Here is a 72,089-nt window from a genome sequence, read left to right as displayed (position 1 = left end):
CAAAAAAACACAAAACTATTTCAGAATTTGAACATAACTAAACAGTCTTTATTCTGAACAATTCCAATAATGAAAACAGTGAACCAAAACAGATTTGATCATTTTTGAACTAGTGAAAACACAAAACATGCAAAATACATTGTTTTTACAACATTTGTATTTTTTATTTATTTTATATGGTGAATATTATGAATATTACTATTTTACTAATATAGTAATAGATTACTATTACTAATATTACTAAATAATAATAAAAAAAACTATTTACAGTATTTACAGTGGAGGAAGACGCTCTAGCAGCCACTAAAATGGTTTTTTTCTGACCATCTGGATTCACCAGACCTCTGAAAAGACAGGAAAGAGTGAGAGAAAAAGAGTGAGAAAGTGTGTAAGCAAAACAAATCAAACTTGCAACACTGTTTACATTTTGTACACACACACACACGCGCGCACACACACACAATACTCGGGACATACCCACAAACAAACACACCCACACGAACAAAACTCATGTAATCCCCTCATATTATCCCTCTCCGTTGTCATTTTTAGAATCTAAAACAGCTAACATGAAACAAAAGCTGCAAATAACTACATGATAAACACACAAACATTCAAGAGGAGGGTGGAGACACTTACGTGCTAATGCTATCCACGCTTCCCAGCGATCTCCGTGCGTTTTCGGTTACTAAATTAGCCATTTTGTCTCCCCACGTCCTCCAAAACACCACCAAACGCCACAGAAACTCTTCTCAAGTCGAAGATCCATGATGGAGAGATTCAGATGTGAGCTTTGGACAACATCTGTTCGCTGATAGCCAGTCTGTGTAGCGCTGCGACGCCATTATGTGTACGCTTCATGCGTAACCCGAGAGCGCACGAAAACACACGGACAATACGCCGAGCTATTCTCTAAACAATCTTACGTAAACTATTCAAACTGTCAATCACTGTAAACGTCCTTGTGGTTGGCTAACACTTCCATCCATCAAAACTGTGCTGGCGAGGCATTGGCTGGCTTCAAACACCCCTATTGTGATGTGTCCGGATTGACACCTCGCTGACCCATTCACGGACGCGCTTACTGTCCCGGGTTATAACAGCTCCTGCGATTGAAGGAGAGAGACGAGGGAGGGCTATTCTTACTCGGAAGAGACGATTCTGCTGGAAATAGATGGCGTTTCAAAGCTGGAATCCGAATTATAATCGATATTTATTGGAAAATGGACGCTATCGATAACTATAACTCGAATCGCTTATGTAAACAAAGGAGGATCTATCGTGTTTTCCCCTATTTTTTCGTTGTTTTGGATTAAAAAGTGGATGCATTTTGAAGAGTGGACCCTTCTCTTGAAATGTATGCTGGTGTGTCTTGGAATAGTCTGAGCTGACCAGCGCTATTGGCGATCAAACGTGAGTACTGCGGTTCGCTTTGTTCATTTTAAATGGCCGGTCTTTCAGCATTTCTGTTAACCCTTTCCTCTCTGGTGTATTGATTTCAAAAACAAGCTCAGATCGTTAATCTTGAGTGTTTTAGCTTTCAAATGATATATAGTTAATGATAATTGATTGAATATTGTTCTAAAACAAAGGTAATAAAAAGCCCGACCACGCCCGACCACGCCCTTCCGGCCCGCCCACGGGCCGATGCGGGTTAACAGGTTAATAAAAAATTAAAATATATATATATTTTTAATTTAATTAAAAACAGTAATACTTAACTGTTAACTGTACTTAATTGGTCCAGTCTTTGAGACGACCACACTCGGTGAACTTGATGATACCCAGTTGGTTCATGTATCTTATTAATTCATGCATTTTTCTTGTGCGTTTTAGACCTTGCTGATTTATTCATGACTGACTGTGTCTCCCGCTTTGTGTTCTTCAGACTGTGCGCACCATCCGCCGGCGCCGCTGTTACCCGCCGACCTGGAAGCGCTGGGTCTTTTTCCTGTTCCCTGGCACCACCATTGCCACATCAGCGGTGGCCTTATACGCCTTTGTGGAGACGGAGGAGAACTACTTCTACATCCACAGCATCTGGCATATGCTCATCGCCGGGAGCGTCGGCTTCCTTCTGCCGCCACGTGCCAAACCTGACGTGAAAGTCACTCCCCTGAAGCGGCGGCGAGGCTGTGGCTACCAGCTCTGTGTGAACGAGCACGAGGAGATGGGACTGGTGGACCCAGCGATCATTACCATCAACAGCATATGCACCAGCTGATGATGCTTAGCAACATGGACTTTTATTTGCCTTTTTTCTCCTTCCTTTGGATTATAAAAACACGGAAAACAAAGCCAGAGAATTTACTGATGCACTGTAAATAACTTTTGACCGAAACACACACACACAGACATACACACGCACTTGTATATACTGTACGTACAAGTTTTTGTCATCGTTATTTGGATTACTATTATTGTTAATAATATCGATTGCATTGTTAGTATCTGGGAATGGTTTGTGTCAGTACAGCGATGCACTGTTATTAGTGCATTATTTAAACCGTCTGAGCTGATTTTTCTGCTGCTATTGACAGTGACTGTAAAATTGAAAAATGTGTCATGTAATTTATTCATTGTTTTCTGGCACTCAGATGACCAAATGTTTTATTGTGTTTAGAGGATGCAAATGAAGAACATTACGTGGATGTATCAAGGGCACTGCTTTTTTAGTTTTCTTTCTAAACATCTTTTGCACTGAGACACAACAAATGTGATACTGTACATTTTTTAAATATAAGTATAGTTATGATCCAGTCACAATGTGTACATGTATAGTATAGTTGTTTTCAGTGGAATGTCTGATTGTACTTTGGATTGCATTGTATTGCCTTTGCAGCATAATCGATTGTCGATTTATAGAAGGTTTAGGAAAGTGTCCATTGCCAAGACCAGGTTTTAATACGAAACCTCAGATAAATAACCTCATATTTCCTGTTGTATTTACTTAGTGAGGATCAGAGGGAGACATTTTAAAGCAAAAGCAAATGATTAAGCAAATAAATGTTTTATTTTTTCGGTATCAAATCAGATTCTTTATTTGGCTAGGTGTAAAAAAAGTCATGTGTTACGACTTGAAATTGACACATCAGACTGCTGTCATACTCTGATATATTGAAGAGATGAGAAACCGCAAGCAGGGGCCTCTGAGATTCAAAACCCATTTTTAAATAATTTCCTCCTAATTTCATATCATGACATCATCCTCTGTATGTCATTTGTTATGAGGATGTGTGTCTTAATGTTCCTGCCATATGTGCTCTCATATCACACATCGGTCTTAAACAACATGGAGCTTAAGGACTGTTTTATGTCATGACACCAGACAGTGGCACAATATATTCTTCTGTCATATCTGCCTTTGACTGGGGATGAATCATGTGTCATGCTACTTGTTAATGAATAATTATCATCGTTCTCCAAACTGAACATTTGTTCAGTAACTCCCTTTTAATTGAAATGACATCCAGTGATTCTAACGGAAATTAAATCATTGCTATCATTGTCCTAATACGGGCAAAGTTGCTGTAAAAAAAAAAAAAAAAAAAAAAAAAAAAGTATACCCGGTCCTTAAGTTTATTTGTTCAGAAACAAACTACTTAATTTAGATGTACTTTAAATTGTTTTTGCAATAATCTATAAACCCTAGTGTGCTCATTGTATGTACTGTGCCCTCCCACATCCACAAACAAATCAAGGCCTCTCTAAACTTGATCTTGTGCGATTTAGAATTTTGTGTTGATATTCAGCATTTCTCCAATGGGCACTATGCTCATTTCTCCTCGCATAACATATTCGCTAAGGCTCGGTCATGTGTCGGAGCAATCTTTTGCAATTTTTCTAGTCAAAATGGGAATGGATGAGAGATGTCACGCTGAAATGGGGGACACGGTGAGATTGGCTGCGGTTTCTAGATGGCGAGTAGGTAAAGGATTTAGGCCTCTGAGCTTATGAAAACCATTTATTTCACTCATTTAAAATCAGTTTAGATTCACACAATGTCTTTTAACTTTGCCACAATTTGCAGTGTGATTAGGACATGGTATTAAAATTATGATCTAATCCACGCGCTTTCAGTAAATGTCTAAGTATCTGTATTGCAAAGGAAGTGGCTCAGCAGGACTCTGGACTGACAGCAGCATTGCAAATAGGAGAAGCAGCGTAACGTGTTTTAATTACGATATGCATATGAATTTGTTTGCAGCCACTGAGGGCAGAATGACAGGACATGAATTAGTCCAATGAATGAGCGACACTTAAGCCTGACACCCACTCTGACACATGAAGTGTATAGTTGAACAGGAAACATGACTAACAATCCAGAAAAACTGTAAAGCATTTTAATGTAGGAATAAAGTCATTTTAAACATTTCACCAGTGAAATACGTAAAGTGTAGTGCATTTCTTTTCATCATTTACATTTTATTAGACATGCATGTTATTCAAGTCTTGCATTTTTGGCATCAGTGCATTTTATAGTGTGTATAAAGAGGAATCATCAAAACCTGCTGGTTTGCCTAATGTTTTGTGCGTTCCACACCTTGTGTGCTGTTATTTCAGTAGTAATGATAAAGTAGTGGTTTTAAGTAGGAGCATAGTATTTAAATTTTCTTGGGAATTAACTTACAGTTGACAACTACATAAGGTTTAGCACATAATTTTGGTTTAGCAAAAAGTATTTAAAACAAAAAATGAACACACTCCAGCAACAATAATGACAGATTCTGAAACAAAAATGGGGAGTCAATGTATTCTGCTCATAATTCCTGGCTCATAAACCAGAGGATGAGGGGAAGAGCAAAATAACTTAAAACAAAACTAACAAAACAATGCAGCAAATCAGCACAAAGACAGACAGACCACCAGATATTATTTTTACAATCACAAAATCTGCTTCAGCAGCAGTGAGATATTTTGCATCAGTACAAAATTTTCACCTATTGTAATCTGAACAAAAAAGATAACCCAACCCAACCCCCCCCCCCCCCCCCCATCAATCGTAACTATTTTTAACTGAATTGGTGGTGAATTCGTATGAATTCTCATTCACACATTTTCATAGGATGTGTTTACACTCCACTTACAGTTAGGCTTGGGGGTGGCCCTTTTCCCCCAAAAAAATCATACATTTCCATATATGATTCACATCGTACAAATTCATACAAAACTGTCACCGCATAAAATAATTGTTTTCTTATGAGATTTTACAAACAAAAGCATTTTGTCCCACAAATCATAAACTCTCACATGAATTCATCCAAATAAGCACATCATTCTGACATCAGCATGTCCAGAAACAAATAACCTTCACATACACGTACTAGTCAAGAATTTTAAAAAAAGAGTGCAGTAAACTACATAAAAACATTTGTAGGTAACTGACCTTTATCAAAATAACGCTATAAAGCAGCAGTCCTTCACTCATCAGGGTCCTCAAATCGATTAACCTGTTAGGGTTTGTGCGCACTGCATAGGCTGTGATTCACAAGATCAACATTTAGGATATAACTTGACTGGGAAAAAAAAAAAAAAAAAAAAAAAAAAAAAAAAAATCACATTTTTTTTTTTAAATAAATCAAAAGACTCCAATAAACATTTTTTGCACAAAAATTACATTCACATACAGGCCATTCCCAGTATTGTGAGGCTGGACATAACGTAAGTTGTGGAGTGTGAGTGCAACGCTCTTAAAGTGCGTGAAGTATTTTTTTTACATGATATGATATAGAGTCCAGATCTTTTTTTGCATTAGTATCCATCAGGATGGACCTCAATAGCAGGAGCTCCGTAGGCACTAACATGTTCTGCATTCAGTCGCAGCAGCATGGACAAAAAGCAATCTGAACACTCGCCCACCTCCTCTACAGGCCTGTCTCCCTCTGAAAACAACCGGAAGACAACGGAGCTGTTTGTGACACCAGAAACACAGCCAGACAGAGACCCGGAACCCCCCTGCTCTATATGGAGCAGAGGGCTGCTCACAGTCTCATGAGCAGACAGTCCAACGTCAGCCAGGTTTCTCAGCATAACCACAGAATGAAGCAAGGCAGAAAGCCCTCCGGTCACGGCAACAAACTGCTTCTCGTCCGGATCATCCACCCCATCTTCAGTTATACTTAGCACTAGAGGAAAACTAAAATAAGGCTCCTGAGTGATGTCTGAGGTAAAGTCATTGAGAATCACTCCGCTACTTGGTAAGTATTGCCCGGATCCCCACGTGCTGTTGAGCGAGGTGGAGATTACTATGAAATTGCCGTGATTATCGAGGATTCCTACAAAACTGCTTGTGGTATTTAATGTGAACATCTCTCTCTGACTTGTGTTGAAGAATTCATTCGCCAAATTTAGGAGGGCATTATAAGAGGCAAAGGCATTACCGAGATCTCCGTGGCTCGGAAAAGTGAGGTTTTGCTCTCGGACTCTATCTAATATATTGGATATCATTCTACCTGTGAGCTGGTTGGGGGCTGAAAGAATGCTGTATTTCTCCTCTGCCACGATAAGGGGCTCATTGATTTCTCCGCCGCTGGCCTGAGCAGCAGCAAGGAAAGCCGGTCTCTCTGCTTCAGAAATGTCTTGAGCCAATTTTACGGCCAGGTTTTCCGGGAAATGGGAGCTATTTAGGCTGACGCTCAGCAAAAGTTCTGATAGATTCCCATTGGTGACATGCTCGCCCTCTGATTTCATATCGCCGGTCATATCGCAGAACTGATTGCACAGTCTTGACTGGAGTATTTTGTCCTTGTGGGTTTCTAAAGCCCTGGAGAGGATTCCATCGATAAGGAAACCCTCTTTAGCGAGTTTTATGGCGCCCTCGAAAAGTCGACTCCATTCTAATTGCCCGTATTTGGCATGCAGCAGTCGAAGGCCCTGCAATAATGAGGGAGCACCATATGTAGGCCGCTTCTGAGAGGTGTCATGTATCTCTTTAAATGATCTTGTAGTGTGATTGTACAAAATTGCAGAAAACACTCCACCTTAAAGAAAAGGAAAGCACGAATGAATCATTCAGCAGCCTCAAAAAGTAGGCCTAGTTTATGCTTTTAGTAACCTTGTGAAAGGCAATTGCGTTGCTAATTAGTTGTAGAACTGCTCAAATATTCATAGAAGTGATTATTTTTTATTGCTAATGGGCTTTTTCCATGCTTAATTTCTATAACCTTTCATGAACATTATTTTACATCTAAAGAGACAGTCTTAAAAACCACTCACTAAAACCATTTGAAATGCATAACACTTGCAAAAATGTTCATGGTATTTTTAGAGAATTACATTCAATATTGCAAGTTAAACATTAAAATTGCAGATTTCAGGAAATTACATCATGCATCAGACAGAGCTAGAAATCAATGATAAATCTCAAAATCAATTATGAATGTTAATAACACGGGCAGTGTTGTGGTCGAGACCAGCTCATTCAAGTCTAAGACCAAGATCAATGCTGAGTCCAAGACCACATGTTCATGGCTTTGTCATGGACTCAGAACCATGTGGACTTATTCTTGACTCAGACGTGACAATTTTCTGGTTTCGGTCTTGGCTCAGAGTCCAGTGAGCTGGTCTCGACTACAACACTGAAAACTGTACTTTTTGTTTTAACCAACCAAGACTGTGGCACTGAAACAATTGATTTGTAGAAGTGAAGTAATGAAAAGTGCATGGTACTATTACTGACCTAATCCAGCAGTGTGTGGATGAACAACTCCTAGGCAGAGTAAAGCAGCAATCCCTGCATCGACCACATTCCCTCTCTCCTGAAGAAGCTCCTTACCAATACTGGAACAGTTAGCTATAAGTCACACAGGAGACATTAAATATATTTATGGGTTTTCTGCCACAATGCACATATTTGTTTGTATTATAATTATTAAATGGAAGGAGTCTTGCCAGAGTCTGTGATGATGGCAGCATTGTGGTACAGCGATTGACTGTGCTCATGAGTATGACTATCATGATCATGATGATGATGATGATGATGATGATCATGATCATCTCCGTCTTTGTGGTCGTGGTCATCATCTAGATGTTGTCCATGATGGTGTTTGTGGTCTTCATCTTCAGAAATCTTGTGTGTCTTGTTAGTGCCTTGATGATCTGACAGGTCCAGATGCTCCTCAATTCCAGGCCAATAGCCGTTCCACTCATAGATCAGAAATCCAAAAACAATTCCTAGAAGAATCACTGCCACTGTGACCCTGATACAGGTATCTCGTTTCCTTGTCCTTCCTTGCTGATTGATGAAGGGCCTGCATATTTTAAGAACAATAACAATGTGGAGTGTGCAGGAGCAGTATTCACAAAGCTCAAATATAAAGGAGTTTTTGCTTTTCTGTGATGCTGCTCTGAATCAGTCTGAGTAGACTGTATCACTTTGTTCTCTGTGGCTTATAAAAGGAATACAATGCACAGCCGGACACTGTAAAGTTCACCCACAAATGAAAATTTTACTCATGCTGTTCATATCTGAACCGGTGCACAAAACAAGCAGCATTTGCTATCACGTCTTCAGTCTAAAATGCAAACTGAAATTTTCAAGATGGGAATTTGAGCAATTCCAGTCTGTTCCTCACACAAAGTTTTTGTATGACTTGCGTTATATTGCTAGAGCTAGGTTACTTTTATGATAAGATTATCAAGTTTCCTGGCTTTTTGAAAAAAAAAAATTATGAACTGGTTGGACTTATTCCTTGTAAAAAAATTGTGTGGTTGTTGCTTTTAAATTTATTTGGCCTGAAAGCATTACAATGGCATTTTAAATAATTATATATTAAATTAATTGTTAAAGAAAATGAATCGCAACTCTCCACTGGCAAGAATATCTATAAGCGACATTCCACTGAGAACATTTATACCAGAATTTACAGGGCTAGCGACGCGACGCGGCAAAACTTGAAAGATCGCATTACAACGTGAAGCACAGGCTAATACTGCAGGTGCTCTGCGAGTTTGTCGCGTCTTTAGGAGGCTATATCGAGCACCTAAAAGAAAATAGCAGCCACGACATAGGAGAAAATGCACTTGACATTCTTTTGAAATTACATTTAACTTGCGCAACAGAGGTCATGCAAATTTTACTTTCATTTTGTCACTTACGAGTGGAAATCAATCGTAATTTCATCGTCCTGATCTTCAGTACAATCGCTGTCGTTTTCATCTCGCACATCGCTTGCAAGTACTTTATATTTAACAGTGCTCTGCACCATTTTCCCCGTGTGCATTTTGGCTCTGTCGTTAAAACATTGATTCCAGCAGTAACCTAATCTCCTACTTCCTGTTTGTCCTGACAGTCAGGCCAGGTAGAAACTGCACAAACCCCACTGATGGGCGTGCACGTCAAAGTTATTGTTTCAAGGCAACTCACATTTGTTTCTACATGTTTAATTTGTCTATTCAAACTATATGTTCACGGTGCAGTGCCATTAAAAAGAGAAAAATTTCCTACCTAAATAAATAGAGCCAAGATAAATGACCTTCAGAAATAAACCCACAATGAGAAATATTCACTGGAGTACAGCAAGTGACAGCTAACACTAGTTTCCCTGATACCTGCTCAAACAGTAGCAAATGCACATACATTATCACAAAGGCATACAAAGCTTTTGTAGATGTTTTTTAATGTCTATGAAAGTCAGACATGTCCACAAAGGCAGAGGCTCGATGTTTCAGTGACCCGGAAACGAGCTGAGTGCATAAGCCTCAATATTCCTTTCAAAGTAGCCTGTGACTCCAAATCTCCATCTTCAAGGGAATCATGGTGCACGGCTTCCCACCTTATTTACTTTTTGACATTTACTGGAAGGTTTTCAAACATGCAGAGTGTAATTGAATATAAAATTCACGCAGAGATGGTGAGAGCTGCTGTCATATCAAGATACAGCTAGAGATTGAGAATCTCAGCAATACTGACCGGCTTAAATGTCACTCATGTGTCTATGACTTTATTTGTTTATACCCTCTGCTCTCTGGGTATCACTCGCCCCCCTCTATTCCACATGTAGCTCTACCGCAGTATTCAAATACACCTTTATACAGCCCTGAATGTCAGCACACTAGAAGAATGGGAGGGGGTTTGTAAGATATACTGTCTGGCACCAGTTCCTTTGTGAGTTTTGTCTCTTTTTATATTGCCTGATGCTTTATTTATTTATTTATTTATAAGAAACATGGGGGGGGGGGGGGGGGGTGTCTGCATCTTTATAGATAAGAATATTTATATTGAAAAACGAAACATAGTTCTCAAGAGGCACAATTAAAAGGCAAAGATATTGTCAACAGATTCAAACTTTCTCATTCATATTTGTTCATTTGAAACAAATGCTCCAATTTGTGAAAGTTTGTTTGCATATCATTAATATTCTGCAAAACATTAGAATTGTACACTGTAAAAAAAAAAAAAGTTTCAAAAAGTTCTTTCAACTTAAAATAATTTGTTACCCCCCGCTGACTTAAAATTTTTAGTTTAGTCAACTTGAAATTTTAAGATACTTAATGTTAATTTAGGGGACAACTGGAATATTTTAGTTGACTAAACTAAAAATTTTAAGTCAGCGGGGTAATAAATTATTTTAAGATGAAACTAAATAAAGTGATAAGTTGACTTAACTTAAAAAAAATTTAGGAAGCCCGTTGCCTTAAAATTATTAAGTAATTAATAATAAAAAAAAGTATAAGTTAAGTGGATTGTCAATTGTCACTTAACTTTTTTGTTTTAAATGATTATTTAATTTTAAGACAACGGGTTTCCTCAATTATTTTAATGGTAAGTCAGCATCACTTTTTATAAAGGTTCATACTGTATTACATGCACATTCTTTTGTGATTGTCTTGCTTCAGGTTTACATTTTAGCATAGCCAATATTTTATTATAGTCCTTTTGCTATAAGTCTGTGTTGTACTTGTAAATTAACTGAATATCAACAGAAAACCTAAAAATGCAGTTGTAATATGAGTCCCAAGAATGAGGATGTAAATGCAGCATTTACTCAAAACCACAAGAATCCAGGAACAAGAAAGCAAGAGGAAGAACTACTCACCAACAGCCAGTAGTAGTAGTATATATTTATTTAATGCCTTGTCAGCATCTTAGGCTATTTTCATGGCAAAAACAAGTATAACAAATATAATAAAAACCAGCAAACAAACACAAGCTATATTACACAAGATTTTTTCACCAACAGCCAGTATGAGACAAGACAAAAGAAACAATGACTAAATGCAAAAGAAAAGCTGATAATAAAACAAAATTAATTGTTGGCAGATAAATGAATGAGGGCAACATTGAAGACATCACTAAGAACACTAAACTTAAAAAAAAAATATATATATATATATATATATATATATATATATATATATATATATATAAGAAAGATGCCTGAATACAAAGAAACAAAACCGACCAAACCTGTGCCAGCAGCATGAATTACAAACCTTTGACACAAACATTTGCAAATATATAATCACCTACCTATGACAATGTAGCTTAGTAGTTATATTTCATGAGTTAAATGAAGGCAGGAAGAAAAAAAACATGAAGGGAATGAATGCGGATCTAATAATAAATAGGCTACTGTCAGAATTTATAATTGCTTCTGGTCCTTGAAGTCAGGATTCTGTATCCCCTCTTAATTGGATAGACTTGAAGGCCTCCTCAGCAGTTTATCATATCATAACCCATGGACAGCCCAGAATGGCCTGTTTAAAGCCCGCTGATCTGACCTGCTGTTGCTCCTAAAGCTTTGAGAGCATATGGTAAGTCAAGAAGAATAATCTCCATGCTATGGCCGTATGGGGAATAAGGATTTTAAAATTATTGATGGGAAAAAGGTTTGGCACGTATTAAAAATGTATTTTATTGGGGTTACGTATTTGAAAAGCACTTCATTTTAAAAGGTTACTATGCTCTTCTGTGATGGTTTTTTTGTTGTTGTTGTTGATAAAATTAATGTGGTGGCAGGCTGTCAAAATGAAGGGGCAGTTTGTTATTTGACAGCACTTTTAAAACTACTAGAGCGATACTACAACATTTTGATTGAGTTCTGGCTATAAACAGAGACCAGATACTTACTCTATAGATATAGAGAGACAGACTGTCTAATAATCTAATGCAGTAGCAGAACCAATAAAATGTTACTTATATATAGACAGAGGGGCCAAATGTGTATTGGGCTTATAGACTCTAATGGCATTAGTCCGTTATTTTCCCTTACCACTGTATAACTATTTATCCACTAATATTTGATCAAATGCTGTTTTTATTCTCATATAAATTAAAATTTGACAGTTGATTTCATCATATTGGGGAGATACACAAAGAGCTATATTGGCTATATTTGTTTTGATGTTTATACGTTTTGAAAGGAATCACTTATGCTCACCAAGGCTGCATTTATATTTGATTGATTTGAAATACTAATGGAAACAGTGATGTTGCAAAATATTAAAATTTTTTTTTCTTTTAATATATTGTAATTTATTCCTATGATGGCAAAGCTGCCATTACTCCAGTCTTCAGTGCCATAAGATCTTTCAGATCTTTTCAAGATTCTTTGATACATAAAACACCATTTATTTAAAATAAAAATCTTTTGTAACTCACTGTTTTGCATACCAAAAGAGGATACTGAATGAAATGTCATCCTGGCAAGGTACACCGACGGCAAAGCTGATGTTCGAGTCTTACTTTTATTTATTTTTTTAAATAAAACACTATACTTACACTATATAGATAAAGAAAATTGAAAGAAAAAAAATATAATTAAAATATAAAATGGCAAACCTTTTTTAAATTTAGTTTATGATTGTTCCCCCTTCAGCAGTGGCCCAAATATAGTGGGCCATATTAGCAAGGATGGAGTATGGGTTATGTCCTAGATTTTTATTTTTTTTCCCAATCGGGCACCTGTGTTTTCAGTCTCAGCACATTTGTTAAGTGCTGACATAGTCCAACCTTCTTTTGCAAAGTAAATTTTATTCTGAAACTGACATTATTGTAGAGTCACTAAGAAAATGTCAAGTCTCCCTGTAGAATACCTAAAAGAACACTGACCCATTCAGGTCACACATTTATTATATTCTTTCACAAGCTACAACACAACACTCCACACACTCCATTTATACACAGAATTATCTGTTCATCGACACTTTGACATTGTCACTAAAGCAAATCACATAAATAAAACATTTTTAAAAACTTGGCATTGTCGGTTGTCCTATTTACAGAAAGAATTCCTCCAATTCTTACCCTGTATGGTCTAGCTAACTGCAGTTTCATTTTGCTGAAGTTAAACTGCAGGTGGCTCTCCATTGTCAGTGCAGATGTGAGTCCATGAGACTGCGGTGCCAATGTTTCATTATGAAATTGTTCAGAAGTCAGAGGCAAGATGGTGTTGAATGATGACTGAAGCACTTATTTTTTTCTATATTTCTATATATTATGAAGAATCCCATTTCAAATGCATTTCAACCCACCTGATCATTACACCTACATGTCACAAAGCTTAGTGTTTGTATAATCTCACCCCAGAACTAATTCTAAACCTTAAAATCAGATTGTGTAGACCTCTAAGTAGCAGTTAATCACCATTCATTCTGCAACTATTGAGATTTCAGTTCACGTTTTATTTGGGGAGAGTTCTTTGTCTCAAAGCAATTACTAAATCACACAGACTTGTCTATCAAACTGTTACTTAGCAATGCAAATTTTTAACTGGTTTTCCTTAAGGATAAACAACCCTTAATAATCATTTATTGTTGTTTGGATGTTTATTGCTGTTTTTCAATTGAAAGAGAAAGTTTGTGTGCCATTTCAGTAGGAAAGAAGATGACATCATGGGTTAGAGCCCAACAAGAAGCCAATTTTACTGGATGAGAAACATGCTGAAGGATATTGATAAAGTCACCTTGCCCCATACCCCAGCAAAAGAGAACCATAATTAACTTCATGACACACTATGTAACTGTTGAGCATGCCTCATAGCTCTATGCAATGAAATCAATATTTCTATCTTCACTGCACTTATTTTCGTACTTCATTGACCTTCCTATTGATTCTTAAACTATTTACCTCCACAAGCAACAAATGTGTCTCCACCATAAGAACAAACAGTGCCATCTAAACTAGATTTAACTAAAAAAAATGTCAAACAGAAAATGGGAATACAATACTGAGAGTGGGCACAAACCTCTGAAACTATTTGTAATGATTCTCCCAGAAAACAGACTAACAATTAATACGCAATCAATGTGGATGATGCATTGAATATATGTAACACTGGACGAGCAGTGACTACTGTTTTACCATATTACTATGGATGAAAAACAGCTTTGACAATTTTATTGGCAGTTACTTTCTTTGTATTTGCCAACGGAAATAGTTCCATACAAAGCCAATGCTACGCATCTCACAACAGCGGTGTTTTGAATGAAATAGTGTTTTTAAAATACCTATTTGTCCATCAGTCGTAATCAATGAAGACCTCAAAACCACTTTGAGTGTGTCCAGTGTGCAGTGTGTCCGAAGATTCATCCTCCAAAACTGGCACAAAATGTTCTGGCACATATCAGGCAGACCTGTGGAGGCATCATGGTGCATGAATGACTCACTCATAACTTGTTTAATTCCTGAAAGAATCAATGCATTTCAACAAATCTGTTGAGTGAGCAAATCACTGACGATAATAACTTTGACGATAAAATCATTGACTTAAAAAAAAACAGTTTCTGAATAAATCAGAGTATTTAAATGGATTGGTTGAGTAAATGAATCAATGATGATCATAATTTGTTTAGTTTCTGAATGAATCAGTGTTTTTGAACAAATCAGTTGCGTGAATGAATTAATGACTCGCCTATAATTGTTTAATTCCCGAATGAAACCGTGTATTTGAACAAAATAGTTGAGTGATTGAATCAGTGACTCACTGGACAAATTGGTATAAGTGTTTTTAAGCTAATAATTCATAAAAACAGTCACTTGTCACCACCTACTGGTGTAATGTAACCTGCAAAAAGAGTCACTGAAAATTCCCAATAGTAATGCACAGAGTCTGCTTGGAGCATGCGAGCAGACACAGACAAGCTGAGTGATACAAACAGTGAAAAGTTAATAATAACAACAACAACGCTGTATGTCATATGAGGTTATTTGAACAAAATATTGGATACTTTCTTGCAGTTAAAGAATTATACAATGTATCTTCTCTTTACAAAATCAAAATCTGAAAGAAGAGCTTTTATGTGGCCATTTTATTTTCCTTGTTTCCTAAAAGATAACAGTGAATAAATAATCAGCATGAACAAACAAACAAGTTTGATACCCAACTGTGATATCTGCCCATTTTTTCTCCATAAATCATTTCCACATTATCAGAGAGCACAGTAAGACCCAGGTGCTCCAAGGAAGAGGGAGAGGTTATAACACATTTCTCATGCTCTTATTCAGGTAGCTGCACTAAATAAATGATTGTCCAGTTCTTATCTGGCAGCTCAGTCTGTCATACTTGCTGAGGTGGAGCCAAATGATTTGAGCCTCAGAACTTGACGCCATGATATCTTCACAAAAGAACATGGAGGCGGGTTCAGATTCTGCCTCTGCCATCACAAGATTAGACTCCCATCCCACTGCCTGCACCGGGGATCTATGTCACCTATTGTGAAGGCCTGCCATTTTGTATAATGTGTAGGTCAATGAAGTACTATTATTTGAGAGAACCCTGCAACATTACTACAGTAATATTAATACTGATGCTTTTTTTTAACTTCAATCATTAACTGACACACAAGATGCCGCCAGTTTCACTTGTATGAAAGAAGAGAGCAATACCTGAGACATGAACGTGGATGACAGTAAATATTAGGAAATCTGTCTGCTAAATGCCATGATTGATCAGAATCCAGCATTCCAATGATTCATGCAGCAATTCCTTTAAACACCTTATATTCTGCATTAGCTCCTGTCACTCAAACAGCAGAGTAGGATGCTACCTATTATCTTCCTCTCACTGTTACTGGTCCCTGTAGGTAGCATCATGACCTCACCCTACCAGGAAGAATTGTGCTGAAATAGCTCTGTTAACACAGTGCATGTCAGACTCTGACAAATGCATTTATCAGCTCAGCAGCAGTGCTCATTTTTCATGGCTTTGCTAATTAGAGCACAAAGGGCATCCATGTCTGCCGCACTGGACACTCAATCAATACAAACTCGCAGTTCATGCCGGCATAAGAATCCTGGCAGAACTGCAAGTGGAAAGGTTATTGTGCTCCAGTTTTAGCCCAGTGTGTCAAAACAGTGTAGCCCTCCTCAACAGTGCTATCATGGGAAAAATCAAAGATAATAATACTAATAATAATAAATGTAAAACACTCTTTAAGTGCACTATTAAAATGCAGTTCTCGTAAAAATTGAATCTCGTAATTCTATTAAATCCTTCATCAGTCTCCACATTTTAATATCCCATGAAAGTACTTGAAATATAAAAGGCACTGTACAAATAAACGTGTTATTCCTAATGGTTTGTTCCACAGGTAATATCAATGCATCAAATGATGAGGGCTTGTTTGGTTTGTGGAACATGACCTTCAACAAAACAGGCATCTGTTGAGTGTTAATTTTGTTCCGGCAGACTGCTTGGCTCATTGATAAGATACTGCAATTTCAGAGGCTTGTGACGTGTGATGTTCATTAAAGGCCTTACAGGTCAATTATGTTTTGAGTCACGATCAGGAGGGGGGGAAAAGCTTTTAACGACACCGGGCCATTAAAAGGAAAGTGATCCATGGCACCCTGTGGCATTTTTTCCCCCCTCTGCTAGCCACTTCCCATTTCCTCAAATTCCTCTAATGGTTAATCTTTCAGAGCCAAGGAGAGCACAGTTTTCCCCTTGCAATTAAACTCTCAATGTCTTTCCTCACTAAAAACACTTAGTCAAGGGATAGGAAAGTGCACCTTATAGAGAATGCAAGGCTTTTCGCCACATTTGCAGGGGGTAAATACCTGTCGATGATGAAAGACGTCTTTGCCTTAAAAGGAAATGGAGTCGTATTGGGGTAAACTTGAACTGATGTGTTGCTGATGAAGCATTCCCACACACAGCCGGCCCAGCGGCTGAGGATTGTAATGCATTAGGTTTGTATAATGGAAAATGGGTTTCAGTCATATTACCAAGAATATTCATGGCTGAATTTCATGCATGTCAACTAAAACAATTTACAACTGCAAATGAGTGTGCCTGAAATTTTAGCCATTATTTATGGCTGCAGCAAACAGGAAAATCATAAATACATTTTTTGACTTTGAAAAAAGTATAATGCTGACTCTTGTTAAACCTCAAAACAGTCATTTCCAGTAATTTTTTGTCCAGATTATAATTATTGTGATTGATACCATGCATTTATGTAGATATATAATGTTTTGTATTTGAAATGACAAAATAACATGATAATAGATTTTTGGGGAAAAAAAATAAATTAAAATTTTTTTTTTTACTTTTTTATAAATATACATGGGTCATGAAAGTATTCGTACAAACAAAGCAGAAAATTAAATTTTATTATGTATAATTGTTCAAAAGGTCATGTACTTGTTAAAAGGGAAAACTCTTTAAAGATTTGCCAAGGTATATTAGGACCTATGTGAGCTGGTCTGATGTGAACAGTCTCCATCACTCATCTGTGAAAGGCACAGGCCACAAAGAGAGCAGCCACAGGGTTTGACACTTGACAGAGGAGCTTGTGCCAAATCCATTGGTCTGTCATCTTGTCTCGCTTCAGTCCTCATTTATTGAAACCTAGGCTATGATGCACAAGTGTTTTTCTCACTAAATGTGATGCATTCATATCCAACAGTCATTGTCCTTCAACACTCATAAAATCTATATGAAATATAACAAGGCAATTTTTTTTATATTTTGCCTTGTGCACATTCAATCAATCATTGGGGTGTTGTGACACTGGAGAGGTTAATTAGGCCATTTCATAGCTTTCTTTCACAGAAGATCACTCTGTTCGCGTCACCAGTGTGGGAAAACACATACATAAAATGTCTGTCTATTTGGTAAATAACACAAGTCTATTTTAAAGTGTGTTTAATTTGACATGCTGTTAGCTGCCTGACCCTGAGACCATTGTTTGGTTACAAGCAGCTGTGCACATATGGCAGAAAATGGGCATTTTACTAAACAAAACATCATAATATTCAATATAGTAAATATAGTAAAAAACCACAGGGTTACCATGCGGCTGGTTTGTTATTTTTGTTAAAATGCATTTTTTTTCTGAGATTAGTTACAGGAGATGTCATATTCTGTCCTGTCAAGACTGCTTGGTGCTTTTGTGTAGAAAAAGCAATGGTTTGAGCCGGATGTGATTATGATGAGAAGTTTTATTACTCTATATTTAAAAGCAATTGCATTTCATTCTCAAAAAAGTTCCCACAGTGGGGCTTTCAAACTGCTCTCATTACCAGCACACCAACAGTAATACAACAGCAAGTATATTTCAAGCCTCTCATTGGTGGTTTGAAAAGCATAACAGATGTAAGCTTCTATTTCAACGCATTGTACCACATCATTGCCAAACGATAAGAGTGGCTGTAAGTGGAAAGTGATTCTGATCTGTCCATTTGTCCATAGAACACAAAATATGAGAAAATTGGAACTTCTTAGACACTTTTGTAAGATGTCATTGACACCTCTTTTGAGTCCAACAGCAGGATATGTTGGTGCACATATAAAGTTGATTTGAGGATTGCAGACCAATGAAATCCAAAATGGAGAAAGAACTAATTGTGTTTTTGACAGTTCATGTCAAAAGGCTCTTCTGCTTGACATATTGATGGCAGCTATTAAAGGGTGATACACTTAGACCCTCAGCACAATACAGCCAATTAGTGCAATTCAGGTTTTTCACAACAAATCTTAAGCTGAAGAATGAAGGGCTTTAAACTAATCAATACCACTGCAATAGACCTGAATGACTTTTGAATTGTAGATTGGTTGCCGTTTCAAGCAAACTATTGCTCTCCATACCCAGGGGTGTGAAGTAATGAATTACAAATACTCAGTAATTGTACTTTGAATAGTTTAAAAATTGTGTACTTTGACTTGAGTACATTTTAAGTGATGTACCGGTACTTTTACTCCTCTATTTTCCTCCGTTTGTGGTCGTTAAATGATTATTTTAATTGTATTTTTATCCATTAATGTGATTGGATAGAGAGATAGTAATCGGTCTCGTGACTTTAGTCAAATCAAATTGTGCATAGAAAACTTTAACCGCCAACTGCTGTTTATCGTGTGCTGGAAGTGCATTCTTCAAGCATCAATTCAGTCACATCTTCCTCTAATATGTTATGGTAAATTTCGAATTTCTGCTTACTAAATGATTTGTATATATGCTTGACCATCTACACGACCTGAAAAACTCCCGCAAGTGCCACGTTCGGTAAATTCCCACTCACTGCGCTGCCTCGTCTCTCTCTCTCTCTCGCGTGCGTTCTGCTGCAGTCACTTGGATAAGTGTTGCTTGTTGACGTTTGATGAGTTGTGAAAAACGGTTTTGGAAACACTGTAAAACGATTTGAAATGATGTACTCAAATTGAGGACCAATCTGCACCTTATTGATTACCCGTGGCGTTAATACACTGCATCTGTGTCAGCGCGTGATGTAATAAAACTGCAGCTCATCAATAAACTTTTGTTTTTATTATATATTTATTTTTATCCATTTTATACAATCCGCCTTCATTTGGCAAGTGCACTCGCGCATAAACAATTTTCAAGTTCAACACTTTTAGTTGTGGATGCTGCTGATTCACGAGACCGCGGTGCGTTTGTGTTTTCTTTTGAAAAAGTTTCCCCAGAAATACTTGGCTATTTAATGCATTTTTCCTTACAAATTGTTTTTTCAACATAACAATTCGAGTAAATGTGTAAAAGGTATGGCATGATGCCATCCTTTTAGAACAATGTGCATTTATGTTAAAATTGTAACAAATTATCAAGTTTAGTTATTCTTATTTCTTTATTGCAAAACTCTAAAACTGGCTCAGTTTTGGAGAGAAATAGGCTCTCATTTTTACCCATGTCATGGTGTGTGATGCTGAACTATGAGTTTCTAATGGTGTTTGTATTTGCACGGTTCTAAACAAATTTCCATGTGCAACAACAGCATGCTCTCAGTGGCCTTACACATGATTTTAAATTTATTTTTCAAACTTTATGATTTAAATGGTGATAATTGTACTGAGAATAACTTTCATCTTTTCTTCAACTGAATACTGTTTCAGTGCTGTTTTGATGCGTTTTAAAGAGTTGGCAGTCAAAATTAAAACTGTTGGATGACAGATATTGTTCATTCTTTATGACAAACAAGATAATGTGAATTACAGAATGTACAACGTTTTTTTAAATGTGACCATGGACCACATGGACCAGTCATAAGTGTCAATTTTTCAAAATTGAGATCTATATATATCATCTGAAAGCGGAGTAAATAAGCTTTCCATTCCGTTTGTTTCCATGTGTAAGGCCACTGAGGGATGAGTGTGATGGCGCAGTGGATAAGACGCATGCCTTTGGTGTGAGAGACCCGGGTTCGAATCCACTGTGAGACACCAATGTGTCCCTGAGCAAGACACTTAACCCCTAGTTGCTCCAGAGGCGTGCGACCTCTGACATATATAGCAATTGTAAGTCGCTTTGGATAAAAGCGTCAGCTAAATGAATAAATGTAAATGTAATGATAGGACAATATTTGGCCGAGAGACAACTATTTGAATATCTGGAATCTGAGGGTGCAAAAAAAATCTAAATATTGAGAAAATAGTCTATAAAGTTGTCCAAATAAAGTTCTTAGCAATGCATGTTACTAATCAAAAAATTAAGTTTTGATATATTTACTGTAGGAAATTTACAAAATATCTTCATGGAACATGATCTTTACTTAATGTCCTAATGATTTTTGACATAAAAGAAAAAATCAATAATTTTGACCTATACAATGTATATTTTTGGCTATTGCTACAAATATACCCCAGCGACTTGAGACTGGTTTTGTGGTCCAGGGTCACAAATGTATAAATTACAGTGCAGCTATTATGAAGGGGTGAATCCACAGCTCAGTACTCACTACTCAATACTCATGAGTACTTTTAAATAGGCTACTCTTTTACTCTTAAGTAGTTTTTGGACAAGTACTTTTACTCTACTCAAACTATTGGAAGGTAATCGTACTTTTACTTGAGTATATTTTTTCAGTACTCTTTCCACCACTGTCCATACCAGATTAAACACTTTGCGAAACAAATAATGGAGAAAGGGAATCAGTGGTCAAGACACAATATGACCAGTTGGGGATGAAACTGTTAAAAGTGTTGATTATCTACTTTTGTAGGACCTGTGAGATGTGGATAATACTTTGTGACTTTTAGGATTATATTGAAGAACTACCTTTGTTTATTTCATAGAAAGTTTGAGCAATTTGAATAAGAATTGTGGCTTATATTTATCAGCCAGTCTGTTTCCTGCATCTGAAGTCTGAATAATTAAGACCCGTCACAACTTTGGCTCTATTATTAATCTCTGACACCAAGCTGTCAAGAAGCTGTAATGGAAATCTGACGTGTACACCTGAGCCAAAAGGAATTTCTTTATCAAAACAGCCTGATAAGAAGTTCAAACACACACACACACACACACAATCTGACTAAAAAGTAGTTTAAGAGACTGATATATACAATTATTATTTGCTGAACTGATTGGGATGTCTGGAACATTTCATTACAATTAAATAAGACATATTCCTGTTATTTAAATTTTACATTTACAGGTAATTGTCATTGCACTATGTGTGATGACAATTACCTGAGATTAACTAACAAATCAACATGGTGTTTCAACATTTCAGAATCTATGATACATTAAATCTACAATAAATTCTGTAGGATTTGTTAAACATGAAGAATTAAATACCTTTCATTTAATTAAATGGTCTCACATTAATCAATTACTAATAAAACATTGCACAGTCACAAATGTAGCGAACTACTTGCAGTTTTTCTGACTTGGTCATGATTATCCTCACTTAGTTGTTTCCCACATCTTGATGAAATAAATATAATTGTTAAAAAAGCCTAGCATGTTTTGTTTACTCAGCCTTGTGTTCGACTAACTTTCTGTCTTTCTATTTGTGTCCCCAAGGTTGATTGAAATTGCATTGCTGAATTTCAAATAGTCAAAAGCGCCACATACTGTAGAGCTTACAAACGTATGCTGAGAGCTCACACTGACAGTCTTAGTGGGAGTGAAGCTGCACACTCACTGGACTGAATAAGTTAAAGCAAAGAAGAGGAATGGCTAGCTTGTTATTTTCAGCTTTTCAGAGCACCAATCTTTGCCAAATGTCAAAGGACTAACAAGGATATATGTGAAGACAACTGGACACCATCAGCACAATCAAGCATTGAGAATTGTGTTTTCAGCAGTGGATGTAAAATTCACGAGGGTAATTTGGTAGATATCTGTGGAATGGAGGCGTTGAGGAATAATCAGAGTAGAGATACAAAGTGTTCAAGAAAGTGTGTGAATTGATTATATGTCCAGAAAATGCAAGCAGTCCAACATAATACAAAAAAAAAAATAACATGTGTTATTGAACATGAAATGAACATGCTCCAGCAGTAAATATCTAGGTTTATAAAAATATTTATTTACACATGTTTTCAGTGTTCAAAAATACTGCTATTTTGCATTTAACTTTTTTTTTTTTTAATTAGAAATGATATTCATCAATTTTTCAAAAAACATCTTGTGAAGGTCCGACCTTGTTCAAAGGGGTTCACATGGTCAATGTCATGTTGATTAATGACCTTGAAATTTTTGGAAATTTTCATATTCATTTTCTCACCATAACATTTCTTTGTATTATTTTTTTTTTTTAAGAAATTTCTTATGTACATTCCTAAAACCAGTTCCACAGCAAGTAAAGTCAGACTTCATTGGCAAAGACACCATTTTGTTCAGCCAAAACTGGTAGTGATATCTTGTTACATTTATTTACAAAATTTGTATTTGTGTGTAGAGAAACACACAAATGCATCTGAAGTGGTTTTACTGACACCTGCTGTTTACTCTCATGAGCCTTTTTAATTTAAAGTGATAGTTCACCTAAAGTTGAACATGTAGTCACTATTTACCCTCATGTTGTTCCAATCCTGTATGATTTTTTTTCAATCTATGGAATACGAAAGATGCTATTTTGAAGAATGAATCAACAGTTTTTGTACATACAGTGACAGTGGAGTCAAAACAAAAACAACAAGGAACCACAAAGGGCTTCTGTGTAGCTAATATAGACAAAGAAGAAAAAAACAGTCCTAAATTGAATACAAGAAGATACTACATTTGGTTTGGAACTTTCTTCACGACCATTAAAAAAGTATGTTTTACTTTATATAGAATTAATGTGTGTAAAAGTAATGACATTTCCTCCACGCTGTCACTATCACTTGACCAACTGCGTTACTTCACAATCATCTCCAGAGGCCTCGTGAGATAGTAAAGTGTCCATCAGGTGCAAATTTCAGAATCTTGCTACAAGTAGTTAGTCATCCAGGTACATTTTATGAATACTATGAACTTGGACATACTAGTTGGCTTGCATACTGCTCTTCACCCACTATATAGAATGGAAGAAGGCATTTTGAGTCTATATCTTCTTTTGTGTTCCAGAGAAGAAAGTTCAAGTCAGTTTTGAAACCAAGTAAATGATGACATGACTTTAATTTTTGGGGAACTATCCTTTCAAGGGGAAAATTTAGGAGCAAATTAAATTACCTTTCTTTCTCAAATGCAAGTTATGTGCTTGAGCCAACTTTAGCCAAAAGCATAAAGGCAGCTTTGGACGGTAGGGGTTCCCACTGACACGTTAAATGATGAACTGAGTGCTATTGAGAGAATGTATTTGGAGCAAAAACACAACTTTGAATCTCCAGTTTTAGACAACCAACTCTGGAAATGACATTTCACAGCAGGTGTCAGATTCATTTCTCTTTACGCCTAGACAGCCTTTCTCCACTGTAGTCCCACACCCACCCTCTCGTTCATCTCCTCCTTTCCTCTCTGCTTAAAGGAAGGTCGTGGGTTCATCAGGCCTGTCATCAGAACTGCACATGCTGAGCTATATGGATTGATCTGTCCTGCTGTGATGACAGTTACAGATACGGTCCTTGCTCTCACCACAAGGTGAGACACAAGGTTGCCAGCACTAAACAATCCCATCTTGTCACTGTAATTCGTTCATTTGCATCCAAAGTGCACAGCACCCTCGGCCCTTGGTAAGATATTTAAAGGCTGAGCATGTACCGCTGGATTTGAACAGAGGGCATCGGCAAACCAGTTTCTGCTGACAAATACAAAACAAGCACATTGAGGATTCAGGGCTACCGCTGCAAGAGTGTGTTGAAGAATGAGGAAGAAGTTGGACAGTATGTGTGCGTGTTTGTGGTTTGGCAGGTGTTTGGAATGCTTTAGTTGCTTCAGGGCCTTGTATCCCATCATCCGCTGCTGATTGTGATGCTCCCTGGAGAGATAGACGGATGAAAACAAACAGAGGGGAAACAGCACAGGGAAGAAACAAGGACAAAATGACAGAAAACAGAACATATGGCCCTTATAGACAATGGTGCCTTATATCAGCGCTACCTGAAAGTCACTAAGTCATCCAGATACAAGAAAGACATTAGGTGCAGCCCTCTGTAAATTTAACAGCATTTTTCTGCTGAGAGGTCCATGTGAAGAGGACTCAAAATGTCAAATCAGCAAATCATTGTTGTTGTGGTATAGTGAATTATTGTGATATCTTGTTTAAAAAAAGCTTTTCTTTGCCATTCTGTGCTGTACTAAACTGGTAGGCTATAACAAAACACAAAGAATTGGAAATGTTTAATTTGACCAAATTTAGCTTTGGAAATATAATGTGATATGAAATTTAAAAAAGACATTTATTAAAATATTTTCATAATTGAGAATAAAGACACCATAAAGCAACAATGTAAAAGCCGGGAGTGAAATATATTAAATAAAACAAGTTTGTTTTACTCAAATAAGTTATTTTTTTAACATGAAAAGGTGATTATATCAAACAGAGCTTATATACACAGTGGTGTGAAAAAGTGTTGGCCCCCTTCCTGATTTATTTTTTTTTTTTTGCATGTTTGTCACATTTTAATGTTTCAGATCAAACTAATTTAAATATTAATCAAAGATAACACGTAAACACAACATGCAGGTTTTAAATGAAGGGGTTTTTTTATGAAGGGAAAACAAAATCCAAACCAACATGACCCTGTGTGAAAAAGTGTTTGCCCCCCACTCCCCGTTAAAACATAACTGTGGTTTCACACCTGAGTTCAGTTTCTCTAGCCACACCCAGGCCTGATTACTGCCACAGCTGTTCACAATCAAGAAATCACTTAAATAGGACCTGCATGACAAAGTGAAGTAGACCAAAAGCTACACATCATGTTGAGATCCAAAGAAATTCAGGAACAAATGAGAAAGAAAGTAATTGAGATCTATCAGTCTGGAAAAGGTTATAAAGCCATTTCTAAAGCTTTGGGACTCCAGCGAACCACAGTGAGAGCCATTATCCACAAATGGCGAAAACATGGAACAGTGGTGAACCTTCCCAGGAGTGTCCGGCCGACCAAAATTACCCCAAGAGCGCAGCGACGACTCATCCAAGAGGTCACAAAAGACCCCACAACAACATCTAAAGAACTGCAGGCCTCACTTGCCTCAGTTAAGGTCAGTGTTCATGACTCCACCATAAGAAAGAGACTGGGCAAAAATGTCCTGCATGGCAGAGTTCCAAGACGAAAACCGCTGCTGAGCAAAAAGAACATAAAAGCTCATCTCATTTTTGCCAGAAAACATCTTGATGATCCCCACGACTTGTGGGAAAATACTCTGTGGACTGACGAGACAAAAGTTGAACTTTTTGGAAGGTGTGTGTCCCATTACATCTGGCGTAAAAATAACACCGTATTTCAGAAAAAGAACATCATACCAACAGTAAAATATGGTGGTGGTAGTGTGATGGTCTGGGGCTGTTTTGCTGCTTCAGGACCTGGAAGACTTGCTGTGATAAATGGAACCGTGAATTCAGCTGTCTACCAAAAAATCCTGAAGGACAATGTCCGGCCATCTGTTCGTGACCTCAAGCTGAAGCAAACTTGGGTTCTGCAGCAGGACAATGATCCAAAACACACCAGCAAATCCAGCTCTGAATGGCTGAAGAAAAACAAAATGAAGACTTTGGAGTGGCCTAGTCAAAGTCCTGACCTGAATCCTATTGAGATGCTGTGGCATGACCTTAAAAAGGCGGTTCATGCTCGAAAACCCTCAAATGTGGCTGAATTACAACAATTCTGCCAAGATGAGTGGGCCAAAATTCCTCCACAGCGCTGTAACAGACTCATTGCAAGTTATCGCAAATGCTTGATTGCAGTTGTTGCTGCTAAGGGTGGCCCAACCAGTTATTAGGTTTAGGGGGCAAGCACTTTTTCACACAGGGCCATGTGGGTTTGGATTTTGTTTTCCCTTCATAATAAAAAACTTCTTTCAAAAACTGCATGTTGTGTTTACTTGTGTTATCTTTGATTTAATATTTAAATTTGTTTGATGATCTGAAACATTAAAGTGTGACAAACATGCAAAAAATTAAAAAATCAGGAAGGGGGCAAACACTTTTTCACACAACTGTATATGCATGTTGCTTTATTTGACTTCCAGAACAGTGTCAAGCTCTGTTAGTTTTGTTTGTTACCTTAGCACATATGTTAATGTATTTGCTGATTGCCAAAATTTACTTCAAATTCAATTTACTGAATTAAATTAAGATAACCCGTAAAATATATATATTTAAAAGGCATTTATTTCATACTAATATAGTTCAAATCTGTTAACATATTTACTGACATATCTATTGCGACTTACTGCTATAAAATTAGAATTATACTTTATTTGGAGTACTACTTGTGCACAATGTACATTTCATATGCGTTTTAATGTCACTAGTGATGAGGACAGTATGATCTTTGAAAAATATTGATCTTTAAATGAAAGATATTTAAAGTGTACCTGTCCTGAAGTATACCTGCAATAGCTCCACTTCAGCACAATCAAATATACTTCAGTATACCTTTAGTTGGACCTCAGCACTACTTCTGCACAATTAAAGTGCATTAATTAGTTGTTCCAATTTAGCAGACTTTCAGTATACCAGTTTATTATACCAAAAGGTATAATTGTAGGGTATTTCTATTAAGAACATAAATATGTAAATGTATTTGTAGTGTAGCATGAAATAAATGTACTGTATTTTAAGTGCATTTAAGTATTTTGGTTTTTCACAAGGGAAAACAGTACACTTGCTGAACATTTTATTGCAACAATTTCATTGTGTTCATTCCACTTGAGTAATGTAAAATTAAACTTAATTTGTCTTTGGACTACATGAATGATTGTTGCATTAATGGAAACTGCATGGGTGGATTTTTAGTTTGTCTTTTTTTTAGTTACGCTTTAAATGAATTGGTGTTTATTTCTTCATTCAGTGAGCCACTGTGCTAGTGTCAGTGCAGTCACTGCTACTAAAAATCGAGTCTCCAAATAATAATAAAAAAAAACCTTATCATCAAAAAGCATGTGCTTATTCACTTCAAGTGGATTTTTCATAATTCTATATGTGAATTTTTATACAAAAAAAAAAAAAAAAGCAAAAACTTGCCAAATAAATATTACTTGTTATTTTTCGGTGTCGTTTACAGTAATCAGTTACATAAGTGAAAAAAAGTTAACAACTAATTGGGTTTTTAAGTACATTTTTGAACATTTCTAAGCAGGTACCAAAAGATTACCCACAAAACAGCTGTGAAACAATAGAGATTCTCTTACTACAGTAGCTCACTGTATGGCAAATTACATAACAGTTTTAACACAATTCATGTTGCTGTTGGTGTTGATGCGTTAATGGAAGTTTTTTGTTTATTTCTAAGCAGATTTGTCTGTGAATGACCTTTCCATATCATTGCTTAACTAACTCAAGAAACAGCAGCATATTTTGATTTGACACAAATGACTTGAAAATGCTGCTGTTATTAATAGCAGTCTAGCCCCTTCGACCCTGCATCCATTGAAATGGACATCACGTGATTTTTTGTTTAAACCAATAAAATTGTATGTTTTCATTATATGAGCAATGCCTGGTCACTGATTAGTCCCTGATCAAACAATTACAATGAAGTTATGACTCCTAGCTTAATCTGGGGAACGTTCAGGCTCACACTAGTGTCCCACGTTTTGCTCCGGTTCCCGGGTTGAACTACATGTTTCCTGGAAACGGTGTGCAACGGGGTTTGAGATGTTTTCTCTTGTTTGGTGGGTGTGTCAAAAATGTCAGCAGAAACGTGTTTATAAACCACGCGGTATTAAAGAGACAGATGCAAAATGGGTCCAAGTGAAGTCATTTAATATGTGTCCACTGCAGCTCGGTTTACGCAACAATTGAAGACATCAGAAGACATGTTTGTCATCAGAGATGTATAGTAACATAGCATATCAACATGATGATGATGAATTTGTAAGTAAATGTAATTAACATCAAAATAAATTCACAAGAGCAAGTATATTGTTTGCACGTTTATTTACATTAAAGGCAAAATAACTGAAATAATAAGAGCACAAGTATAGATCTGGAACTTCTTTAAGTCTGTCTTAATATGTAGTAATTGCAATGTATTCTGGTCCATATCGTTTCCTCAGGAAGGTGTGCTAGACACTGATTAATGTAACATAAAAATACTATACATATTTATATATTTTGCTATTGTATTGTGGAGTGACACTTTCATAAACTTTTCTATGCTCCTCTGATTATATAATGGTAAATATTACAATATCGTAGCACAACAACAGTGATCAGCAATAATGATAAGCCTAATACTTGCAATAAAAATAAGGTCATATAGATCATAACACAGTCTCGGAGGTAAGAAGTGGATTATCCTTCACCTGAAACTTCTTTTCATCCTGAAATGTAAGGCAAATGTTGGATCACAATAATTAGGAACCACAGTTTCCACAAATCCCTTCACTGCATTGGGATGTTCTCTTTTATTCTGGATGGCAAGAGCAGTGACTGTAACATCGAGCGTATTTTGCACTATTAAAAATGTATTTATACCGATTTTATCAGGCTCTGAAAATTCTTCGAAAAGAACACACAGAATTGCCTTCTCAGCTGCCATAGTTGCAACACTTGCGTCATCAGAACAGGGTGTTCAACGCATCACAGTTTCCGTTTAATAAATGTTTTGCACCGTTTATTCGGGGCTGAACGCAGCCCTGATTGAGCTACAGACCTCACAAAAGAGAGACTAACCAACTAGACAAGAAGAGGAGGAAGTCCACATTTGACTTTTTATATGCAGATTTATGTTTATGGTAGCCTCATCAACTTGCACCTATTATAAAATTAAGACTAGCAAATGATAATATTCAAAGTTATTTTGAAGATCTTTCAGAGTTGCAGAACACAGGATTTTTTTATTTTATTTTATGTCCATCGCAATGGACATCAGGTCTTGAAAGATATCAACAGCACCTAAGGAATTACAAGTTTAGAAATTTGTGGAAGCATTTCAAAGCTCAATACAGAGCTACACATTCTAATGTTAATGTTTTATGAACATTGATGTTAATTAATGAAATTAATATGATTTCATTTATGTCTTCAAAGTGGCCATAGCCTGCCAATCAACTTTTCATTGGTTTTAATGAGAAACAGCCATAGTGGATGTGAGATCAGTTAATACATAGCAACACACACACTCACACACCCTCCACATATACATTGATGCCTTGATACTATAATGCACACAATCATATATTCAACAAAACAATCAGCAAGTACACATAGACCAATTCAAATACACACAAAAGACATTTATACATATACTAAGATTCACCCACTTCAACCACAAAACAAGTTTTTTTGAGACTTCATATCATCTTACCTTTTTCCCCACATTCTTATTGCATTGCTCATTCTTATAGTATGTGTTCTTCTAAAAATCTTAAACACTAGCTCAACTATAGTGCACAAGCTCTACTTATTATGTATGGTTAAAATATGGGGGGTTTTATTTTTCTTCAGTCCTGGTGTCCATTATAGTGGACATGAAAAAAAAAAAATGTTTAAAAATTTAAACTTATTTCTATATTGGAGAGGAGCAAATATCAAGTGGATTAAAAAAAAATGTGTTCAGTGAAACAAATTCAGGTCTGAAGGGGCTAGAGAACACCCAGCAAAGTAAACTAAAACAATGCTCTCTAGACTGTGCAGATGGCACATTTATCACAGGCAGTTAATCCTAACCAGCGACGGCAACACCAAGCAAAATATGCATAAATGGCTCAGCTCGGAGAAGCGATCACATAGTAAAGAAGTGCACACAAAACACTGCAGCACCAGTCTCAAATGCAGGGATTTACCGGAATGGAGAAGCTCATTATTCAGCGAGGAGTTTTCATGTCAGGAGTGGCAGGGGGGCCTGGGATTGCCAGGGGCTTTTCTCTCTTGCATTCATCCTTGCTTTAATACTCTATCTTAGCCCCCCTTATTCCCTCTGAGAAGGTGTGGAGTTCATTCTTGTTATTGCTCAGGAGAGTAATGAGAACTGCGCTGCCTATGCATGTTTGGAGAATGCATAATGATTTTGTTAAACATTATCGATGTTGACCCTCACTGGAAAGCCACTGTTAGCATTTTTAAATGAATATTGGTACATGCAGTTGAATGTCATACTTTTCCAAACCTGACCAGATTTTCAGATCCTCTTTTTCATCTGATTAATTGAGTTTATATGCATCACAGAACCATTCTCTGACTGTCACGCTTTCACAAATATTTGCACTTATTAACCTTTAGTCCTCTTGGGACAGATGAAGAAATTAATATTCATAGTGAGGCATTAAATGCATTTAAAGACAAACACTATTTGATGATTAGACAAGCCATGAACCAGTTATTTGCACTACATTGCAGCTTACAGTAATGTACACAAATCACATTATAGCCAATTACAAGGGCAGGTAGCTGGTAGGCCTGAAACACCAAGGCAAAGCCTGCTGTTATTGCAAATGCAATGAACTTCTAATCATGTCACTATTAAGTCAATATACAGCCAGAATGCTAAATACCACTGTGGAAAAAGAACCACCCTGTATAGGGAATATTCAGTGAGTTTGTTCAATAAAGTCAAGAGAATGAGTCATTGTCTGTGTTTGATTAAGCCATTAATAATTAATGTAAAATTTACTCATCTTATGGTAACTGAATCCAAACATATGTTATATAAAAACCTTACGGTGTCAACGCCATTGCATGCAAAAGCAATATTTTGCTCCTCAAAAGAGACTGAAAAATATTAACTTGCACTCGAAGGACCATAAGCTCTCTCTTTTGTTACCCTCACTGCTCTATAGGCTTCCAGAATTCTTCTGGTCTCATTCCTTATATTTGTCAACAATCACAAAATTTTTAATATTTCAAATGTTTTCATGAAAACTGCATTAACGTTTGGCTAATGACCGCATCTAGTTACACCAAGTGTAAAGAAAGGTAGCTGCCATTTACACAGTGTAAATAGTAGCAGATGCTGTACACACAAAGTTTAAACATTTACATTTAGTCATTTAGCAGACGCTTTTATCCAAAGTGACTTACAACTGAGGACAATAGAAGCAATCAAAACCAACAGAAAAGCAACAACATGCAAGTGCTATGACAAGTGTCGGTTAGCCTAACACATAGCAAGTTTTTTTTTTTTTTTTTTTTTAAAGAAACAAGTAGATAGAATAGAAAAAAAGAAAGCTAGAGTTAGTTTTTCAAGAAAAGCTAGCAGTTAGAGAATAAATATGCAATATAGGGTCAAGAATAGAGAGTGCTAGAGTTAGAGGGTCAAATAAAGATAGAAAACATAAGTAATATGCTATTTGTACTAAAGGTAAATATCTGAGCAATGCTGGGTGGCGTTAGCTATTTGCATTCAGAGTAAACAGACACACTGAACACAGTGAACAGCGTCTGTGTGTGTGTGCGCACTTTTGTCGGCTTGTGAATGTTTCTGTATGTCAGATTAAGAGTGTGAAAAATAAATTAAAAAAGCAACAGAGCTGAGAGCGATCCAGTATTTTTCATATTTTAACACTTACATAACGGTATGTGTATGCAATTATGAGTGTTTGAACTGTTGTAGGTTTTAGCATGCTTCTTGTTAGTCTTTATATGAATAGGGTAAAATTTTGAAGAATGAATGAATAGTTTTAGTGACCGCTGACTTTCTATTGTATGGAAAAAAAAGATACATTTTTCAACATACTGTTTATTGTCAGTTTTGAGCAATTTAATGCATCCTTGCATCATTTCTTTAAAACTAAATAAACTTACACAGCAAGTACATTTGAAAAGCAATTATGAAGTGTTACTGAAGTGCATCTTGGAGATTTGTTTGAATGCACCTGGGAGTGTCGGCTGGTCACTGCACCACTTCTCACATGAAACTGTCACTGTCATTAGAGCGGTCAATGTCATGGAGCGCAGAGAGTGAGAGACGTGCCTCAAGAATATGGTTAGTGTGTGGATAAGAAACCAGTTACTTGTGATTATGGAGACATCTTTAAAGCTTATGCTCAAGCCAAGGCTATACAAAAGAAAGAGTGCAACATTTGTCTGCAGAGACGGTCGACAGAATTACTGCAGGCTCTCAAGGAAAGACTCTGTGGGCTGTATATACGAGTTGAGATCATGTGGGAGCAATCTTTTCCACTCAACATTTCACACAGACTGACAGCCCTCCTCTGTTGTGTGCAAACTAATGGAAAGCATGGCGACTGATCGATTAGGGCACTTTCTTGGGAGTCGCTTCTTCTTTGTAGATTATCGGAGTGAGTTTGGGAGAGGCCATTCTTTGATGGATAATGTGATGGGAATAAGATTTCTTTGAAATTTACAATTTAACCTCAGTAGAGATTGTCTTCAGACCAGCAACTATCTTTTGCGATAAAAAAAAAAAAACTGTATCTAAGCTCGCTAAGATTTATTAATGTTCAGAATCCATCATTTTAAGTTACCTTGGGGTTGAATTTAAGATGACGCAACCAAACAAACTCCCTGCACAACCATAAAAGAATACCATTAGAGTCAGACCGTAAGAATCAATAAAAAAAACTACAATTTAAGCAGCTGCACAATTACCATAAGGACATCACAAGAAATCATCCTCTGCACACAATTTGTGGTTGTCTTTTTTTTTCTTCCTTACGTCTCAGAAGCATTTTCTCTAAGGCCAGTGGATGGTTTGAAGCCTGTGTGACTCCCCTATAATAAATTACTGACATGCACAGGGTGAATTTGCATAAGCCATTGGCCTATCCTTTGAGAGAAGTGGTTTTAAAACGTAGATACAGACCCTTTGTCACTATGCGAAATTCATTGGAGTCACCTGTTCCACTCGGCCTGCTTGTGAATGGCAAATGGGTGGAATTAAACATATTCATGCTTCCTAAAGAAAGTGTTTCTTTCTGGACTTAAAAATGTAGGTCAGACACGTCCTTGACCTTCTTTAAATATTATTTTTTTAAATTTATTGAATTTAACCTTTGTTTTGTAGTATACATCATTACAAAACTGTCACCTCCATATTTCCGTCTATGTGTCATTACAGTAGTAACCAGAATATTGATGTTTGTGTTCATTCAATATAGTCTCAATATTTAAGACACCAATAACATTTGGTAAAATCAACATTCCAGCAAACGTAAGGAGCAATTTAAAGGGAAATAATTATTTACAACCCTTTCATCTAAGAAACAGGAAGCTTAGGCTCATTTCTTTTAAGTGAACTGAGAACTCTACAGTGTTATGGCCTCAAAATGCACTTTCTAGACCATGAAATTACTAGATATCTAAGAGAGATCCTCAGGTCAGCCTGACACTAGACTCATCTTCTTAAACAATTGTAAGGTCATGAAACCTGACCTGACTTTCACCTCACTTATTTGCAGTCGCACATGTAGTTCAGTGGGCTTACTTGATGCTATACATCTAAAGTAAACCTCTAAAAAAAAAAACAAAACAAAAAAAAGCAAAATGGGCTTTCAGGATTATTGCTTTCCGTACGATCAGTCTTCTGTGCTGTCTTTCTGTTTTATGTTATCTTGGTTCATGCTTCAAAAATGCAAGAGAGTAGGTGGATGTGACAAATGTCCTCAAAAGCAGTTTTTAAAAATTAAGGAGCATAAAATTTTAAGCGCTGAAAAAAAAAAAAAAGAGATACAGCTGTGCATTCAAGCAGGCAAAGACCATGGATGACACGGTTCCACGATTTCCAACCATTGCACCAAGGGTGCAACTGCATTTGTTTGAGACCATGTGGCTTATTTACACTGGCATTCAAAGTCCAAAACACCCTTGAGTTTATAGGCTTTGTTTGGGCATGCTGAACAATTAGCTTTTCTAAATGAATATGTAAATCCTCCTCAATGGAGTATGAAGCAAATTTACATGCCCTACTATTACACAGCGATAACATTGACACTAGAGCTCTGACCAGCATGTGAATAAAAAAATAATATTGGGATTTTCAAAGCACTATGTTGATGAGATGATGCCCTACAAAATATGATCAGAAACTTCAAAAGAAGAAAAGAAAGGAAGAAAAACAGAAAGTAAAGCAATATCGCTACAGCAAACTTAACTTTGCACCCACTTCAGTATAAAGGAGAGTAATAAAAAAAAAAAGTGTATAAAAAAATTTAAATGTTCCAGTAAATCCTGATCCTAAACAAAACCCTTTGTTTTACTAATGACACTTTTTCAGTTCCACATACACCTCTACTTCCATTCCATTCCACAAGGGCTTTCAGTTCAAGAGCCTTGCTTATAAGTAATACGCTAAGTTAGAAGTAGATGTAGTAGTTAGAGGTAAATCATGTGCCGTACCCAGCAGGTTCGCTATAAATACTCGATGTAAACAAATGCTTTTTGTATAAGTACCCTCTAAGGTGCTGTTTCTATACCACTGTGTCATATTATGTTATTATTAATAGTTGCGCTTCTCATTTTGGCCCACTAGGTGCCACTAGAATGCATTGCTTTTATATAGCTTCTCGAATTGAACCCCTTTATTTACGTTTGAGGGGAAAGCCCAAAGACATGGGTAAAACTTTTGTCACACAGCCATGGCTAAAAAGAAACCCTCATGTTGTTAACTTGACTAAAATGGCACATTATATTATAATTAGCAATAACAATAGAGACGTATGCAGTAAAAGCCTGTCTTACCTTTTATAGTATGTCATTCGCATTGCATCATCTTACTGCGCCAAAAATTAAATACTCTGCCTGATGATTGGTTTATAATTACATCAATCACAGTGAATCACCAATCACGGACAGCATTCCAAATTCATCACATTGTTGCATCAGCATTTGCCTTCCCGCAATATCCGGGAAACGTGCATGCCGGTGTCCTGAAGCAAGACTGTACAAATCTGTAGACTGTTACTTGTTCGTGCTTGTAATATTTTTGTCCGATTATGGCGGAAGAGAACGTTACCGAACAGATGAAGGATCTGAACATGGACGAGAAGAAGGTATCAGATGTGCATGCAGTTAGCTGACTAGCTAGTGAACTGAAGAAGTCCTCTGAGACAGTCATAGCATGTTGCTGTCAAAACCCTTAATGCCTTATTATTATTTTTTATATAAGTTATATATATATATATATATATATATATATATATATATATATATATATAGTTTTTGGGACCTTTGAAACACGTTGCTCTCGTTATTTGTCTGACAGCTGTGCTATATTGATATTTAATATGCTCTGTTGTATACAGGTTTGCAGTCAGGTGTTGTTTCTGTATCACTTTACAGCGGGTGGAGTGACATGTTTGAACTCTTTTCTTTGTTGACATGAAAAACTAATTGACAGTTGAATCTAATAACCAATGAACGTCGCACCCTTTCTTTCAGAATAGCAAAGATGGAGGAAAGAAGAAAAACAAGAATGCTGGTGGAGATGCGAGTGGCAGGGTTGAGGTTTGTGCTGGTATTATTCTGTAGGTGTGTTGTGTAGGATATTGCAATGTATTGCAACACTTGCGTATTCCACAATGCCTTCAAAGATTCCATTCTCTGTATAAACTAATAAAAGCATTGTTAAGCATGTGGATAGTATCCATGCACATTATGTAACTAGAAAATATTTGGCATATGTGCAATTGTGTATTGATTTAAATTCCTTTCCAGAGGAGGATGGGCTTGGTTTGGTTCAGAATTGTAAAGGCAGTATATCTCCTGTAATGCTAAATTGTGCTATGGTTTATTATTTATGATACATGCACTTTTGGAGGACCCTTAAAACAATGGATAGTGGTTATGTGATAAAAATATGAGTTTTGTCTCTTTTTTTTCTCTATAGTTGAATCCTCTACCACAGTACATCAATGAGCGTCTGTCCATTTATAACAAGCTGAAGGCAGAACATGATGCCTTGCTGTCTGAGAAAGCAGCAAAAGACTGCAAACCCATCAAGATCACACTGCCCGATGGAAAAGTAGTAGATGGAGAATCCTGGAAGACCACACCTTACCAGGTTGCCTGTGGCATCAGGTTAGCTTTTTTTTAACACCGATGTTGTCAACTCTTGCTTGAACCAATGACATAGTTAGCAATGACACCTGTGAAAGATTGGTAAACTTTAAGTTTTTTGAAATACTTATATAAACGTGTATAAACGCTGAGGTTTCATAATGCAATCAAAACATTGTTCTGTTTGTGAGTGATCTGGCATAGAAATATTGACTCCGCCAGTGGCAGGAATTTGGGGTGGGACAATAGATACAGTCGACAACATTTACATTTATGCATTTAAGAGAATATTTTTTTTTATCCAAAGCAACCTACGATAGAGGAACATAAGGAGTTTGTCAATATTTATAGTGTAAGCTTTCAGGTTTATTAGAAAGCTAGTCTAGGTGCAATGCAAATATATAAATAATAATATAAAAAATATTAATAATAATGTGTGAATTGTTATATAGAAGTTTAACTTAAACTTAAAATTCTCCCTTTCATTGAAAGGCACCAAAAAAGGTGATTTCTTAGTGAGTTGCTTGATTGCATTATGCTTCCAAATCAAGCAATAACTTGTAATCACAGTGTATGACATTATAATGTGTTTTACTTAACAGCCAAGGCCTTGCTGATAATACCGTGATCTCCAAAGTGAACAATATGGTATGGGATCTAGACCGGCCCTTAGAAGAAGACTGCAGTCTAGTGTTTCTCAAATTTGACGATGAAGAGGCACAAGCAGTAAGTTTAGAGTTTTTTTTTTTTATGTTTTTAAAAAAAAAATCTCAAGTTTGCATTTGCGTTATTTATTTTAATGAATGCTAGACCAATAGCAGTGACCCCACCACATAATAAGTAGTGCGCGGAGAAAATGTTTCTTATGAATTGTTTTATTATATAGATGATTGAAAGCGTGTATTTTTGCATATTATTTAAAAACTTCTTTCTTTAGGTGTATTGGCACTCCAGTGCCCACATAATGGGAGAGGCTATGGAGCGAGTCTATGGAGGATGCCTTTGTTATGGGCCTCCCATTGAGAATGGCTTTTACTATGATATGTTTCTTGAAAATGAGTAAGTCAGACATACTTTCTGTTGTTTTTATTTTTTTTGAATTAGAATGATTTGGGTTGTTCATCAACTGAACTGTAGTATTACAGGGCAGACTACAGGCATCAAATTATAATATGCTTCTCACTACTGTTGTCATCCATGCTAATTCAGGTCACTATTGTGTCCCTTTACCATCTATTGTTTAGAACTGTCAGTCAGAGCGTGGAAGTCACATTAATTCATCTGTGGTTAGAAATTATGCTAAGTAGCTGGCCAAGAAATACAACATTTCGTATTTTTGTTCAGGAGTTTTCATTCCTTTTTAACAATGACATGACCTTTTGTTTGACCAGGATCAGTGCAGTGGCTTTAGATAAGCTGGAAGGAGCAAAATAAAGGCTGTAGTTTACTTGTTGAAAGCCAATATATGCAAATGTATTCATTATGATAATATCACTGTCAAGCTCTGCCTTATTTTTTTAGCGTGGCTCTGTCTGGTCCAGAGTAGGTATTTTTCTGAAAATGCATTGCTTTGTCATAGAAGATGACTGCTGGAAGACTAAAGTTGCTTTAATTGATTGGTGACATCTGTGAGATGTTTTGTAATTCTTTGCACTAGTTTTTATTTAAGAAGAGCTTATGTTTTTTAATGAAATCTGTGCACGTTTGTGTGTTTTATTTTCTCTATCCTCTCCCTTCCTCGCCTGCCGGTTCTCAGAGGTGTATCGAGTAATGATTTTCCCTCTTTGGAGAACTTGTGTAAGAAGATCATCAAAGAGAAGCAGCCCTTTGAGAGGCTGGAGGTAAAGAAGGAGACTCTGTTGGAGATGTTCAAGGTAGTTGCTTCCTTTCTAAGAGCGAGAAATATAAGCTCATGCTATGAATAAACCCTGAACACCTGAGCGCCTTGAAGTTCAGAGTCTGACCAGTGAAATCTGCTTCTCTCTTTCTTCTAGTACAACAAGTTCAAGTGCAGGATCCTAAATGAAAAGGTTACCACCCCAACAACTACAGTTTACAGGTATGATTTTTGGTTGGAAAAACATGTTCCTTTGAAGTGTTTTGTATTATTTATTTATTTAAAAATAGTTTTAAAGACTATTTACACTGGCATTAAAAAGGTTTGTAGTTTTAAAAGATTTCTATTTCAAATAAATGCTGTTCTTGTGAACTTTCTGTTCATCAAATAATCCTAAACTATTCAACATTGATTATAAAAATAATTGTTTTGTGTGAACCTAATCAGCATATTAGTATGATTTCTGAAGGATCATATAACTCTGAAGACTGGAGTAATGGCTGCTGGAAGTTTTGCCATCACAGAAATAAATTACATTTTAAAATGCATTTAAATATAAAACAGTTATTTTATATATTAATATTTCACAATATTACCGTTTTACTGTATTTTTGGTTAGATTAAAATGGTCTACTTTCAAAAACATTTTAAAAATGGTAGTGTATATACAATGTATTTATACCTTAGTTTATTTACACATTTTACTGTTGGTTCTGTAGGTGTGGACCTTTGATTGATCTGTGCAGAGGGCCTCATGTAAGACATACAGGAAAGATCAAGGCCTTGAAGATCCACAAGGTGCACAATTAAGCCCTTTCCTTCATTTTGTCCCTGGTATCCTTGCAGAACCTTTTAACAATTTAAATTAACTCAATTAAAACTCCTTTCCACATTCCTCTGTCATATTATCCCAACTTGTACATAAGGCATATTATCCCTACAGCATGATGTATAATCCCAAATATGATGTAAATCACAGAATTCTTCTACATATTGGGAGGGCAAAGCTGACATGGAGAGCCTCCAAAGGATCTATGGCATCTCTTTCCCTGATGCTAAGATGCTGAAAGAATGGGAGAAATTCCAGGAAGAAGCCAAGAGCAGGGATCATCGCAAACTAGGAAGGGTATGTGTAGATGTGTGAAAATTGACTTGCATACGTGATAAACGCCTACCACTCATCTGAAATATTTAATGGATTTCTACTATGAACCATTTTACTGTAAATGCAGGGACTGTTTACAGATAAGCCAGAAATGTACATGAAAAATGCATATGGCAGCACATCATAAAAACATGAGGAAAATGTATTCCTACCATGGCCCCAAAGAAAACGCAAAATGCTGCGTCAGTTGTAATTCTTGTCTATGGATTATGTAAATCGTGCCTTATTTAAATGCTTCGATGCCAGGAATTAAATATAGGCTACTAATGGTGGTGCACAGTACTGACTCATAAATTTAAAAAAAGTCTTAATCAAAAATGTCTTTCACTCACTACCGTCCTTACTCGCCACCAACTTTTGAATGGCAGTGTAATTAAATCACAAAGCCAGCAGCAACATGTATGCGCATCTGCACAACTGGAAGTGAATAATTATAAAAGTCAGCAGTATGCAAATTAATACAAAAAAGCCACTTTCCACTGAACATTTGGGGGACAAAACTGCTCACACTAGAGGACATGTGGACACTTCGATGTGCTAATGACTCAGCCAGCATCTCATTTGATGCACTGTGTAGGGAGTCTCAAATCTGTGGTGACTGAAGACAGGTCTGATAGGTGGGCTGGATGGGGAGAGAACGGGGACTGTGCCCATAAAGAAGGCAGATGTCTGTCTCCTTAATGTGCCATCTGTTCATGGGCATGCTGATGGTTGCACAGGGAACACTTTGTCAGAACAAAAGCAAGAGCATAATCAGCCATTTGTCCTATTTTTTTGTATCGCTTGCTCATTTAAACTTCTAGTTCTTTTCCTTTGTATCCTCCTGTATTCTCGTTTAGATTTCTGAGTTGTATAATAATTGTTTCTCTCACCTTTAATTTTTTACACATACACTCTCTCTCCCCCGCTTTTGTCTTTCCAGGAGCAAGACTTGTTTTTCTTCCACGACCTGAGCCCGGGAAGTTGTTTCTTTTTGCCTAAAGGAGCCTACATCTATAATACTCTGATCGAGTTTATTAGAGTGAGTTTCCCCCCATTTTGAATTCATAGTTCATTCTGTTACTACAGAGCCAATATCATCCATTTAAAAAATACAATAGCTGATAAAACAAGGGTGTGTTGTGGAGCAGGGTTTGCAGAGGTCTATTAGGATCTGCTAAATTGCATTTTATGGATGTCATGGTTCAGTAGACCATGTAATGGATAGGTTGGTTCACTTCAAGGACCCTGTTAATGATTGTGAGAAAACCACTTTAATATTTATGCATTTTCACTGACCATTTTTGTTGCACTATTCTAAATTTTATTGTGTAGAATGAATACAGAAAGAGGGGATTCCAGGAAGTGGTCACACCGAACATCTACAACAGCAAACTATGGCAAACCTCAGGACACTGGCAGCACTACAGCGAAAATATGTTCTCCTTTGAGGTGGAGAAGGAGATCTTTGCCCTCAAGCCCATGAACTGCCCTGGACACTGGTACAAAATCTTTCTGTATTCACTACAACAGAAGTTTTGAAGTGTTGTTTATTGTAACGGGCATTGACAGTATCCCTGAATGCAAAAAGTTAAGCAAGGATAATTTTTCATTATGTAAACATGTTCCTTATTTGCCAGTCTGATGTTTGACCACCGGCCGCGCTCTTGGAGGGAACTGCCTCTGCGTTTGGCTGATTTTGGGGTCTTGCACCGTAATGAGTTGTCTGGAGCTCTTACTGGCCTGACCAGAGTCAGACGTTTCCAACAAGACGACGCACACATCTTCTGCTCTATGGACCAGGCAAGTTACTTTTGGAATAAATGATGCTTTTTTGTGACTTGCCTTTCTATTGTACATGTAAATGTATCAGGTTATGCTCTTTAAGCCATGGAAATGTGTTGGTTTAAAGGTGTGGAAGCCCTACATTTTTCAGTGTGTTAAAGGACTATGTTCGATTCATAAGCCTAATCAATTAATGATTTGTTTGTATGAATTGCATTTAGGAGGTCATTATTTTCCTCATCTTACCTCCTTACCCATTTTCCTATCTAACAGATTGAGTCTGAGATAAAGGGTTGCCTGAACTTCCTACGTACAGTGTATGATGTGTTTGGCTTCACCTTCAAATTGAACCTTTCCACCAGGCCAGAGAAGTTCCTAGGAGAACCTGAAGTGTGGGACCAGGCTGAGAAGGTAAAATTTGACACTTTGCATAAACACAAAAAGAGCATAAGCAAATAAATGCACATACAGTACTGTTCAAAATTTGGGTTGGTGAGAATTAAATCATGCATATCTGGTTTAGTTTGACTTCATTAAGCCCTTGTTAATTGTTTTAGCAACTGGAGAACAGCCTGAATGATTTTGGAGAGAAATGGGTTCTGAATCCTGGTGATGGAGCTTTCTATGGACCAAAGGTTCAACTGGATAAATAAAGCATAATATGAAATATGTACATTTAGGAAATGACTTTACACTAAAGTATTTTTTTTATTTTGTGATTCAGATTGATATTCAGATAAAGGATGCCATTGGCAGGTATCACCAATGTGCTACCATTCAGCTGGACTTCCAGTTGCCTATTCGCTTCAATCTTACATTTGTGAGGTATGTTTACTCAAGTAAACATTACATGTTTTCCTGAATAAAATAATAAGAAGAAATAAAACCTGAGAGAACATCCAAAGCAATTTCTGTTCCCTGTACAACAGTGACATTTTGTGGTAATATTTTATTACTACACCCCTCCTGCATTTTTACCTGTGCAAGTTGCTGACTTTGTAACCCAAACTTTGTCTCTCTTCAGCCATGATGGCGATGACAAGAAGAGACCTGTGATCATCCACAGAGCGATCCTGGGTTCAGTGGAACGCATGATCGCCATCCTGACTGAAAACTATGGGGGAAAGTGGTACGGCTTAGGAAGGGGACTCTCACATGATAATGTTTAGTCACACACCATATGTGCGCCTTTCCAAATTCTCCTGCTTTTGTTTCCCACAGGCCACTGTGGCTGTCCCCACATCAGGTGATGGTGGTTCCTGTTGGACCCACTTGTGATGAGTATGCCCAGAGAGTACGTTCTGCTCGCTAATTCCCATACACTAGTAGCTGTTAGCTCTGATTCCAACATAAACATTATCAAAAACAATCCCTTGTCAATCTCAGGTACAACAGGAGTTCCACAGAGGAGGGTTGATGACGGATGTGGATCTGGACCCAGGCTGCACCCTGAACAAGAAGATCAGGAATGCTCAGTTGGCTCAGTACAATTTCATTTTAGGTGAGTGATCCATAGTAATGTTGAAATTAGAAATATTTCAATAGATAATTTAAAAATCATGGTTTGTTCCTGTTTGCTACTGTAAATTATTTGTGTATATATTGTTACTTAAATGTGTGAGGCTTCCAGTTATTTTACCTGTAAAAAAAAACTGTCTTATTTAAAAAGCACATTTAAAAGAGTCTTTAAAAGCACACTTATTTTTAAAGCTAGTAGTTTGACTGTTTACTGCGCTTCATTCTTATTTACCTATAGCAGTTAATGAATAGTCTTGCACATTCAAAGAAAACAGCATACTTCTACGTTGCAAAATAAGGTGGATAATTGTCTTGTGTTTCGTAAAGTTGTAAACGGCACAAGCAAACAGTGATTTCTTCTCGGTAGCTTAAATTAAAATGCCATTCACATTTGTTTTAATTGACAAGTGTCAGCTGCAGATATGTTAACATAAATTCATGTGATCCTAATTTTTACGGTTGATTCAATGACAGTGGTGGGTGAAAAGGAGAAGAGCAGTGACACAGTAAATGTTAGGACTCGTGACAACAAGGTGCATGGAGAGAGGAGTCTGACGGACTGCATGGAGCGACTCAAGGAGCTGAAGGCCTCAAGAACCTGTAACGCAGAAGAGGAATTCTGAACTCCCTAAACATCCTTCCAAGTCTTCCTTCATATGCCATATGCTCAGATGCTACTGGGCAGCAGCATGCTGCTATTCTTCATTGATGATCCATAACTTCTCAACTGGAACTGTGTGGTTCAGGGGCTCAGGTTTTAAATCAGTGACATTATTTTATAACTAATCATTCAATTGTCCAAAAGTCTAAAGACCTGATTAATTGTTAATACTTTGCATAAAAAAAACTGTAAATAAAAAATATCCTGGGAATGTTTATTTGTCAGATATCCATTATACTTTGTTATAGGAAAGGGTCTTTTCTATGTGAATGGGTAAATAATAATAATGTCTGGTAGCTTGTCTGATGTTGTTGGGGATGAAATAAAACGGTATATCTTTCCATTCTTTTATGCCTCACTTTTGCTATAACGACTTCAAATGCAGTCGAAAGCTGTTATTGTTGGAATATTTATAATAGACATGGCGTGGCGCACTAGACGTAGTTGTTTACGTGTTTAAGCCCAATGTTACATTCACTTTCACTTTCACTTGCGTTGTGCAGCTGATTTATCAGAAATCGCCTGCTTGCAGTTTGCACTTCTAACCGGATAAACGAGCGAGTAGTAAACGACAGGCAGACTTAGAAGTTTTAATATTTTTGGATATATTGTCTTATTTTGAATTGCTATAGTGAAAGCATGTATGTTTTTCCATCGTGTACTTCTGCAGTCAGCTGTTTCGACCATAGACTTTAAAAGGTTTCGACAGCTGAGGTTGGTTTTTTCAGGATTCACAAATAGACTTCTGTTAAACAAAGATGTTCTATAACTACCATTAAACGGAGCTCGGCGCTGCTTTAACGAGAAAAAAAGGATTTTTAAAATGATTTCCCTTATAAGGTAAGTCAAAATCACTTGTGTGAGAAAGAGTACTTTACATTTCGTCGATACTGTGCATATAGGCTGAACCTGTATAATGTAACGATCCGAGTGGCTATTGGGCAAAAGAATCAATCTTAGTTTTTAATTTGAAATGTTCCTTTTTCCTTACAAGCTACGTTATTGTAAAGCAAAACAAGATAGTAGACTGTTTTATTTCACTTTCGTTTATGCACAGTGAAGTCTTGTTTGCTTGAAAAAAACGTTCTTGTGCTGTTTTTCTTTAAAATCATTGACATTTGATACAATGTTTTTCTGTCTGATGCAGACAATAAGTGTAATTTGTAGCGTCTGAAAGCGTTTTTGGGCTACTTTATAGACCCGACAGGCTTAGACAGGCCGTCAAAACATACATTAAAGTTTACCTTTCATGCAATGTCTAATGTCTAACTTCTTTCAAGAACTTCTTTCATTAATAAAAGTTTGCTATTGTTAATTGATAAATGATTTACTGGTTTCAGTTCTGCGATGGAGTTTACAGACGAGGACAAAACATGGCTGCAAAGAATATCTGCTGAAGTAAGAAAACTATTTTTCCTCTTTTTTTATATTTATTTATTATTAATTATGTTTTTGTATATTCCGGTATATGCTGTCAAAGTCTAAAAGTAAAAAAATAAAAATAATAATAAACAAAAAAACGCATTTTAGTGCCATGCGATGGCAGTATAGGCTAGTACAGGGCTACGTTCATCATGTCCTCAGTTGTTCTACTTAATAATTTTCACTTGTATTTTGAATGAAATCATCTGCTGCATACATAAATGGAAATGGAAAAGTAATAATATAATAATCATAATAATATTTTACTTATTTAGATACCTGAAGGAAATGAACTCACTCCAAAGGAGAAGCAATTACAGGAGAAAGCAAAGCCAGAGACTGAGTTTCAGGCCCAGCTCTTCCAAACTATGGCCTCCATACGATTTGCACTGAATGATCTAAAAACCTCAACAATAGAGGTGAAAAAAACTGTCCAGCAAAGGAGCAGCGTCTCATCACAATGTGGATAAACATCAAATACCAAGACGTCGTGTTTAGGCATACTTTTTTTTTTGGTTAAATAAACTAACCTAAAACAAAATATTGGCACTTTGTAGCCTTCTTTTTCATGATCTCAGCAGGGTATTCTTACGTCATTAATGATTTATTGGTGCATGTCAAGTTTAGATGGTTACACCAGAGAATGTAGCAGCATTGAGTTATAGTGACCTCATCTCATGAACAACAGGACGCTTCACTATGCTATGTAATGCTGACTTGGAGAAAATAATGTTATTGCTGTTTGCATGCGCTTTTATTGTTGTACGATCTATGAAATCATGAGGAAACAGGAAACCAAGTTGTTTAAAAAAAAAAAAAAAAAAAATAGTGTGCTTTTTTCACGATGCACATTAATGCTTTTGAAATGTTTGCCATGCAAAGTTCTCCAAAAACTCAGTATGTATTGTTTTTATCATGTTTTCAGGGATGATAACATCAATACAATAGTAAACAGTACAATACATATTTTTCATTTGCACACATGTATAATAAATTTGGACCATGGGATTTTGGACAGTTGCAGAGTTCTAATTTTTCAATATTTCAATGTTTCAATATTGTTTATTTATATGATTTCTATGTCTCACACAAAGCTTATTAAAAACTTATTTCCAAAATGTCGGTGCATTCCACTCTGTTTGCAATTTTAGCGTTTAACGTTTTGAAAGAATTTTACTGTATTTTAAAATGAATAAAAATTAATCAATGGAGTGTATTCTTATATATTTTTATACAGTAATTTGTAAGATCTCAGTATACACAATTTCAGTATATTTTTTTAGCCGTTTGTGTGCAGACAATACGTCACTTGTTGCTATTACTCTGACATCCACACGGTGGTGCTACTCTGCAAGATTACAAACGCCACAACAAGAGAAAAACACACCAATTCAAAGAGACCGAGACAGACTGAAGTCTAATCTTCTCTTCAATTGACCCCTGGCCCCAAGTGATAGCAGAGAGCCGGTGAGCACTCCATGAATCTTCCATCTCCTGCCCAGGGTAGATTCTCATCACCATGTTTCATCGGGCACCTGGCCATGCGGGGTTAGAATGCTCCATTGAGCTAAACAAACCGAGCAGCTTCTGCACACAAAACTCAGTTTAAGAGGACAATGAGGGCTGCATGAGTTCGGTGTTCTGGATCAAGAGTCTCCAGCACACATGAACAGCGACATGGCTCATCAGATAACCTCTGGAGAGAAACTTTCAGAGAACTTTCTATTCATTAGAGAATCCTAAATAATAATAATAATAATAATTCAAATAAATGTTTCCTGAGCAGCAAATGAGCATATCAGAAAGATTTCTGAAGGATCATGGAACACTGAAGACTGGAATAATGAAAAAACACAAATAAAAAATGAAAAAAAACACAAGAATAAATTGCATTTTAAAATATATTCAAATAGAAAACAGTTATATTAAATTGTATAAATACTTCACAATATTACTGGTTTTGCTGTATTTTAGATTAAATAAATGCAGCCTTGGTGAGCAGAAGAGACTTCTTTTAGAAACATGAAAAAATCTAACCAAACTAAAACTTTTAAATAGTTGTGTGTGTGTGTGTGTGTGTGTGTGTGTTTGCGCGTGTGTGCGTGTGTATGATTATTACAATAAACAGTATATTTACAAATTGACATTTAATCTAGTTTAATGAATACTGCAAAATATTTTTGTTCCTTATGATAACTAATGTGTTAACTAATGCTCACAAAATTAAAATGATTAAATATTACCAAAAGTATTTCCCATTTTCCATGTGGTCTTGCAGTTTATTTAGTTATTATTTATTTATTCATTCATTCTATTTTATTTTATTTTATTTTATTTTATTATATCTATTTATTTTATTTATTTATTTATATATTTAATTTATTTTTTTTATCCCATATTTCTCCCACCTCTCACATCAACAAATATGGATGTGAACAAATCCCTAAATTATGGTTAGTTACCCATGAAGTTTTTGCATGGGAAACCGAACTGCCATCTATAATATCATAATGTCACAAAATCGCATGGTTCTGCTTATGCATGTTTGATGGCATTCTGGCACATCTGGAAAGATTGTTGGTAACCTCAAGCAAAGCCTTCCTGCAAAATCACAAGTGTGACCTCTGCACATGACCCGATGTAAATTAAGCAAACTGCTTTACACAGGCAGCTTGGCTGAAGAGGGGAGCATCGCACTCTGCGCATGTGCAAGTACTTTTCAACTTTGAAGTGCATAATATGGGTTTAACCCCAGATAGAACACAGTGAAACCAAATATTTGCTCTCAGGCGCACCACATAATAATTTGCATATATAACTGCAAGGGACTTGGTCTCGCAAAGCTTCTAACTGAAGAATTAAAAGAGAATAATGTAAGATATATACAGACGAAAACAAAAAAGAGCAATATGTGTTTTCAGTGTAGCTTCAATTAATGTTTTCTGACTTATTTTAGATAAGGAAAGAGCATGTACATTTTAGTTATAAGCTTATACTGTAGCTTTACCAAAATACGCTACATTGACTTAAGCTGTGAATTACTAAAAAGTGAACCAAATGAATGGCCTGACCCCTTACACTGTTAAAGACTTATTGTGTAAATGAGCCCATTCTTTGTTGTCCGTGGCCTAGGCATTTTGGAAACTACCCCCTTAATTTGTGCCTTGTGGCTACAGAGGTCTGACCAATGACATTACATGAATAAATCATCTGTCAAGAAAACCTCCAATCAGAAGACACCCCAGGTGCTCAGCAACAAGTCTCGAAAACGTCCTCCACACAACATGCCACATAATGACCATCTGGTGGCCAATTAGTGAGAACCCCGTGCTAGTGCAAACACCTTCCTCATAATGAGTAGAGAAAAGAGACATGTGTTCTTCATAGTGATGCTGATGTTTTATATTAAGCTGTGGTGAGATCAGGGCGTTATTTTGATTGGTGATTAAGGCAGCATTAAGTGACCGAGAGTTTTGTGTTGCACATTTTCCCACAAGTAAAATAAAGGGAGGAGGGATGTGAAACGCTTCTTCTGTTCACACTCACTTGTTGACCATGTTAAAGGGCCACTATGCCAAAAAAAAAAAAAAATTACTAAACTGGTATTTATTCTGTAATGTAAGCAGAAAGTGTTTGTCTAAAAACAGAAATTTGCCTCTTATTTAACATTTATACATACAGCATTGTTTGTGGCTTATGGCTGGCTTGTGCTTGTCTTGTGCTTATGCTCATTCATACAAATTACTGTCATCTCTCAGTCAGTTAAGTCATATGTCAATGTAAAGTGTTTACACTGTGGCCTGTGGTGCCTTTTAAAGGGATAGTTTACCCAAAAATAAACATTCTGTCATCATTCACTCAAGTTTACCCAAGTTACTGAACATAAAAGAAGACATTTGTAAGAATGTGGGTATACCCAATCAGTTGCTGGTCCACATTGACTTCCATAGTCTGGGAGAAAATACTATGAAAGTCAATGGGGATCAGCAACTATTTATTTACCAACATTCTTATAAATGTCTTTTTTGTGTGTAAATGTGTTCAGCAGCAGGAAAAAAAACATACATGTTTTGAAGTTGAGGGTGAGTAAATAATGACAGAATTATATGACACACATATGCCTATGAGATAAAAAACTGAGTTATTGCCATTCAGTTTCTAAAACTACCATGTCTTATTGTATGGTACATATTAGAAGTTTTGGGTCTGTACGAAAAAGAAAGTTACGTATACCTACCAAGGCTGCATTTCTTTGTTCAAAATTACAGTAAAAACAGTAATATTGTGAAACATTACAATAAAAAGAGTTTTCTAATTATTATTTTGTTTTAATTTAAAATATTACTGTGGCAGCAAATCTTAATTTTAGCAGTCATTTAGTGCCACACGATCCTTTAGAAATCATTCTAATTTGCTGATTTTGAGCTCAAAAACATTTCTGATTATTATCAAAGTTGAAAACAGTTGTGCTGCTTAATTTATTTGTGTTAATTGATAAATTTTTACAACAACATTATAATTGTAACATTATAAATGCCTTTTACTGTCACATTGTATCAGTTTAATATGTCCGTGCTGAATAAAAGTATTAATTTATTTTCTTAAAAAAATAAAATAAAATAAAACAATGGCTGAAAATGATTGCAGATTGCAAGAGGGATACCAGATTGCAGGGGGAAAAACAAAACAAAAATAAAAAACAAGACTGCTTGTTGCAAAGTAGAACATACTGTATATAAATGTTACTATTATTCTATAAACACTTTTCACCGCCAAAGTCTTGAAATATTAATAACAGATGCCCCAACAGAACATATAGCCAGGAATCCAGATCAGGATAATTGATTGACTGTAAGGATTATAAGTGTGGCGCCAGAGCTCAAGTCATGATACCAGGTTTCTATTCGAAAACTGTCTTTCTTGGCTAGCCAGTGCAACCAGTGATGTCCTGTTCTTATTGGTTACAGCTGAAGAACAGCGTTTAATATCTAAGACATTTTAATTTTGCACATTCATTTTTTTGTAGTCTTTATTTTAGGAACTATCAAAAATAAAGGCACTATCAAAAGTAAACAGAGCTAATATTAAATTATTTTATGTAATTTAAATGCATTTTTTTATTCTGAAATTTTACTTAATGTTTTCCTTCTTTCTACACCATGGTCTACATACAGGTAAATAACACCATTTAATTTTTTTAAATAATTTTACATGTTCATTTTCATTTCATATTAGAACTTTTATGTAAATAAATAATAAACAGGAACTGAAATGAATTTGTGGTAAGTTCTGCAACTTTATTTTTGATTCATCATGGTCGACATGCAGAAAACAAAAAAGTTGTGAAAGTGCAAGGTCTCTATGGGTATAATGTCAACAAACATACATAAACTTACTTGGCGTCTAAACACAATTATCACGCTCGATTTCAAACATCTTTTTTCAACTCACTCTCTCTCTCTCTCTCTCTCTCTCTCTGTGCCTCTCAACATGCCAAACATTCAAAAGGGGACATATTTCAGAAGGGAGACTGAGCAAGGCAGAGGTATGCACTCAGTATTTTCCTCTCATTTTTTCTTCCTTCTTTCGCTCTGCTTTTTCTCCCTCCCTTGAAGGAACGTTTACTTTAGCTCCTTAAGAGAGAGTCTGGGAGGCTCGGGTCCTGATTTGGGTGCCCGCAACTCACCAGGGCCTGCAAGCCTGATGCAGTTCAAGCTGACAGCTGCATAAATCACAGCCCACTGGAGCTAATAGGTGGCAGTATTAAAATCCAGCCCCCCGCCTCGGACCACCCAGGTAGCCTTTACAGGAATAGGAGCATCCAGTCATATCTAACACAACTGAAACTGTACAGCCATCTGAGGCACTTAGCCCCCTGCTCGCCACCCCTCTGGCTGCTACTCGAAGGGTGGGGGGCTCTCTTAGCAACACAGGAGAGGCCCGTTTGGCATCCGGACTACAATGATTCATATTTGGCACTTCCATAAAGGCTTCAGTTTCAGGCCCAATATGGTATAGTCTGTCTCGCTCACGTTCTTTTTCTCTTCTTATGGAAAAAACTATAAGAATCTATGCCAATAACCCAACAGAAGCTACTAGCTTTCCTCTAAGAGAGAACTTGTGATGTTTTTGAGCCACTGTTAGTCTTTTAAAAGATGCAAAAGTGCAAAAATACCATGTTAAGCTATTGGACGTTAAAATACATTAATAAAATAAGACACAAACAATATGGGTGTTAAAATGGCTTATCTTTTCTTTGTAAAGTTCAACCTAATTGGTAACACTTTATAATAAGTACGAGCATGTATGACAGTTAGCGGAAGTTAGAGAAAAGTGTTTATAATTTTTTAAAATATGGATATTTTTCTTACAAAAATGCATTGATTCGCTACAGGAGGGCTTTATTCACCCCCCAGAGCCATGTGAAGTTTTATTATGGATGGATGCACTTTATTGCACTTCTTTGGACTGTTGAAAAAAAAAAAAAAAAACACCTATCCAGTGCCATTATAAAGCTTGGAATTTTAACATAAATCCGATTGGATTCGACTGAAAGAAGAAAGTCATATACACCTCGGATACCTTGAGGTTGAGTAAAGCATGGGCTAATTTTAATTTAGATTACATAACATATGATAACATCAACAATGAAAAGAACGGTAACCTTCTAAGAAGTCAGTATTTATAATACATTATAAGGGTATTCTTCAGGCATAATGCATTATAAAAAAACATTATAATGTGTTATAAAATCTCATGAATAATCATAACACTTACGCATTTGTGGTTATAACTTAAGAGTATGATTATTTATAACACACAATGAACTCCATATTAAATCTACTTAATTTATAATGGGATATATCATAGCTTGACATTATTTAAGATCTGCACAGTACCTTACTACATCTCTTGAGTGCAATGTTTATATATATAAAACTAATTGTATTATAGATTTAGTTAGAATGTTCACATACTTGCAAAGTATCCTATACTCAGTTTGTCTGTTGAGGAACCATCAAAACAAAGTGTTAGCATACAGTATATTCAGCAGACACACTACTAATACTCTCAGGACTGCTAGTAGACATGTAGTTGCAGAGTTACTCATCAACAGCTGTATAAAGGGTGCCATCAAAATAATCTAACTGATATATATATATATATATATATATATATAAAATGTTCAAAGCAAATGTGTCATATTACACATTCATCTGATCTTATGTCTGCTCGAGAGAAAAAATATATATTATTACTTATAAGTGGTCTTTGTCTGCTTTAAGTAAAGTGGCAAGATATGAGACTTATAATACATTATAACTATGAGAAATTTTCCATTGTAAATTGGTCATTATTGGATTGTGTTCATTGTGTGTTATAAATCATCATACTCTTAAAAGCTATAACCACAAATGAGTAGCTATTAGAATACATTAAAACTGTTCTAATGAATATTCATGAGATGATGCAACTGTTAGGGAAGCAGACTTCCCACAAAGGATTAGTTCAATGCAATGGGATTTATTGACAGCAGAGTAAATGCAGATGAGATGGTAAGTATTGCGTGCTGATATCAGTTTGTTGGAGAGATGAGTCGATAACTGGACTGAATTGTCTTGACAGGAACTCGTGGACGCTGGGAGAACCACACACCTCACTGTGAGACTTGAGGCAGGAGATCGTTGGAAGAATCCGGATCCAGAGGAACACAACGCTGGAGAGAACACAGGAGGTAGGCTGACAACAAGGTAGGTAACAGGTAAGTCGCTGCAATAGCTAGAGACCAGACATTTGAGTGCAGTGAGGTGTGTGGCTTTATAGTGCTGGGTGATGAGGCTCAAATGACGTGCAGGTGTGTTCCATTAGAATTCAGGTGATGGTGTGCGTTGTGATTGGCTGGCGTGGGAGCCTGGCTGATCTGTGACAACAACATATATTTATAATGCAATATGCATTCATTATAATGCCTTAAGAATACCTTTATAATGTATTATAAATACGGGCTTCATAGAAAGTGTTACCAAATGTACTTCTAAAGCATTTAGCAATTTTAGTTTAATGTTAATTTTAATATTTACTAATACATTATTATAATCTAAAGTTGTATCTGTTACTATTATATAATGGACCTGAGGTTACATGAACTAACAATGAACAGCTGTATTAAATTACGGGTTATTAAATTACATAAATACTTAAATGCATTAATTAATGTTATGAAGCACTTTATTGTAAAGTGTTTCTATCCAGTTTTGCTTTGTTGCCATGAAAATCATACTGTTATAAACACTAAAATGATTTAAACAGCTTTCATCTCAAATAATACGCTTTTACCTTATTTATTTATTTATTTAATAAAGCTTTTTATAAAATGTTAGGCATCATATTTCTACTTTTAAATTGGTCCATTTTTACTTTCATTGTACATGCCTGACTGTTACCTCAAGTATTGTTTTTTTTTTTTCATAAAACGGGGGACAAGGAGTACCCCTTTAACCTCTGTTACTTGAATGAGCCAACACAGTATAGCCAGAAAAAGAATTGTGTTGCATAGTTACCATATTGTCTGGCTACAGGCAGTGTAAAAATGGGCCTCACCTTCCCTGCGGGCCCCCCACATGGTGGCTTGGCCTACACTCTTCACACTTCAGCTCTGTTTTCACCATCTCAGAGGGTGAATCCCACGTTCTGTCATGCTGAATCTGAAATCAGACCTGACAGAATCACTTCTGTCCCTGGAAAGAACTCCTAATCTTCCTGCTGTTCATCAGTGCACTGCTATCAAAGAACAATTTAGATTAAACTGGGGATGTAAGACTGGTTAAAAATGACACCATGGCTGACGCACACATTTTGTGGTTGTCATTAGCTACAGCATATACTTACTGTTCACTATTAGCACATTAAGCCTTATTAAAACTAGTTCACAAGCATAAACCACACTACAACATGTTTATTTCCTCTCATGTTGGATTGTATAAAAAATGTATACAACTTTGAGCTGTTGCTTTGGCCTAGTGTGACCTCGTTGTAAACTGTTTTTCTAGTCAGTTGTTGGGGGATTTTAGAGTCATCTTGGAACATTTCAGTATACATTTATCATATGACACCTGGGATTCACCACACACACACACACACACACACACACACTCTGCCACCGCCACACATGATTATTTACCTTATAGGCAGCTTGCTCTGTTCTTGCCTTTTCACAAGATGCATCATCTTAAAATGATTTGAAGTTGCTCTTTTTACAGTGTGTGGGATCTGGAAGCAGTGCAACTGATTAAAACAACCTTAAATTATGAAGCCCTCTGAGATGGTGGAAGTTGCCTCTAGTAATGTGTGAAGTGGAGACAAAGAAACTATGAATGAAACCTTGTCATTGCTGAACTACAGACATAGCCCAAAGCTAGCAAACTTCCCCACAAAAAAAGCTCATGAAACACAGGCCCTGTTATTATTATTACTAGTATAAATGATCAATTTTAAAATATGAAAATGTAATAGTAATGTATTATTTCATTAATATAGATATATTAATTGTTCTAGTAAAATATATATCCTGTTTTTTATATATGTTATCATGTTTTTATTGTGTTTTATTGTGTTAGCTGTTTTTTGTTGTTGTTTTTTTTTTTTTAAACTTAATAAAAAAAAATAAAATAAGAAAAAAACTGCAGTTTCATTGAGATTAATTGGAACGCACAATGAAAAAACTAAATTTATGAGAATTGTTAAAAATGGAGTTATCTGTTTTTGCAAATGAACTCTTCATGAACAAAATCTTAAGACCGGGGTTAACATTGCAAGTATTCGCATTGCGCGCTGTTGGATCGTAACCAGGTTATAAGTACTGCTTCAAAATGCCAAAAGAAGAAACAGGAGCAAGAGATAAAAAATAGAGAGTAGGCAGTTTATTAAAACTTATTAAAATTTATTAGCAAAATTTTTCCTGCAAGGGGTAGGTTTAGGTGTAGGGCGCTTATGGAGAGTCCCCACAAAAAATGGAAACCAGTGTGTGTGTTTGTGCGTGTTTGTACCTACTAAACGCCCTAATTTGTCCTAAATGTCCTAATTTGTAAAACTGGTATAAAAATAAACATTTTTTTTTTTACTGTAAAAATGCAGAAGGCTTCCTGTAAATAGGAATATGAATTATGTTTCAATACATTCAGTATTTAATTCTAAAATTCAAAAATTTTCATTACACTTATTTCATAATATGAATATTTTCTCATGCATCTACCACTAAAATATGAAAAAAAAAAAAAAATACGGTAATTGAGTCTCAGCAGGTTATTTCTATTTTAATGTCACATCCAAACAAAATTCAGCATGTATTTTTCATGCTGGTGAGTTGATGGGAGGAATGTTGCCTATATGCATGTCAAAGCCTGTCAAAGCACAGCAGTGAGAATCTGCGTGCATTCAGCAGCCCCTTCAACTTCCATTACAGTGACACCACTCCACCCTTTCACACCATCAATACCACTCTTGTGCTCATGTCTGAAAAACAAAAATAAATAAACTCACTCAATTCAGTGCTAATGACCAGGCTCTTAGGTCATTGCTTTGGCGACCTCAGGATTTGGCCTGTTACAGCTGCAGTATGTGTGTGTTTTACAGTCTGTAAAGTGTTTGAGGTCATAGTCCATTAATGACATTTACAGTAAAAGCTGTGTATGTGCACTGATGAAGGATGGTTTGAACATTTGAGGGAAAAAAGAGAAAACACAAACGCTGTTCCAAATAGTGCTCACCCCAGGGGAAAATGAAACCCTCTCCCTCCTTCTGTACACATAAACACACTCAAGGATGACAACATATCAGAGAAATGTGACAAGCCAAAGGAACTAAGCTGCTGTAAAATAATAAAAATAATAAATTCTTGTCAAGCAAACAGTTTCAAAGGAGCACCGTTTTAATTCTCAAGAGCATAGTTTTTCATGTCACGTCCCATGACAAATCGTTTTATATCTTGAAGTGATGCTATAAGACATGAAGAATTCAGCAATAATAATATATAAAACAACATATCCTCGAGAAGTTTCACAGGTCTATTCATTTTTCCCCAACAAGTTTTTGACCAATTTAATGAAATAATTTAGGTTATAATAAAATATATTATATTTTAAATTTATATATTAAAAGACTCCACCGTTCAAAAATTTGGTGTTGGTGAGATTTATATATATTTTTATGAAATAAGTCCAAATTTCCTTGACCAAATATTCAGTAAAAACCATGATATTGTGAAATATTATCATTTAACATGTTTAGCATGCTTTAAATTGTCATTTTTTTTAAAGCTGAATTGTTCAGCAGCCATTACTCCAGTCTTCAGTGTCACATAATCTTTCAAATTGTTCTAATATGATGATTTCTGCTCAAGAAATATGTATTTTGGATGTATAGAATGCTTTTGTAACATTATTCAGTACTGTTCAAAAGTTTGGTATCAGAAAGATTTATTTTTATTTTTATGAAATTAGTACTTTTTTTCAACAAGGATGCATGAAATTGAGTAAAAGTGACAGTAAAAATCATGTACAAAACTTTTTATTTCAGATAAATGCTGTTCTTTTGAACATTCTGTTTATGAAGGAACCCTGAAAAAAAGTACATAATATTAACTTGTTTCATATTATTTTTCATATTATTTTAATAATAATATATGTTTCTTAAGCCACAAATCAGCATATTAGAATGATTTCTGAAGGATCATGTGACGCTGAAGACTGCAGTAATGATGCTGAAATTCAGCATTGCCAACACAGAAATAAATTGCATTTTAAAATATATTCAAATAGAAATCAGTTGTTTTAAATTTTAAAAAATATCTCACTGTTTTTATTGTATCTAAAACTGAGTGACAGTGCATATGGTTAAACACATACACAGTCCCTGATCAGTAATGACTGTTGCAGTATGCTGGACATGAAGAGCACTGCAGCAGCAGTGTTGTGTCAGGGTTCTGTGGTGTTATTCTACTGTGGTTGCGGAGCAGGATTTGAAAGAAACTAAAACAGGGCTCTCCTGCAAGTGGCCAGTGAAAGCACGTAAGGCTGACCAGAGTGACCACAGATGAAACCTTAAGTGTGGTAATAGTTTTGAATTTTAGGGGAGTTTTTCTTCTTTGGGTTAAGAGGTTTTGCAGCTTTTACCCACCTGCTGTCTCTTTTTAATGAGGCACAGTGTCCATATTCAGTGTGACCAATATGCATTGGAGAGCCTTTTGAAGAGATTCCAGTCTTTGCTTCTTGAAAGCTTCAAGCTCATTACAATCCCCGTCGTTAGCGAGTGCTGGGTCCAAGTATATGTCTGTCTTGAATCCTGGATTAATTATACTTCTGTGATACGGGCGAGAGGCCAAATTAATTTTGTAATCTGTCTTCGAATAAACAAGAACCTTTGGGGAATGCTGCATTCCTCAGTTTTTGCTTCATTAGGACCATGCAGTTCTTTTGAGAGGTTTATAATAGGATTTCTATGGACTGAGAAACCCCCCGAGTGCTGTAATGTTTAGTACCAAGTGTATTATCCCATTCTAAGCACTTAGAAAAATTCACTCAACTTTTTTTTTTTTTTTCAACACTAATGTCTGTTTTTCATGATCTCCCATTGAATACTTATGACCCTGTGACCGAATGTTAAATTTAATGCCCAATTTAACACAGGCTTTCTTGTCAGATGCCTCTTTGTAGTCGTGGTCCTTCTAATCCGCCAGCAGGAAGCTGGGTGTTGTTGATGTCTGAGCTACACCAGCGGAGCTCCATTGTGCGGCTGTGACAGCACGGCCCTGGGTTCGGCCCCAGAGCTGTCAGGTCTCGCTGTCACACTTCTCAGCGGGCACGCCACAGCCAGCAGTCAGGGGTCCTAAAGCCAGGTCCTGAAGCAAGATGCCAGACTCGGCTGAGTAGCAACAAGCCGTGTAAGGCTCCAGGTTTCATGGGTGAAGTGTGGCTTTGTCTGTGTGTCAATTTATCAGCAGATGTCTCAGAATCAGAGGTTAAAGAAATCTGCCATCCATTTGGACCACACCGCACAGCTCAAGTGTTACAGTAAGGTTTGAATAAATATCAACATGAGTCCCTGAAAAAAATAAATAAAAAAAAATGTATGCCCAACGGTTGATTGTCAGATGACATGACATATCACAGCATGTAAACAGTTCAGGCTGCTCTCATGTCTCTCAAAATGTCTTTAATGAGAAAAGTTACATACAATACTGTTCAAAAGTTTTTTTGTGTGTGTGAAAGAAATTTATTTTCAACAAGAACACCTTAAATTGTGACAGTAAAGACATTTATAATGTTCTAAAATATTTATTTTACAAATATTTCAAAATTTCAAATTATCGAAGAGTCCGGAAAAACTGTTTTCAACATTGATAATAATAAGAAATGTTTCTTGAGCAGCAAATCAGCATATAACAATGATTTCTGAAGCATCATGTGTAATGTAGTAATGGCTGCTGAAAATTCAGCTTAGCTATTGCAAGAATAAATTAATGTATAAATATATATTTAAATAGAAAACAGTTCTTCATTCTATTCTATTCTATTCTATTCTATTCTATTCTATTCTATTCTATTCTATTCTATTCTATTCTATTCTTTCAGGAATTAACTGAAGGCCCATCAGCCACTTCCATTTCCAATTCGTCAGGAATCTCTTCTGGTTGACAGAAGAGATACGGGAACGAGTACTGCGTCGCTAAGCACTATGGGGAAAACTCCTTTTTCTTCCAGGACTGAAGACTTTTATAAGGCTCACAGGGACCAATTATGAACAGGAAGAATCCTGCAGGAGGCAAGAGGACTTAACTCCTAGAGGTCAGTCCAGCATAGATCATCGTTCCAATGGTCATAAATACAGCCTCAGCACTAGTAATAGGGCCAAGAGCGTTCTTGAAGAATCAGTCAATGCCTGAAAAGACCGCTTAAAACAGGTGTGTGCCATTTAAGCAGATAGAACCCGGGCCTGTAAGGCCGGAACATCCAAGTTATGGAACCTGGAAAAAGTGGACGCGAGGCCCAGCCGGCTGCCGCACAAATGTCTGCCATGGACACACCACTAGACCACGCCCAAGAAGAGGCCACGCCTCTTGTGGAATGGGCTCTCACTCCAATGGGGCTCTGGAGGCCCAGGGAGGAGTATGCTAGTGCAATAGTGTCAACTAACCATCGAGATATCCTCTGCTATGTGAGCGGAGACCCCTTGGTGCGATCGCCAAAGCAGACAAAGAGTTGTTCCGATTGCCTAAAGGCCGCGGAACACTCCATGTAAGTTCTCAATGCCTTGACCGGGCAGAGAAGGTTAAACTCCTGGTCCTCCTCAGAAGGGGGGAGTGCAGAGAGTGTAATAACCTGGGCCCTAAACGGAGTGTAGAGCACCTTAGGGACATAACCATGTCTTGGCTTTAGGACGACCTTAGAGTCATTAGGCCCAAACTCAAGACAGGCGGGGCTTACAGAGAGAGCCTGCAAGTCACCTACTCACTTCACCGATGCTAGCGCCTGCAGCAGAGCGGTCTTGAGCGACAGTGTTTTTAAGCTTGCAGATTGTAGTGGCTCAAAGGGGGCGCCTTTGAGGGCTCTCAGGACCGTGGACAGGTCCCATGTAGGGATTGTGAGGGGTCGGGGTGGATGGAGCCTCCTAGAACCCTTCAGGAAACGGACAACCAGGTTGTTCCGGCCCACTGACTGTCTGGCTATAGGAACGTGAGAAGCTGCTATAGCTGCCACATAAACTCTGAGCGTGGAAGGGGAGCGGCCCTTATCCAACAGCTCTTGTAAATAGGACAATATCACTGATATGTCAAATGTTGTTGGTTCCTCGCCGTAGGCTTCACACCAGGCGGAGAAAACCGACCACTTAAGGGCGTAGAGGCGTTTCGTAGACGGGGCTCTAGCCTGCGAGATGGTATTTAGGACATTCTCGGGGAGATCTATTGATTCCAATCGAGAGCCCATAGATGCAGGGCCCACAGCCCAGGCTGGGGGTGCCAGATCGTTTTGTTCGCCTGAGAGAGGAGGTTCCGTCTCAGAGGAATGGGCTACAGAGCCGCTTTTAGCAGCTGAGATAGCTCTGAGATCCAATAATGGTTCTTCCAGAGTGGGGCCACCAGAAGCACTCTGTGCTTGTTTTCCCTGATTCGCCTGATTACTTGGGGAATCAGAGCGATCAGGGGGAAAAGCATACAGTAGGAGGTTGGGCCATTCGTGGGCCAACGCGTCCTCGCTCTTTGAAAAGTAAGTTTGGCAGTGAGAGTTGTCTTTGGAGGCGAAGAGGTCGACCTCTGCCCTGCCAAAGATCTGCCAGATTTTCTGAACCATCTGTGGGTGGAGCATCCACTCCTCTGAGGGGACGTTGTTCCGAGAGAGCGTATATGCTCCTTGGTTCAGTATGCTGGGCACATGAGCTGCTCTCAATGAACGCAGGTTGAGACGTGCCTATATCAAGAGGCGCTCTACCATCTTTAAAAGGCGTTTCGAGGTGAGCCCACCTTGGCGATTTATGTATGACACCACTGTCATGCTGTCTGAACGGACTAGCACGTGGAGGTGTCCCTTCAGGACTGGCAGGAAGACCTGAAGAGCTCGACATACTGCCGTCATTTCGAGGCAGTTGATGTGTAGCTGGCCTTCTGTGTTCGTCCAGGAGACGAGTGTTGGTCTGCAATTGCACAGAGCCCCCCAACCTGTGTTGGAGGCATCTGTCGTAACAACCTTTATTCTGTAAACCAAACCCATTGTCACGCCCTGTTCGAACCACCGTAGGTCCTTCCAGGGGGCCAGGTCTGACACGCAGGCCTGGTCCACTCTGATGCGAATGCGTCCATGACGCCATGCATGGGGCGGAATTAGAGGTTTCAGCCAGTACTGAAGGGGTCTCATTTTGAGAAGGCCCAACCGAAGAACTGGCCATGAGGCCCAGCATCCTTTGAAACGCTTTGAGTGGGTAGGAGGCTCCAATTCTGAAGGAACCGCGAGCTGTAGTATAGCCAGAGCACGATCTGGCGTGACTTTCGCCCTCATGTAGGCTGAGTCGAAAACTGTCCCCAGGAACGAAGCTCGTTGGCTGGGGGACAGGGAACTCTTGGCCAAATTGATCCTGAGTCCCAGGCGCTCCAAGTGACTGAAGAGGAGGGACCTGTGGGCTATTAGCTCGGCCTTCGACTGTGCTAGAATAAGCCAGTCGTCGAGGTAATTCAGGACACGGACTCCCACCTGTCTCAGAGGGGAGAGAGCCGCGTCTATGCACTTCGTAAAAGTGTGGGGAGCCAGAGCCAGTCCAAAGGGCAGGACCGTGTATTGAAAAGCCACTCCCTCGAAGGTGAATCTCAAGAATCGTCTGTGACGGGGGGCTATCTGGATGTGAAAGTAAGCGTCTTTCAGATCCAGTGAAAAGAACCAGTCCTCTGGGCAAATTTGTGAGAGGATCTGCTTCAGTGTAGTCATTCTGAATGGCCGTTTCATGAGGGCACAGTTCAGACGTCTGAGATCGAGGATGGGCCGGAGGCCGCCATCCTTTTTGGGGACAAGGAAATAATGGCTGTAGAAGCCTGACTCGCTCTGAGCTGGAGGAACTATCTCTATAGCTCCTTTTGCCAGCAAATTCTTTACCTCTGCTCAGCACTGAAGTGGAGACCATGCCGCTGAACCACGGGGGTCTTCGAGCGAATTGAAGTGTATAACCTCGTTCTATAATCCCCAGAACCCAATGAGACACTCCGGGGATGGCCCGCCAGCCTCGGCCCATGTGGCAAGGGGTTGGATTAGTTCGGGTGGTGAGTCGCCTTGTGGGGACTCAACACACTTGGTAACTGGAAGAGGAAATTTGCTCTCTTGTTGAAAATGTTTTGATTTTTCTCACTATAACAGCGGCTGTGTGTAAGGGTGCTTGTGGAAAGGGCCCGTGATTCACAACAGTTCTTGTGACAAACAAACCGTCCTTGGCACCCGGAACCAAACGGGGTGCTTGAAGGCACAACAGAGGGCGTTTCGGGGTTGGTCCGGCATTTGCGAGACTTTGCCCCCTCCTCTTCCTTTCCAGCGGATCAGGACGATGCCGGGGGCGCAGGGTCCAAAGTCAGCTTGGGCCGGGGTCCTTGGCACTTCAGAAATGGGTAGCGCTCGGCAGAGCGGGAGCGCTGTCGAAACTCAGGCTTCTGAGCAGGCTGAGCGGGCGACGGTGCAGGTTTAGCTGGCTGCTGCGCTAGAGCAGGCTTGGGGCGACTAGCGGCCGTTGCAGAGCTGGACCGCTTTGGCAAGAAGTGTCGCACGAGGCCTGGGACGACTTCTGAGCCGCGGTGAATCGCTCTGCAAATCCCTCGACGGCAGGTCCAAAGAGCCCCGTAGGGGAAACCAGGGAGTCAAGGAGAGGGACCTTGTCAGCCTCCTTGATTTCGGTGAGGTTTAGCCATAAGAGGCGCTCCAACACCACTAGGTTGGCCATTGACCTCCCAATGGCCTGTGCTGTGGCTTTGGTGGCCCTCAGAGCCAGGTTGGTGGGGCTGCGCAGCTCTCTGAAAGCCGCAGCATCAGGTCCTGACTCATCCATGGTCTGGAGGAGTTTGGCCTGAAAGACCTGGAGCACAGCCATGGAACGAAGTGCTGAGGCGGCCTGCCCGGTGGAGGAATAAGCTCGTCCAGCGAGGGCAGAAGTTGTCCTGCAGGGCTTGGAGGGGTGAGCGACCTTTGCTTTCCATCCAATAGCGGAGGGCAGGCAAAGGTGCGCAGCCACTGCCTCATCAAGAGGGGGCATCCTCTCGTAGCCCTTCTCTTCGGGGCCGTCCACTGAGGAGATTGCAGAAGAGATAGAGTGAAGGCGAGCCGAGTACGGAGCGCACCACGACTTCGTCAGTTCGTCATGGACCTCCGGAAAAACGGAGAGGCTTGCTGACGAGGGCCGAACGGCACCCCGGCAGGAATCATTCATCCAGACGACTACGAGTGGGCTCCTCCTGCATAGACCATTCCAAACCCAGCTCGTCGACTGCCTTAGAGAAGATGCGGAAAAGTTCGGCATCCATCCCTAGCCTCAAGTCGCTGGGCTCGGCAGACGATGAAGAGGTGGGGTCAACAATAGAGGCCGACATCTCCTCCGCGTCTGATGCTATTAGAGACATGCTGTCATCTGATAGCTCGTCCTCGACAGCACCGAACGAGACCACATCACTCGCACCAGCCGAGGGACGTTGATCCGCGTGCTCAGAGAGGACGGGAGAATCCTCTCTGCTTGGCGGGGGCGAGGCACGCGGGGTCTGAGCCGACGTGAGCTCACTCGCCGATGAGCTCACTCGCCCAGCGTTTTTTCCCCACAGGTCCCTGGGAGGAAGAAAACGGGAGGGCGCGAGGAGCAGCTTCCGAGCGCGCAGAGTGACGAGACTCATGTTCACGCAACGTGAACATTCCATCTCGGTCAGAGCGGCTTCTGCGTGAGGTTTACCCAAGCAGGAAACGCACTCTGAGTGGCCGTCACCATCGTGCAGAGAGATTCTGCACGACGCGCAATGACGGCGCGGTATTGGGAACAATGCCGCAAGCTCTTTTAGATAGAAATAGCTCTTTTAGGCTCGCCAGATGGCAGCAGAGAACGAGCTGGCCTCTGCGTTGATCTCTGAAGCGGCTCGGTGGAGCGGGCTGGAACAGCGAAGAGGCGCAGAAGAAAAGGCAGCTTCAAATCCGCAGCGAGGCGTGTCAACGGCGAGCGTCTGGAGTCCTGAGATCAGCGAAGAGAAGAAATCGTTGCTGAAGGAGATTTGATCTGATTTCCTATGGCGAAGTGCTGGCTTATATAGCCAGATGGCACCGCTGATGAGCCATTGGTTCGTTTTTATATCACTGCACGAACCAATGGCCATGCAGCCACACTGCGTGATTAAAAAAGTCTTCAGTCCTCGGAGAAAAAAGAGTTTTCCCCATAGTGTCTAGCGACGCAGTACGAGTGAAGTATCGATAGGGAACTAATATTACTGTGAGATGAATTTATGTGTCTGTCCATATCAAAATTTCTATTTAACCTGGTCTCCCAATCTCATTCCCATTAAACACATCGCAAAAGAGTTATCTTAGTTAATATAAACAAAAATCGTAAAATCTCTATAATGGATCAACTTTTCTTTCTGTCTCCCAGGGATAACGAGAATACACATTCTAGACATCTTCAGAGCATAATATCAAAAATAAAAAAAATACAACTATACTATACTATACTATATCAATTTACTCAATAACTATAGACTGGCCTACCTGCAATGCCATTAACATTCACCAAAAAAAAAAAAAAAAAGGAGTGTGTGAGCAAAATCGACTGCATAATGATTATCAACATGGCATACAATCACATGGTAGCCACAAAATGTACGACCCTTTTGTCACTCCATCCCTTGACTGCACACAGTAGCACACATTTCATTCAAGATAAATGACTAACCGTTTCCCTTTCCTTTCATCTTTCACCTAATCCTTTGTTTGTGCAGCTCTTAGTCTTGTCATCGTGGTTTATTTAGGTGATTTGCCAATCTTAACAGAAGTTGTCTCTCTGCACTGTTACAGTCCTTGGACAGGCCTGTTGCTGAGAGATATAATAGGCCAAGCATTTGCAACCATAATCTTATTTGTTTTGTGGTAATGATTATGTTAAGCTTCACTTTTACACACCTAAACTAAAGTTTAAGAAAAGTCTCTTGGGTAATGTGTTAGTTAAACTAGACTCAGATTACATAAACTATACTGTATTAATTTTATTTACAGGTGAGGCTATCAAAATGCTGAAATAGAACAATAATAAAATAATAATAGAGCTGGTAATAATTGGTAATAAACCCCAATGGTGACAGATTAAAGTAAATATCAAATATTCACTTTTGTTGAGAATAAACAATATATAAATATAAAATAGAATAAATATTCTTATAAATATATTTTTATAAATGATGGGATAAAACAATTTGTATAAAAAGTCAAGTCATATTTCATTACAATAGAAAACAGTTCTTCCTAAAACTTTTAGAATATTTATTATATATAAAAACAAACTGTATAAAGTCTCTGGGTTGACTTTAATTGAGTAAAACCATCACCAAACTCAGCAGTCTTAGATTGATGGACAAATTAAGATGTCACATCTGGAAACATGATGGACGTTAATGACAAAATGAGGCAGGACTCTAAGCTGAATTGCTAAATTGACAAATTTGGTCCATGAATATGACTTCATCTTCTCTGTCCAGAGGTTATATGGATGGCGCAAGAAGGAAAGAGTTGTTATTTTCTCACAGCTGTGAAGAGCAGTGACTCATACCAGAGCTTGTCACAAACGGTTGAGTTTTGACAGTTTAATATATAGGCTGTCAAGTCTTCAGACAGACCTGTGTAGTCACAGTGGTGGGGAGCATAGGTGGGTGTATGGAGAGAAAGAGTACCTTTGTTTTGCTGGATGAAGCCATGGAATTAGAACATATTTCTAGTAGTGCAACTCCATTACCTTCACCAAAGTGGCTAATAAAAAAAATCACAGACTGTGAGCTTGTCCAATATGTCTTACTTTAACATTTGTGCAATGGACACATTTGAAATAATATTACAGCATGTTTTAGAACTAGTTTGTGTTGGCAGAATGAATTTGAAAATAACTTATAAAAAGGGGGAAAAATATAAAGCACTGCGTTTTACAATTTGTTTTGAAGGGCAATCCTATTGTTTTCACAATATATTGAATTACTTAATTTCCCTAATACCATAAAGTAAACTTGGAATAAAAATGCCAAAAAATATATATATATATATATTGATAATAATATGGAAACGTACCTCCAATTAAACATACTAACAAACTAATTAGCACCCCTAAACAACTTTGCAGTGGCGTCTTGCCAGATAAGAGAGTGAGGTATCTGCTGAAAACTTCACCTGCCCTCTTCAAATGGAACCACTGGTGTGTACTGACATTTCTTTTAACGACATGATTATAAGCACAGCAAAGGCTACAGGTTGAAGTGTCTAACGCTCGCTCAAGAGAGGGGCGTTCCTCTGTGCTGTAGTGATGGGAAGTTCGGATCATTTTACCGTCTCGGACCTTTGAGTCTCGTTCAGCAAAATGAACGAATCTTTTTTCGAGTCATTTCGTTCATTTTAGCAAAATATAATTCAAATGTTACGTGTTACTTTCCAAACACATCTACTACTTACGGGGGAAGTCGTGGCCTAATGGTTAGAGAGTCGGACTCGTAATCGAAAGGTTGCGAGTTCGAGCCCCCGGCCGGCAGGAATTGTAGGTGGGGGGAGGGAATGTCCAGCGCTCTCTCCACCCTCAATACCACGACTGAGGTGCCCTTGAGCAAGGCACCGAACCCCCAATTGCTCCCCGGGCGCTGCAGCATGGCTGCCCACTGCTCCGGGTGTGTGTTCACGGTGTGTGTGTGTGTGTGTGTGTGTGTGGATTTGTTCACTACTCACTGCTGTGTGTGTGCACTTGGATGGGTTAAACGCAGAGCACCAATTTCGAGTATGGGTCACCATACTTGACAATACGTCACGACTTTATGCAAACGTTTATCACACTACAAACAATACAAAACTATGCTATAAGAAACAGAAAATATTACTTAATTGTTTACCTGGGTCTTTAGTCTATGATTAGCGCACCACCTCTTATCTGACAAGTGTTCGGGTTTGAGTCGTTCGTTCATCACGTGACAGCCCCATACGCTTAACCAATGCAGCCTGAGCCAGAAAGAGAATTGATTAGTTCGTCTATATCGAGTCTCGGGTTTGAGTCGTTCGTTCATCACGTGACAGCCCCATACGCTTAACCAATGCAGCCTGAGCCGGAAAGAGAATTGATTAGGTCGTCTATGGCTGTGTCCAAATTCAGGGTCTGCATCCTTCGGAGTACTCATTTGAAGGATGTTACGTCACAGCGCCGCGACGAAGGCTGTCCAAATTCGTAGGATCCTTCAAATGCGGCCCACAAATACGTCCTCCTTTTCCCCGAATTGGAAGGATGGGTGTGGTGGATCCTTTCCCGTCCTACCTATCCCATAATTCTTTTCGGCAGAGCGTAATGGCGGACGAAGCGAGCGGTAGCGGAGTGGGAGAGGAGTTTCTCTGACAAAACAAGCTAAAGTTTATGCTTCGGCTCAATGAATTTGTAGGAGAAATTAGTAGAATACTTAAAAACAAATAAAAATAGGCTATAATGGCTTACCTGGATGTGACTGTCTTGTAGTCTGATATAAAAAACTCTCCGACAACGAGCAAAGAAAGTATTTAATTTATTTAATTGCTTTATTTCTTCCAAAAGAATTAAAATGAGGAGAATAACTCTTTGTTGGTCCATTTTCCCGCTTCTTGCTTGGCGCTGTCACGGTTGCTAGGCGACAGGATACGAGCAACGGGTAAGGGAGGGAACTGAAAGAAGGGTAGGCTGTCCAAATTCACAAACACCGACTTCCGGGTTTTGCGGACGTCGGAGGATCCCTCCTCCTTCAACCGGGTAGGAAGGATCCTAAGGAGGATGCAGACCCTGAATTTGGACACAGCCCATATCGAGTCTCGGGTTTGAGTCGTTCGTTCATCATAATTTCTCCTACAAATTCATTGAGCCGAAGCATAAACTTTAGCTTGTTTTGTCAGAGAAACTCCTCTCCCACTCCGCTACCGCTCGCTTCGTCCGCCATTACGCTCTGCCGAAAAGAATTATGGGATAGGTAGGACGGGAAAGGATCCACCACACCCATCCTTCCAATTCGGGGAAAAGGAGGACGTATTTGTGGGCCGCATTTGAAGGATCCTACGAATTTGGACAGCCATCGTCGCGGCGCTGTGACGTAACATCCTTCAAATGAGTACTCCGAAGGATGCAGACCCTGAATTTGGACACAGCCATAGACGACCTAATCAATTCTCTTTCCGGCTCAGGCTGCATTGGTTAAGCGTATGGGGCTGTCACGTGATGAACGAACGACTCAAACCCGAGAATGCTGTGCAATGCGCATGCGCGACTGAACGAATCACTCCCCGAGACGACTCGTTCTTCCCGAGTCACATTAAAGATTCGTTCAAAATGAACGAATCGTTCAAGAACGACCCATCACTACTGTGCTGCAGCCCAGAGCACTGAAGGTGGAACTGGGTAATTACAGGGAGACAGGAGCTGCGCTGAAATCACCACTTCCACCTGAACCATGTCATATCAGCCCTGATTTATTCAATAGTGAAAGGATTCCTTGTAAGCCTTAAATACATTTTAATTGCAGTAAGCTGGTTAACATAGCAGCTTTAACGTTCTCACTGTCTCCTCCCCTTCTTCCCTCTGCTTTGGCTGGGAACTTTGAGGGGATTAGTAATTGGTGGCGGTGACGGAGGGGGTTGTTGGGAAAAATTGTGAGCGCAGCATGGCTCCCACAAGTCGCAGAAAACTCATTCTGGATTGTTCTAGCTTTCAATGCAGCTGTCGGGAAAATCGCCATTACTATCCTGTATGTTTCCTGTATAAATGCAAAAGCAAACTGAAACACACATACCAAAAAATGTCCCCTTTAACATGAATGTCAGTCAAAAAGCTCACATTATTGCAAAACTGAGTGATAAATACATGCAATACAGGACTCAACAAAGGCTGCATCTAATTTGTGACTAATTAACTATTAAGTGTGTGTAGGTAAGTGTGGCTCTGACAAAACAAATCACTGATCAACATATTTAGTAGATATACATTTCCTCAGTTCTACCCTTCAGCTAAACTGCATTCTCAAGGTTCTTGTTTCGCTTGTTAAGTCATGTTGTGGCATTTATGGGTTTGGTGTCTTTGTTTTTGTTCCTATGGGGTTGAAACTGCTTAGCATCCCAGCTATTTCTGATGTCAATGGCAACCTTAATTGAAGTGGAAAGGCAATATCAGAATGACTCTGATCTGCCATGATCAAAAAAAAACTACAGGTCCTTCTCAAAAAATTAGCATATTGTGATAAAGTTCATTATTTTCTGTAATGTACTCATAAACATTAGACTTTCATATATTTTAGATTCATTACAACACAACTGAAGTAGTTCAAGCCTTTTATTGTTTTAATATTGATGATTTTGGCATACAGCTCATGAAAACCCAAAATTCCTATCTCAAAAAATTAGCATATCATGAAAAGGTTCTCTAAACGAGCTATTAACCTAATCATCTGAATCAACTAATTAACTCTAAACACCTGCAAAAGATTCCTGAGGCTTTTAAAAACTCCCAGCCTGGTTCTTTACTCAAAACCGCAATCATGGGTAAGACTGCCGACCTGACTGCTGTCCAGAAGGCCATCATTGACACCCTCAAGCAAGAGGGTAAGACACAGAAAGAAATTTCTGAACGAATAGGCTGTTCCCAGTGTGCTGTATCAAGGCACCTCAGTGGGAAGTCTGTGGGAAGGAAAAAGTGTGGCAGAAAACGCAGCACAACGAGAAGAGGTGACCGGACCCTGAGGAAGATTGTGGAGAAGGACCGATTCCAGACCTTGGGGGACCTGCGGAAGCAGTGGACTGAGTCTGGAGTAGAAACATCCAGAGCCACCGTGTACAGGCGTGTGCAGGAAATGGGCTACAGGTGCCGCATTCCCCAGGTCAAGCCACTTTTGAACCAGAAACAGCGGCAGAAGCGCCTGACCTGGGCTACAGAGAAGCAGCACTGGACTGTTGCTCAGTGGTCCAAAGTACTTTTTTCAGATGAAAGCAAATTTTGCATGTCATTTGGAAATCAAGGTGCCAGAGTCTGGAGGAAGACTGGGGAGAGGGAAATGCCAAAATGCCTGAAGTCCAGTGTCAAGTACCCACAGTCAGTGATGCTGGTGTTGGTCCACTGTGTTTTATCAAGGGCAGGGTCAATGCAGCTAGCTATCAGGAGATTTTGGAGCACTTCATGCTTCCATCTGCTGAAAAGCTTTATGGAGATGAAGATTTCATTTTTCAGCACGACCTGGCACCTGCTCACAGTGCCAAAACCACTGGTAAATGGTTTACTGACCATGGTATTACTGTGCTCAATTGGCCTGCCAACTCTCCTGACCTGAACCCCATAGAGAATCTGTGGGATATTGTGACGAGAAAGTTGAGAAACACAAGACCCAACACTCTGGATGAGCTTAAGGCCGCTATCGAAGCATCCTGGGCCTCCATAACACCTCAGCAGTGCCACAGGCTGATTGCCTCCATGCCACGCCGCATTGAAGCAGTCATTTCTGCAAAAGGATTCCCGACCAAGTATTGAGTGCATAACTGAACATAATTATTTGAAGGTTGACTTTTTTTTGTATTAAAAACACTTTTATTTTATTGGTCGGATGAAATATGCTAATTTTTTGAGATAGGAATTTTGGGTTTTCATGAGCTGTATGCCAAAATCATCAATATTAAAACAATAAAAGGCTTGAACTACTTCAGTTGTGTTGTAATGAATCTAAAATATATGAAAGTCTAATGTTTATCAGTACATTACAGAAAATAATGAACTTTATCACAATATGCTAATTTTTTGAGAAGGACCTGTATGATCTCATATTAAGTGGTGTTCAAAATCTCCAGACATTCAGTTTAGATTATAAATATGCCAGTATTCTAAATATCTATAATAACTAGAATCAGAACTAATGAATGCAATTTGTAATGAGGTGAGTATTTATACTCACATAATTGTTTATTCTTTTTGCAGAGACTTTGAGCAGAAAATGCAAGAGCAATAACAGCCATTAAGCGTATAGCAACACAAACCGAGATTCAGCTTGTACTGTGCAGATCTTCAAATTCCCAAATGATTCTGAGGGTGAGAAAGAGCATTTGGTTTCTGAGAAAGCATGTTTTTGGCTAGCCTGAAGGAGGATGCATTTCAAAGAGCTTCAGTGCATGTCCAGGCCTGCTGGAGGGGCAGATAGAAAAGAGAGAGAAAGAAAAAAAAAGAAAAAACAGACCAATTACTGACCTCGGGAGGGAGTCAGAATTCCTCAGATTAGAGTCACTGGTAGTTTGCTTCACAAATGCATTTCTCGTAATTGAGTACGCGACCTGGCTCCATTAATCTCCTGTCTTCTGCTAATTGGTGAGATCAACCCATCCAAGCAGGCTAAAGTTATTAACAAGGACTGTTAGATTCAGTGCTAATTTGGAACTCTTTCTGAAAGATAGGGGGTAGCTGTTGCATTAGTTAAGTTTCATGTATGATGATTGGCTTACATACTGGAGGCATTGTGTTTTTAAGTTAAGGTTTGGCATTTATTGCCTTTTATGTCACTCAGCAAAAATGGTGCCAACTTACTTCCATTTAATACATCTACTTCACCTTATACAGGAAGGTGTTGACTCGCATCTGCTTCCAGTTTAAATCAAAGAGCATTTTTTTTCTACAGCATATATATTGTTCAGGCCATATTAAGAGAGTTCCCTGTGTTGCAGAGCCAGCAGATATAAAATATAGTAAAACTGCATATGATGGAAAGCTTCATTTATCAAAAAGTAAAGTTATGATGTTGCAAGCAAATCCATATTTAACTCAGCGGCGCATAATGTAATATTAAATGATGCAGGAGAATGTGTTACAAAGCATATCGCACCATGCTTGGACATGAATAGAAGCATAATTTAACATAATAAAAAGACTCGATTTACAAGCCTATAGCCCTGCAAATTGTGTAAAAAGCATTTATTATCAATTCTGAAATGATAAACTTCTCTGAGCTACCACAACAGAATGTGCACAACCATAATCCATTTGGACATCAGTCAGCACTGTGACCCGTCACGGTGACATATGGCCCAGCATTAACCTTCGCTCATATGAAGGTGGGATAGTGTCGTGCGGGGTATACGTGGCTCTCTGCCATTCTGAGATGAAGCCATCGATCCATGCCTTTTCAAAGCTTCTTCTTTCAGCCAGACCCTCAGGCCACAGACTTTAACAGATGGGCCATTCTTCAGAGGCAGCCTTCCCTCAGATGGTGATACAGTCA

The 72,089-nt window shown here is 38.1% G+C and overlaps 2 protein-coding genes and 1 long non-coding RNA gene across 4 annotated transcripts; 2 read left to right on the top strand and 1 right to left on the bottom strand.

The window, feature by feature from the left end:
- Nucleotides 1-4,329: 4,329 nt before the first annotated feature.
- On the bottom strand, nt 4,330-9,279 carry ggt6 (gamma-glutamyltransferase 6). The gene is made up of 4 exons (XM_079417965.1): nt 9,097-9,279; nt 7,891-8,249; nt 7,679-7,792; nt 4,330-6,980 (listed from the first exon to the last, which is right to left on the bottom strand). The coding sequence occupies exons 1-4, from the start codon at nt 9,219-9,221 to the stop codon at nt 5,752-5,754; spliced, it is 1,827 nt and encodes a 608-aa protein (XP_079274091.1). The 5' UTR covers nt 9,222-9,279; the 3' UTR covers nt 4,330-5,751.
- A 26,273-nt stretch (nt 9,280-35,552) lies between these two features.
- On the top strand, nt 35,553-44,013 carry LOC306869763 (threonine--tRNA ligase 1, cytoplasmic). 2 transcript variants are annotated; one of them, XM_079416667.1, is made up of 19 exons: nt 35,553-35,721; nt 36,110-36,175; nt 36,558-36,748; nt 37,330-37,453; nt 37,665-37,786; nt 38,484-38,601; nt 38,722-38,786; nt 39,284-39,362; nt 39,544-39,690; nt 40,652-40,750; nt 41,044-41,210; nt 41,349-41,511; nt 41,767-41,904; nt 42,051-42,128; nt 42,218-42,318; nt 42,518-42,622; nt 42,715-42,787; nt 42,880-42,994; nt 43,486-44,013. In XM_079416667.1, exons 1-19 carry the CDS (start codon nt 35,665-35,667, stop codon nt 43,632-43,634), a joined length of 2,157 nt encoding a protein of 718 aa, XP_079272793.1. In that variant the 5' UTR covers nt 35,553-35,664; the 3' UTR covers nt 43,635-44,013. The 2 variants fall into 2 exon arrangements, with proteins under 2 accessions (XP_079272793.1, XP_079272794.1); XM_079416668.1 differs by having other exon boundaries at nt 35,577-35,721; nt 38,484-38,568.
- A 101-nt stretch (nt 44,014-44,114) lies between these two features.
- Nucleotides 44,115-46,306, top strand: LOC306869761. Its single transcript, XR_013784201.1, has 3 exons — nt 44,115-44,512; nt 45,013-45,070; nt 45,370-46,306. It is a non-coding gene; the product is annotated as an uncharacterized lncRNA (long non-coding RNA).
- Nucleotides 46,307-72,089: the final 25,783 nt, after the last annotated feature.

This window comes from Barbus barbus (assembly GCF_936440315.1).
Source record: "Barbus barbus genome assembly, chromosome: 5".
Taxonomy (NCBI): domain Eukaryota; kingdom Metazoa; phylum Chordata; class Actinopteri; order Cypriniformes; family Cyprinidae; genus Barbus; species Barbus barbus.
This window is presented reverse-complemented; position numbering and strand designations above follow the sequence as displayed.

Bases quoted from the DNA above. Each gene is read 5' to 3' on its own strand.
- ggt6 (XM_079417965.1), bottom strand. From the start codon at position 9,221: ATGCACACGGGGAAAATGGTGCAGAGCACTGTTAAATATAAAGTACTT. The intron at 8,250-9,096 runs GTAAGTGACAAA...TAAAATATGCAG, and splicing joins ATTACGATTGATTTCCACTC to GCCCTTCATCAATCAGCAAG. The intron at 7,793-7,890 runs GCAAGACTCCTT...TGTGACTTATAG, and splicing joins TGCCATCATCACAGACTCTG to CTAACTGTTCCAGTATTGGT.
- LOC306869763 (XM_079416667.1), top strand. From the start codon at position 35,665: ATGGCGGAAGAGAACGTTACCGAACAGATGAAGGATCTGAACATGGAC. The intron at 35,722-36,109 runs GTATCAGATGTG...CCTTTCTTTCAG, and splicing joins TGAACATGGACGAGAAGAAG to AATAGCAAAGATGGAGGAAA. The intron at 37,454-37,664 runs GTAAGTTTAGAG...TTCTTTCTTTAG, and splicing joins ACGATGAAGAGGCACAAGCA to GTGTATTGGCACTCCAGTGC.